Source organism: Mytilus galloprovincialis, chromosome 4 (genome assembly GCF_965363235.1).
Source record: "Mytilus galloprovincialis chromosome 4, xbMytGall1.hap1.1, whole genome shotgun sequence".
Lineage (NCBI taxonomy): Eukaryota > Metazoa > Mollusca > Bivalvia > Mytilida > Mytilidae > Mytilus > Mytilus galloprovincialis.
Window position 1 is genome coordinate 86,589,618 of NC_134841.1, and position 72,089 is coordinate 86,661,706.

General features: G+C 32.8%; 3 protein-coding genes and 1 pseudogene across 5 annotated transcripts; 2 read left to right on the plus strand and 2 right to left on the minus strand.

Annotated features, from left to right (window-relative positions):
- The first annotated feature begins 10,536 nt into the window (after positions 1 to 10,536).
- LOC143073260 (diamine oxidase [copper-containing] pseudogene) lies at positions 10,537 to 19,084 on the plus strand (annotated as a pseudogene).
- A 370-nt stretch (positions 19,085 to 19,454) lies between these two features.
- Positions 19,455 to 26,737, minus strand: LOC143073261 (perlucin-like). Its single transcript, XM_076248673.1, has 5 exons — positions 26,594 to 26,737; positions 24,733 to 24,821; positions 21,481 to 21,571; positions 20,718 to 20,946; positions 19,455 to 19,596 (listed from the first exon to the last, which is right to left on the minus strand). The coding sequence occupies exons 1-5, from the start codon at positions 26,646 to 26,648 to the stop codon at positions 19,566 to 19,568; spliced, it is 495 nt and encodes a 164-aa protein (XP_076104788.1). The 5' UTR covers positions 26,649 to 26,737; the 3' UTR covers positions 19,455 to 19,565.
- A 28,313-nt stretch (positions 26,738 to 55,050) lies between these two features.
- LOC143073262 (uncharacterized) lies at positions 55,051 to 60,227 on the plus strand. Its single transcript, XM_076248674.1, has 6 exons — positions 55,051 to 55,243; positions 55,600 to 55,710; positions 56,130 to 56,205; positions 58,315 to 58,479; positions 58,934 to 59,016; positions 60,120 to 60,227. The coding sequence occupies exons 1-6, from the start codon at positions 55,109 to 55,111 to the stop codon at positions 60,165 to 60,167; spliced, it is 618 nt and encodes a 205-aa protein (XP_076104789.1). The 5' UTR covers positions 55,051 to 55,108; the 3' UTR covers positions 60,168 to 60,227.
- A 2,698-nt stretch (positions 60,228 to 62,925) lies between these two features.
- Positions 62,926 to 68,675, minus strand: LOC143073263 (ependymin-related protein 1-like). Of its 3 annotated transcripts, XM_076248675.1 has the most exons (5): positions 68,492 to 68,674; positions 67,393 to 67,506; positions 65,166 to 65,241; positions 63,569 to 63,733; positions 62,926 to 63,034 (listed from the first exon to the last, which is right to left on the minus strand). In XM_076248675.1, the coding sequence occupies exons 1-5, from the start codon at positions 68,621 to 68,623 to the stop codon at positions 62,943 to 62,945; spliced, it is 579 nt and encodes a 192-aa protein (XP_076104790.1). In that variant the 5' UTR covers positions 68,624 to 68,674; the 3' UTR covers positions 62,926 to 62,942. The 3 variants fall into 3 exon arrangements, 2 of the variants coding, with proteins under 2 accessions (XP_076104790.1, XP_076104791.1); XM_076248676.1 differs by lacking the exon at positions 67,393 to 67,506 and having other exon boundaries at positions 68,492 to 68,675; XR_012977443.1 differs by lacking the exons at positions 62,926 to 63,034; positions 63,569 to 63,733; positions 65,166 to 65,241 and adding an exon at positions 66,464 to 66,596 and having other exon boundaries at positions 68,492 to 68,675.
- Between the last annotated feature and the right edge of the window lie 3,414 nt (positions 68,676 to 72,089).

Below are 72,089 nucleotides of genomic sequence, written 5' to 3' on the forward strand. Positions count from 1 at the left end.
TTTTTTTTATTTCTGGTGGCTGAAAAATTACATTACACTTATCTTGGTGGAATGCCATTTTCCACGTTGTTTTCCATGATGCCAGTTTATCAAGATCTTTTTGTTATGTGGATGCATCGGAATTTGATTTTATTGCCAAATAAACTACTGTGTCGTCTGTAAATAAACGTACTGTAGATGTTAGACCAGTTGGAATGTCGTTAATATAATACAGGAAAAGACTTGGTACAAGAACTGACCCCTGTGGAACCCCTGACTCAACTGTAACATACTCAGATTTGTCCCCTCTAGAACTACTGCCTGTTTACGATTGCTTAGAAAATTGTGTATCCAGTAATTTAATTCCCCCAGTATCCCGTAATGGTGAAGCTTATTAGTTAGAAAGGAATGTGAAACTTTATCGAATGTTTTAACTTCACGTTTTCGCCACTTCACGTGCATTTCACCCCATGAGGGGCCTCATTTTGGCAGAGTCGGCTTTCAAAACTGCTATCATTAGGCAAGGATTAGTATATAGTATTACTATAAAACGCGTTGCATAAGGTAAATGCAAGACTTTTGAACACGATTCGAATAAAAAAAACAAAAAAACAACAGCTGTACGTATCCAATAAATTAATAAACAGATTATTAACATTTCAATACCGCTCCTCACAATTTGGGAGTTAGGTGGGGTTGTTTCGACAAGAAATTTACAGACGTGTACCTTTGATTCCAGAAACATCTAACTAACAACGATAAAAACATTTCATCGAAAAATCATAACCCATTCATGAGTTGAGATGACCAATAATAATCTGTTTTGACAACGGTACGTGCGCCCTTAGTTTCTAACGATATTTTTTTCTACCTCAGGAATACATTACCTTAGCTGTATTTTGCAAAACTTTTAGGAATGTTGGTCCTCAAGGCTCTTCAACTTCGTGCTTTATTTGGCCTTTTTTTTTTTTTTTTTTTTTTTTTTTAACTTTTTGGGATTCGAGCGTCACTGATGAGTCTTTTGTTGACGAAACGCGTGTCTGGCGTAAATACAAAATGTTATCCTGGTATCTGTGGCCGGTCAGTTTACTTTACAACCACTGGGTCGATGCCACTGCTGGTGGAGTTTTAATTCCCCGAGGGTATCACTAGCCTAGTAGTCAGCACTTCTGTGCTGACATGCATTATCCTTGCTATGGTCATATTTATAAATTAACTGTTTACAAAACTTTTGAATTTTTGAAATACTAAGGCTTTTCTACGGCTCAGGTATGGCATGCCAAGAAATTGCCTCCGTTGAAATTCTGCAAACACCCCATAGAGCAAATTACATGGATGATTAATATTGACCATTTGGTATATGGCCGTGTTCTAAGCGACACCGTACATGAAGGTCATAAATTAATTTCTTGAATGAAATCAAATCTTTAGCTACTAATGACTGCCGTAGGAGGTCGACCGGAATTTTAGCGAGGATTTCTTGGCATGGGTCATATAATAATATGAACCCCTTGCAGAAAGAAAGAAAGAAAGAAACAAACACACACACACACACATTAATCAACCAATCATGTTTCTTAGGGTGGGGGGAAGACCGTTTACACTGAATTGCTTTTTTTTAAGCAATTGATTCATATTGTAAAAACGGCGTTTTTAACCATTCGTATGTACCGTTTCTTATTAAAAAAAAATGATCGCCTGAGACCTCCCCCCCCCCCTTTATTTGTTTTTACCCTCCACTTACAACTGCTGAATGAAGCTGTGTGCTATCTATCCTTTCAACGGAGAAGAACGACAACTCCGGGTTTTTTTTCTCTTTAATATTGTATTTCAGGGGCGGATGCAGGAATTTTCGAAAGGGGGGGTGCTAACCCAGGGCACCCAGGGCAAAGGGGGGTGCAAAACATATGTCCCGATACAAATGCATTGATCGGCAAAAATAAAGGGGGGGTGCGCACCCCCGGAACCCCCCCCCCCCCCCCTGGATCCGCCACTGTATTTACATAGATCTCTTCTGAAAAAAAAATCCACATGGTTGTTATCTGATATACTCTGAAACTACAAGTCCAATTGACCTCAAAATTTGCAGTCAGCAGGGCATACATGTATTAAAACTTCACAAAACATCGTGGTGCAGCTATCTCCCAAGAATTTCCGTAGAGAAAAGAAATTGCAATGCCGTAAAAATCGCTCTCTAGGTCTGTAAATCTCAATGAAATCCTACAAAAAATGTCTGCTCCTATATTATAATTAAATCTGTGTTACAAGCTGCTATTGAGAAATGTACATTGTAAGAAAATAATCAATAATCGTGTTTTAAAGTTACACAGGATAAATTAAATTCAAAGCATGCACTGCTCGTGAACTGTGATCGAAACGTCAATTTCCTACAATGACAAAAGAAATATACATCGTGTGTATTTTGGGCCGTAACTACATTGAGGCAAATGAGGCAAATGCCTCATGTAAAAATTAAAAAAAAAAAAATGAAACAAAAGGTTGTTTTCATATCAAATTATTTTCACGGAAGTGTCTTGCAAGAAGCAAGATCTCTTCACTCTCTGGCAGGGGCGGATGCAGGAATTTTCGAAAGGGGGGGGTGCTAACCCAGGGCACCCAGGGCAAAGGGGGGGGGGTGCAAAACATATGTCCCGATACAAATGCATTGATCGGCAAAAATAAAGGGGGGTGCGCACCCCCGGAACCCCCCCCCCCCCCTGGATCCGCCACTGCTCTGGTGTATCCCCTTGATGTTTTTCGTTATCCATGTTTCTATTTTCCTTTTAGTTTTCAGAGTTGGTGGTCTATTGTTTGTACTTCTGTGCTCCGGGTTTGTCTTTTGTTCATTTATTGTCCTACGTCATGACTATAGTCTGAGCTTTGATTTTCATTTGTAAACGTGGTTTTGCAATGTTGCGTGTCCACCGATGTCCAGAATTGTGCGAGAAATATATTTTAAGAACATGCGATGCTACTCAGTGGAAAAAAAAATTGTCCTTTCTGCATGGATAATTGAAATTGATATCAAAGAATACAAAACAGTTTGTTTTATTGTAAATAAAACTAGATAGCTGACATGGTTTGAATTAAAGTAAGGTCACATATTTCCCGGTATCAAATAATTTGAAGATAAAAATACAAGATATTGCCATATATGACCTTTTACATTGAAAGTTTAAACTTGCATTAAGTCGTGTTGAGACCCTTTAGCAGATAATAAAGGAGTATGGGGACATAATCGCACACAAGGTCAATGCATAGAAAAAATGCAAATGATCAACGGTCAAAGTTTGTGCTCCTGCTCTTCATCTTGATAGTTGCCGGATTGTCTTTAACAATACTTTTAAAGAATCATTAATACCGTTAAAGATCGTAAAACAAGGTGGAGATGGTCCCTAGTGTGGACTTAAGCAGTACTAGTACTTAAAGTATAATACTGCAATGTCACTATATTTAAACCTAGTCATAAAAAAATCACCAAAGTCTAATCACAATACAAGACAAGAACAGACAGACAGATACGGAATTAATAATGATGAGAATTACGATTTTTTGCCTTTATCCTACATATCGGTCTTTTAATGTTGTCTCTAATACCTAAAAGTCTTAAATTACAATGAATCTTTGCTTTGGGACCTGATTGTCGAAAAAAATATCTAAAAATTAATTAAGCCGTTTCAATGCAAGAAAGAGTCTGGGAAACGCTCAGAATGCACGATTTTGCGTTATTTTTCTCAGAGCCTCTGGGGCCTTAATAGCAGCCCCCAGACCCCTCGCCCAAAATTTTTCGAATATATTTTGCCTCACTATTAAAAGAGGCTAGTTACGGCCCTGGTATTCCCTCGTTATATACATGTTGTCTGTCTAACGTCTCCACCTAAATAGAAAGAAATAAGTTTTCGCTATTATAAAGCCTCGTCACGTGACGCCATAACCTAGCGCGAGACAAAGTCGCGCGCGGGACCTGAAATATAATAAAAACTTTCCTCACTAAATATAAAACTTAACTCGGATAACTTATCCCCAGAGTTGTCTCCCATTCGGATGGTCGTAACTTAACTTTGCGTTACGACCATCCGCTTACTACCAGTGCTGATGCGGGTTGTTCTTTTTACTTTCAATTTGTGAATTTTCTATGTCCTTTTTTAATTTAGGAATCTTCGAAGATGAGAATTAAGTAATCAAATATCCAAATAGGCATTCAAATTTTTAAGCAGTTCTCATATCGATGAATGAATTACACTAAGTATATGTATCTGGGAAATGATTTTAAACTTTTGAATTGATTTACAGCTTTCAGGGGCGGATCTATGAATCTTGAAAGGGGTGCAGAAACGGAATAGATCATATGTTATATACCACCCAGCGGAGTGAGGCGACACATATGTTTTGGACATGATAATCTTTCCAATCAAATCTGAATCCGCTACTTGCTTTTTTAAACTCGGATAATGATTTTTTTCCTACATTCTCTCGCGAATACCCACTTTTCTTCTCATTCCTGAATATTGTTAAAATTGCAAATTTGGTTGTTGCTAACTTAGATTGATTGATTTTTGGTTGCTTAACGTCGAGTGGCTGAGATACGAGTGGAAGCCAAGTATTTATCAGTTATAGACCTTTGACGAAGTGTTAATGCATATTTTTAATATGTACATATGTCTAAGCTTGAAAATTATATAATTTTGACTCAGAGTTACTTATTTTGAAATGATATTAACGCGATGTTACTACTTTTAGAAACATGGGGTTAATATGATTTATATGAATAATAAGTACGAGTAAATATATCAAAACAGTTGGGGGGAAAATGCAATATATATATTAAGAAACATGTGACCGTGGCCAAATAAAGCTAAAGTAGATAGTTACTGTAATACACATATGTGTTTATATATGCATCTTGTGCACAGAACCAAATTATTATTGGTTTGTTATATGTAACATACTCAAAAACTAAGAATTAATAAGGAACCTTCTGTTACTTGACTTGACCTTTATTTTATACATGGGCGCTCATTATGAAATTTTAAAGATATTATTTTGTTTTTAATATATAAATAATGATCAACCATACAAATGGTCATCAATAAATAACCAGTAAAACAAGAAGACACAACCACAATATCCTAATGTGGTTAAAATGACAAAAACAATTAAAACTTTATTATCATTTATTGAGAAATAAGATTACCAGAAAATGTGCTGTAATTCATTTTGTTGCTATATAACTGTATTACAGTATAACTGGAATAAGACTTTACAGCTATTTGATCACCTTTCTGCAAGTCCAATATCATGCTGAGTGCCCCAGTCTGATAAGCCCCACCTTTAATGTACACACTGGAGACTATAGTATCATTGAGCCAAAGAGTTGCAACCAAGTACTTTCCATTTTCACTCGTCATCTCTGAAGAAAATTGATATACTCCCGCGATATGTGCAGTAAATATACCAGTGCTTGGGTTATAGCCATTTAATTTGTTAGTAAAAATTTTTGTCGAACTTTATTATATCATTTTTTGAAAGTGATTGGGACTTTGTTAAGACAGCTGAAAAGACAGGGATTTCCTTCCTATTGAACAACGCACAGCCTTTATCTACAAAAATAATGCATAAAATAAAAAAAATAAAATAATACAGTTAAACATTGGTTCTAGTGCTCAATAATTTTAATACGATTTGTAATCCAAAGCGACCACATAGTAAACGAAAACACTTTTTTTGTTATGCCCAACATAAAATGTTTGATAGTTTGGAGTATTATGTTTTCCAGTCAGTGTCGCTTTGTTCATCTGTTCACCTTTCTATTCTGTATTAAGTTCTTGTTAAAGGTAATTTATAATAAAATGCGGTCTTTGTTCTTACGTTCTTAATGCTGTGAGCTTTAACATCTTGCAATATGATGAGGGATACCAATTGAATCTGTACAGTGGCTATTGTTGTTGATTAACATTTTAGTGTTTTTGCTTTTTATTTTGCAGCTTTTTATAGAAAGATAGGAACGGTACTCACCACAAAATTATAATCAAGGTAAAATAACCAAAGAAGGAAGACTGTTTGAAGTTATGGCCCCAAAATGGCTATTTTTTTCTATCTATTATTTGTAGTTTTGTTTTCTAAAATATCTTCATCGCTCAACCAATCTTGGTATGAATGTTCATTGGTGTGTACTTATCTTAGTTTATAACTTCTATTGTAGTCCATAAAGCATTGTATTGTTACACTAGCTGTTATGACTTCACATATCTATAGATATTAGGTGTAAACAATAAATAATGAAAATAAATTAACACGGAAGCAGATTGAGAAATTCTGACAGTGTCGAGATCTACTCACAAAATCATTTTATGCAATATTCAGTCTTATATCATTAATTATTATAGCATTAGAATAAAAATACATTTTGTAAATAAATCATAGTGTGATTTAGAAAAAAAAAATCATTGCAAAAGTGGAAATTACTATCATTTATGCATTTATTGTCAAGTGTGTGATTCTGGTTGCTATAATATATAACTAAACTGGTTTGATAGTAAAATATTTTAACCTTACCTGAATCTTTCTTAATCAGCATTTCGACTAGATCCTCGAGTAGGGAACCCTCTGAAATTATATAAAGAACACATAGCTGAGAGGGTGATAGAGCAGATTGTTACCCCGAGAAAAAATTGCCAACCGTGGCGAAGCACAAATGGTTTAAAACATCCATATATGCCTTCATTACTTTTAAAATATGTTAACATCGAAACCATTTGAAAGAAGAAAAAAACAAATCTTTCGAGTTATATTATGATGTATAAGGTCTTTAGCCGGGTGAAGTTGAGGGGTTCATACAAATTCCTTTGAAAAAATAAAGCACTATTAATGTCGGAGTTCTGTTTGAACTTTAAATTTGACTATTTAAGTTAATATTTTGTGTGACGTGAGTGGGTGTACCTCCCTCCCCCTTTAAAAAGTTCCTCGGTATGTCCCTGTGTCTTATTATTCTGAGAAGTTGAAACTTTGTTTATGTTTTTTACAGGTTTGTTTGCTTATCTACATTAAGATATATTGATGAAAAAAGTGTCACAGTGAATTTTAATTATTCAAACTTGTACTTTTGTGCGTTTTATTCAAAAGTTGCATATATTCTAAACATAATCAATAAAATTATTTACCTAGCTTAACATCACATGATCCCATTATCATGTCTCCACAGAAAACCAATGTCAGAACAAAGATGCTGTACATTATTGTTAACTTCATGATGTATTCAAAGGGAAATAACTCTGGATACTTGTTATATTTCAATTATTCAGTTTTCTTTTATATATACTTGTTTTTAATTTAACATTACAAGGCTAGTGGAAATATGAAAACGAAATGAAATATATATATTTAATGAATTTTTGTCACGAAAACATTTCTGATAATGAAGGAATCAATTCAATTCTCAGAATCCTGCCAAAAGCTTTACAGTGTATACCGGTATATTGTGAGGGCCCTCATGGGGTTTTTGATTATGTGATTACTTGGCCGTTTTTTTAATGATTATTTGATTATTAAGCCAAATATTTCATGATTATTTGATTACCTAGGACTGTATTTTTAGTTTATGATTATTTGATTACTAAAGATAAGCAAATATTTAATGATTATGTGATTATATTGGCAAAACAATGGTGATTATGTGATTACTAGGACCCCCCCATGAGGGGCCTCTATTGTCGTATATGCAATTGTAAATGGTTCCATATATACCCTTAGCTAATTAATTGCATTAGGATTTTGTTTTAATGAATGCTCACAATGTTTTCATCATAATGACTCTCAGAATAATCAGAGAATACAATAATTATTGTATCTTTCGATGATTTGACGATTTTTAATACTTTCCGACCTCTACCAAATACTAATGATTTCAAATTCATAATGAGATTTCCTGGAACCTATTATTTGAGTGTTGTTTCCGACTTTTGAGAGGCATGTACTTGTATTAATGAAAACCAATAGCTACGGATTGATCAGCTGGCTTCCTGTAGTTGTGAACAGAATCTGGGTAAAATTCAGATATCGTGTGTTCGTATACATAAAATAACAGCGATTGATACCAAAGGGACATTCAAACTCATAAGTCAAAACAAAAAACTTACAACGACATGGCAAAAAAACGAAAAAAGACAAACAACGATATACAAAACACAACATATAGACCTAAATACTGAGAAACACAAACCCCATCAAAAGCGGGGGAGGGGGAGCTCCCGGGCTCCGGATGGGTTAGCAGACCTTTTTCCACAAGTGGCAACCGTCGTGTTGCTCATGATAGTTTAAACCCGGTGACAAATTTAAGTTGGTATATCCAATTCACAAATATAAGATAATCTCATGATCCCAGCGAAATATTTTGAACCTGCTTTCCAAATTATATGTCGTACGTGTTTCATTTAGTTGTTCAAGTAAGGGAGCCATCCTGTTATATTAGTAGTAGCATCTCTCCACGTTTTTTTGTTTGTGTGTTTTACTTTTTTAAGACATACTGTCCAATTAGTTAAAAATGCAACACCTTTAAGAAAAAAGTCCCCTACTCGGATGAAATATACGGACCAACCAAAACATCAATATTTGAGTGAAAATAATTTAGTTTTATTTTCTATATATACCATTTCCATTTCCCAGTCTAAAACTAAAGTCTGTATAATTACTCTTCAATCGCTTCAGTTTGTATTGCAGTCTGACACAGATGATATCATTCTGTGTTGGCTTCCGAATAATAGACCTTGCTAATATACCGTATATTTAAGTTCATGTAAATAAATCGTTGTCGGATCATATACACCTCAGGGCCGTAAATTGACTGCCATGTAAGAGCAGGCAGTTTATATCGCCGAGCGGAGCGCGTCAAAAATGTTTTGGACCCATTCCATGCAGAAAAGGATATTTTTTTTCGGGCCTTTTCCTTATATGCAATGTACCTCCCAAGAATACACGACTTGTTAATTTTTTGTTACATTTCAATAAATATGCACCTGGAATATATTAAAATGAGTAAAAAAACAGAGTTAGATTACGTGTCCCGGTAGAGTAAGATTGGTTTTCGCTTTATCCTGCTATATGACTCTTTACAAGCTATTTTTAACTAAGTTTAGGGAAAATTTTGCAAAGACTTAAAATGAAAGCCCCCTGAGGTTGGTCATTTTTTGTGGTTTATCCAGCTTATTTGGCTGTCCAAATCGAACTAATTTGGACTTCATTTCAAAGACACAATTTTCAAACCTTAAAATGAAAATGCATACTCAATAATTCATAATTTTATCTATCAAGTTGAAATTATTAAAACGTAACAATGTTTGTATACACCAAAAAGTTTTATTCTGGCTTTGTCAAATGCTAAGGTGATTTTTTCTGACTGCACAAATCCCATCTTTTTAGCACTTCTATGCATTCAATATTGCCAACATTGTCACTTCTATGTATGCAGATGCAATAGTATTTGGTGGGAAAATTTTGTGTGTGCAAAGGAGTTGAGTTAGGTGTCGACTGTTCAGATCCAAATATTGAACACACCTGCATGCCATTATGATTAACCACCTTGTTGTTTTGACTAACAACCAGTGCTATAAAAATAATGCATGATTTTAACCATTTTTTCTTTTCTTCAGTGTTTTGTTTTCTCCATTTTTTTTTTGTCAGCCCGCAATAGGAGGCGAGTGCCTACATGCCTCTATGTAATTTACGGCCCTGCACCTTATCGCTATTTCTCCGCCATTACTGGACATCGCACAGGTTCCCTTAAAGTTTTGACGTCATAAAACAAAATATCTGACGCTACAATGGAAAAGTGATTGTTGTTGACGTCAAAAGTTCAAGCGGCCGGATCAGCCGGGATTAGCGATAAGGTGTATTGCATATGCCTCTTAATGACCATTAATTGATTGCAGAACTTGATCGACTAGAAACCATGTTCATCAGGGGCGGATGCAGGAATTTTCGAAAAGGGGGGGGGGGTGCTAACCCAGGGCACCCAGGGCAAAAGGGGGGGGGGTGCAAAACATATGTCCCGATACAAATGCATTGATCGGCAAAAATAAAGGGGGGTGCGCACCCCCGGAACCCCCCCCCCCCTGGATCCGCCACTGTTCATTCATGCACAGTTCCTGAAATACACATATACTGTTATTTTTTATACCGATATTCCCAATATTAGGTAGTAATTAATATAAACTATTTTTTTTCATTATATATATATATATGTTGTATACATGTATTACCATGCATAACTTCATACAATGTAGAAAATTACTCCCTAAATACCAAAAACATGATTCCTTTACAAGTTTGAAAATAAACAAATTAACTATAATTTTCATGCAAGAGTTACATAATACAATCAATACATTATCTTTAGATCACCAGGCATCCCAGCTGTATATAATCTTAGACATAAAAACATTATCCAGACTGCATTTCATTTAAGAATAATATATCATTTAAAAACATCTTACACGTGTTGCTATACTTTTCAAAATTTGACGCTAAAAGAAAATATTAAATGAGTTTATGGCCTTTGTTGACGTCTACGATCGATGATTCACTGTAACTGCTACTAGATGTTAATAAATGTATTCCGTCAATAAATTGTACATTTTGTAGTATGATTATTAATATCATTCTGTAACGACAGCCTGTTGTGATAATTGAATATGTTTGTGCATAGATCAGGGATGTCTTGTATTAATGGGTATGTTACTTTAAATAATAACTGGCGTGTAAAGATGTAAACATTGTGATTTTGTGTTTGTATTTCAAATCAATATTACTGCATCAACATGATATAACTGATAAATAATTGACATATGCCAACCTGTACAAGCAAATGCACCGATACAGGTTATTGTCCAAAAATATGTTTTGTATGTATTTATGTTATACATTCACTACTGTATAATACATGTAACAGACAGAGAGTAAAGGTTAACTAATGATTATCTAGTCTGTACAAACAATTGACCGAGGCGTAGGTTAATTTTCTATTTAGGTTTATTCAGATCAATGATCATGTATGATACAAATTCAATTACAGAATACATTTACAAATGTTGAATTTAACATTATCTTTTATTAATGTTGACGTTTACGATGCTGTCAGTTACATTTATTTCCACTACCTGCTGCTCGTAAAGGGGGGAAGTATCACATTCTAACCATGCTAACATTGCATCTAAATAGAAATGTTTGACGCAGAGCCACTGCAACATAAGAAATAAATCTATCACTCGTTTTTCAAAGTGAAACTATTATTACGGATAATTTTATAGCGCTTTGGACGCATGAAATTATTTTACGCCTTTGTTTTCTTTTTTTTTTTTTTTTTATTATTATAATTATTATTAGAGGTTTCCCTGTATGTCTTAGGCAGTACTGCTTCAATGTCTGTTGACACCTAACAAGTATTGATGTTGAATAACATATGTTCTTTACACGAGTGCATTTAATCAATATGCATATTTAAACTGCTGACTTTGGTGGTGGTTTCGAGGGGTGGTGGTATCTTTTTAAGCAGGTGTATGAATAACAGTAGTCGTTATAGTCTTGACTTAGTATACGTTTTACCAGTTATAATACAAAACGTTCTACGTTTATAGATATAAAAAGATGTGGTATGTATGCCGTCGGAAACCCTGTTGAAATAGAACAAAAGAATCGAAACTCTTTGTTAGAGAAGGCGATAAATGTGTACTGTATTGTTCACTATAGTGACAAAAAATTTAAAAGTTAATAGAAACAAACAAAATTACAATTTTCTTCTCAATTACGAGGTGTTTTACTTTAAAAACACCATTTGCATAAGTTTTCAATTTTTATAGTACATAGTTAAGCAGAATGATTAGATTTCAAGTCGACGACATGGGTATCTTTCAAGTTGGATGAAGAACATGCATAACCTCCGATTTTTTAGAAAAAATTACCACGGACGGAAAACATATCAATCTATTAGTTCAAAAATTTTCGTGTCGGCCCTTCCATTATGTGACTCAAGAAAAAATTCCAAAAAATGGGTAACAATTGTATCGAAAAGAGAAAATCGAGTTCACCTTTTTATGTTAGGGCGTGTTTGAGTTGAATATTTTGTCTTGATATCGTACACAGTAAGATTATTTCATACATCGTCGCGCTTCAGTTTCTATTGTTTTTATATGTCAAAGCTACAGATTGACTTTATAACACAAAAAATAACAGTACTAAAAGATGAAATATATGGGTCAAGTGAAATACCTATTTAATGAGTCACAAAAACAGAGAAGGTGTGTTCGAATAGCTATTTTTTTTACTGAAAGTACTTGACGACAGTCTTTCAAGTTGGATGATGAAAATGCATATCTTAGAAAAAATATAATTTTTTGTGTGAAAACTAGGGGATATACTCTTTATACACTAAAAAAATCTAGTCTGCCCTTCTACGAAATTTTGAATTAGAATTTTTTTAAATGTTTATGAATTTTCGAAAATTCCACCTGACAACCGATCAGACAATAGTTTTAAGTTGAATCAATGCAGACAAGATCATTAAATGATGCGCATTAGCTAGTTGATACAGTTGTCTTTTAAAATACAACTGACATATAATGATCGTAATGGTGCAATGTGGATAAATTTATCGGTTTCCATGAGCAAAATTGGTAGTGCGTCATCCCTATAATGGCTTCCATTTCTACGATTGTGAAAATGAACTGGCGTAATGGGGAGATAATTCTGACGAAGTAGAATCCTGACTGAATAAGACAACTCTCCATCCGAATCCAAATTTGTAAAATTAAACCATCATAGGTTAAAGTACGGTCTTCAACACGGAGCCTTGGTTTGCACCGAACAGCAAGCTATGAAGGGCACCAACAATGATTAGTGTAAATTCATTCAAACGAGAAACGAGAAACACATATGAACCACATCAACAAAATTACTATTAAAACATGTATGGTACAATATAGTTTATGCATGGTTCAATATAGTTCTAAAAAAAAACAAAAAAAAACAGAGAACAATGTACATAGAAACACACCAAGACCTTTACAAGATAACACCTTTTTTAACAACTCCATTACCTCAATCACCAGAATGACAAAACTACAATTAAGGGACCTAAGGTCATACTAGGTTCATAAGGTTCCCCATTTAATACAAACATATATATTTTTTGTAGTTCTGTCGTTGGTGTATGATGTGTCTACAGAAAACTGTCTTATTACAGCAGTTTGTAAATGCAGGGTGAGTAATTTTTCTTGATTGACCAAATATTTGTTACGTTTGGAGGACGTGAATTTAAACAAAAAATCGGCATTCCCATGAAAAACTTTGCCCATCTTCTTGCCGACTTGTTCCGTTATTCATATGAGGCTGACCTATTCCCGAATAAAATTGTTTTTCTAAGTGTGATGTTGCATTGCGATACGACATGTATCGGTATTAATACATCTAACACTCATGTTTTTACTATTAGGTTATGATGTTTCTTTTTGTACGTTTGATACGATGCTTTTTGTCCGTAATTTCCTATTTGTCCGCTTTTGCTCTTTGTCCGATAATTTTGCTTTTTGTCCGACACTTTTGCTTTTTGTCTGTTGCTATTTGTCCGTTTTGCTTTTTATCCGATAATTTTGCTTTTTGTCCAACACTTTTGCTTTTTGTCCGTTGCTTTTTGTCCGTTTTGCTTATTGTCCGATAATTTAGTTTTTTGTCCGACACTTTTGCTTTTTGTCCGTTGCTTTTGGTCCGTTTTGCTGATTTTGCTTTATGTCCGATATAAAGACGTGTATATTTGTGCAGGTTTTATTTTGAACTTTGAAAAATCATCATTAGGGTATCTTATTTTAAAAAAATATGTCCGATTACCTCGCCTACCAACCAAGATGACCAGTATGACTGAAATAGAACACACGGGGTAATATTAAAGTTTTGTCTTTTATTTTGAAAACCATTAAAAAGAGAGAAAATCTGATAACAGCAGGATGTTGAGCTTACCAATTGTCAAAACTGTCAGATGACGTCCAAACTATATGTGTCCCAATGAACCAATGCATACAAACATCATAAACTTAGTCTTCTGTGCACGAATTTATATTTTTTTTCGTGTAAATTTCGTATAATCGTCAATTTTTTTTCGTTTGAATATTGTATTACTAGTATCTCTTATCATTTGTGGTTTGAATTCTGTATTTTCGGGACATTTCACATATGTCTCATATTTGTCATTATAGTCGAGATAACTTGGATGAGTATTTGGGTTAGTCTAAAAAATTATGACGTCGTCACAACATTTGATAGTTGTCTGGACTAGTAATGTGAAACTACTTGTGAATTTTTAGATCTCGTTCCATATAATTGTATGAATTTCTAGATTATATATTTCACAAAAATACGTCTATAAAAAATGTCACGTCAGGAGTATGGCAGTTGTTATCAAATAGTGCGTTTCTATCTATGTTGGCGTTTGTTTTTGTTTCAGTTCAGTGCTTATGTTTTTCCATTGTTTTTCTCTATAGTTAAGTCTGCCTCATATCTTGACATACACCTAGAAAAAAACGATAAAGGTCGGATAAAAACAATACTTTACGACAAAAGAGATGAATTCGGATTCCCAATTGTGAGCTTTCTATTTCTATGCAGTACAATGCCATCAGCGCATGCATACAGAGTATATATCTTCCAGCTGATACGATATTCTAAGGTTTGTATTTCCGATTATGAGTTGTTTGATAAGGGGTTGCTGCTTACAAGGAATCTATTTTACCAAGAGTTCGAAGTGGTGAAGTTGAAATCATCTCTTCGTTAATTTTACGTAGGCCATCACCAGTTGAATGACCGTTATGGAATACCTGTTTCACAGATTACGACGGATACATTCCAATTGTCGCCACAACAATCACGTCCCCTTTTTCCCGATTGTGACCCACCGAATCATATTCTTCGCCGGGTTTGTATTTACATGAGCACATGACGGGTGCCACATACGGAGCAGAATCTGCCTACCCTTTCCGAAGCACATGAGATAACCCTCAGTTTTAGGTGGAGTTCATGATGCCAATTCTTTATTTTTCTATGTTATTTTTTGTGTACTGTTGTTTTTCTGTTTAGTCTTTTTTCTTTTTAGCCATGGTGTAGTCAGTTTATTTTCGACTTATGAGTTTGAATATCCTTTTGGTAGATTTAGCCGTCTTTTTTTCTGTCTTTTTATATCTTTTAATTAATTAATAAGTAGTGACATTTTTTAGAGTAAACAAAATAGTTTTTCTTTATGTTTAATATCATTGTTTTCTAATAATAAATCACAACCATGAACACATTTAGTTTAAGCCGTATGATCAACACGCTTCTTCAACATGTTCAATGCTCACTTCCACTGTCCCTTTGGTATCTTTCGTCCCTCTTTTCCAACCTATCAATATGATTAATTGTTAATTCCATCTTTTCTGAAATATTTATAACCTATTTGCTCTTGGACAAAATGAAACAAAATTTAATCAATCAATTCTGATATTAAATATTTACATCACACGCATATATAAATTATCACTTTATTTCTTGACCAGTGAATGCATAATTGAAAACAATTTTGAATTAATTTGTTTTTCTTTAAAATAAAGGCAACAGTAGCATACCGCTGTTCAAAATTTAAAATCGATTGAGAGAAAACAAATCCGGGTTACAAACTTAAACCTAGGGAAACCCATCAGCTATAAGTGGAAAGCAAAAGAACGACGGGAACAATGAAGTGAAACAGCATAGTTTTTACATAGAAACGAATTATTTGATAACAGCTGCCATGTTCCTGACTTGGTACGGGCTATTTTAAGAAAGAAAAAAATGGTGGGTTGAACCTGGTTCCATGGCTAGCCAAACCTCTCGCATGCATGTATGGTAATGTCGCTAAAACTAATTAGAAAATTATAAACCATGCAGTTAACGAATGCAACTGAAATAAAGTACTATAGGTAGCCTTCAAAAATAAGCGAACCCATACTGTTTATTATAGTAAGATATTAAAAGGCAACGACATGATCAAGTTGTATAGTTGTTTTTTCTATTATTTTTATCTCTATATTTGATTAGAAAATTCTTAATGTAATGATGATTTGAAACATTGTTTTGAGTATACACAGCAGGTATAATTCCGCTCTACATAGCCGTTACTAAAATTCATTTTAGTTTCCATTATTGATAGCATTCTGATTTTAGATCGAATTGTCATATTTATGTATATTTGATGGAAATTCATTAGTGACATGAGCGGTTAAAACATTTTATATATATTAGATCTATCAAATTTTAATTCATAATACTGCAAAATGAGTTCTACAAGTAGAGCATCAATATAAGTGAGATTAACAGACTTAATAATATAACTGCTGTAAAGTTTCATTATATTTCTTTTAAGACGCCATTTTCCTTATTTTGCAATACTTTTATTAAATTACAATTCAGAACATCTTTCTATTTCTTCCAGGTATGAACCCTGTCTAAAACAATGTCTAGCAAAGAGAAGAAAAAAGCTTCACGTCAAGACAAAAAGCTGTTATGGATAAGAATAGGATTTTTAACCGTCACATTCATCGCATTATTTCTTCTTTCATGTGTTGTTCTTCTCAGCGTCTATCAAATTCGAGGAAAATTGTATGTCTGTGATCTTGGATACCCAGTTAACCCACGTGATAAAAACAAACCCGGTGTTTTTGATAGTCTTACACTGAAAGAATATGACAGTGTTACGAAATATTTATTTAAAAAGACCAATTTAAGTTTAGTTACTTTCAACGAGGCATTTCCCAATTGTAGCTATATTTATATGATTGATTTACTGTTACCTTTAAAAGATGCGGTTCTTGAACATCTGGATCTTGGAACCAGACAACCCGAGAGAACGGCACACGTTGTAATTGTCAGAGGAGACCGAAGTGTTCGAAGAGTCGAGGAATACCATGTTGGACCATTGCAACGGCCTTCCTATCACATTAAAGTTACAAATCCTTCATACACCAAATCTAACATTCCATATAATTTTAAACCAGTTGACGATGTTGAATATAAATTTCTTTACAGAATTTTACGGGAAACATCTGAAGTTTTATATCCTTTATTGTATGAGAGTTATGGCCTAACTTACCATAATTGTACAAAGAATGTTGACTGTATAATTTTTCACGATATATCACCCCGAGGAATAAGAGAGGGTGAACGACAATCATGGTTTGGTGCATATCGCGACGTGGAAGGGTTTTATCTACACCCATTAGGTCTTGAAATGCAACTTGACCATTCTTCACGGGATGTGAAACACTGGTATGTATACAGGATAGTCTATAATGGACATTTCGCATATTCACCTGAAAATTTGATGAAAAGATATACACAAGGGTCCATTGAAAAGATCACGCTTCCTTTTTACGAAGAAAAAGAGACCTCATATTCATCTCTATGGCGTAGAGGCGACAGAGAAATGGAGAGACCATTACAAGGGCCAAAGCTCGTTGAACCTGATGGACATAGGTACAGAGTAGATGGTCTGCATTTGACTTATATGAAATGGAATATGAATCTGAAAATGAGATCATCGTCTGGTTTACAGATATTCGACATTAGATTTAACGACGAAAGAATTATTTATGAACTATCATTTCAAGAAGTTGCCATTTTCTATTCAGGATATGGCCCATTAGCCGATCTAGTGAACACATATGGTAATTCGTACATGATGGGCGCAACGAGTAGTGAACTCATTCCAGGCATAGACTGTCCAGAAACATCAACATTCCTTCATTCAGATCATTTCGTAAACAGCGAAAAACCGTTCCGTGCCAAAAATACCATTTGTATTTTTGAAGACCACGCAAACATTCCATTACGACGCCATTCATCAAGAGACGCTTCTGGCAAATTCCACTCATATGGTGGGTTAGGAAATTATAAGTTAATTATTCGATCTATATCAACTATATGGAATTATGATTATATTTTTGATTACATATTTTATCTTAATGGCGCACTTGAAACAAAAGTTTCATTATCTGGTTATCTTCATTCCTCTTTCCCGCTTTATCACGAGATGAGACATGGTACTCTCGTTCACACTAATGTCGTCGCAAATATTCATCAACATTTATTTCATTTCAAGATAGACATTGACATTAATGGTAGAATCAATCGTTATGCAACAGTTGATTTCAGAACAGAAAATACAACAAGGCAGTGGTATAGTAATGCTCAGAAACAGCAAATGACATACGAAACAAACACAAGGCTAACTGAATATGATGCAAATTATAAAACTCAACCAGGAAATCACTATGATATTATTTATAATCAGTATGCATCAAGCAAATTTGGATCAGCAAGATCATATAGAATTGTTAATAACAATAAAGCGAACTTTTTACTCAAAAATAGTGATGTAACACAAGGGGCAAGTTGGGCCAAGTTCCCGCTAGCTATATCACAGTTACAAGAAACAGAAGTAATGAGCTCATCTATTTACAACGGGAATGGGCCTTGGCACCCAGTGGTAGATTTTGAAAGATTCTTGCAAAATAATGATACAATCCGTGATAGAGATTTAGTTGCTTGGGTAACGATGGGTCTTGATAAAATTCCGCATACAGAAGACGTTCCGACCATTACAACTGTAGGATCACAGGTTTCTTTCTATTTACTGCCTTTTAATTTCTTCACTGAATGTCCAAGTATATCTTCAAACAGTGCTGTACATATATCTGCAGATAAGGAGAGCAATAGAGTCAATGTGAATACTTTTGGTACACCTCTGACATCAAGCTGTATTCAGAAGGAGAATAAACCATCCAACTTTGATGGAAAAATAAAACCTATCGATTGAGATGGTAGATTATTCAAATTGTAACCGTCCACAATCATGTTTTTTTCGCACATGCTTTTATTATTTGGTGCACTTTTTTGTATTTTTAATTGATTGCAATTATTTTTGTGTCGTCATCTATCATTACACAAACCATTAAAACTGTTATAACATGTTGAGAAATCTGATATGTAGATTAATTTTTATTTACGTTTACGTTTACAAGTCAGCGTCGAAAATAAATTGCATTTTATAAACTAATTGTGTAGTATTATTTTACAAAAAAAGCTAATTGATTAAAAAAGCACTATAATCCACTTCAAATTTGAAACTAAATTAAGATCTCTACTCAATTTAAATTGCAACAATTCTAAACATTAGTAAAAATAACTGATTTCTTTGTTGATGATTTAACATATTTTGTGTATAGCAAGATGTAGCTTGTCTGCATTGTCTTGTTTCGGACCAACATGAGCTAACATGTTGGAGAAAATTACAGTAGTTTGTAAATATCAATTTGCATATGTAAAAAAGCGATTGATATATCTTCTCCAATCCCGAAAATTATACAATCGTTGGTGATAAGTAAGAATACAGTTCTTCAACTTCGACATGCAATACAAATGCTCTGTAAATGTATATGTTTTAATCTAAATAGGCTTTACATATATATTTTACTATAGAAACTAACAGTATGATTGTGCATTTTTATAGTCAAATACATGATAGCAATCTGTTAAATTTATCCAATCACTGTTTGACCAACAAATAACCTACAAAAAATAAGGAAACATAAATCATTTAAACATGTATGAAAACAGCTGTTACAACTGTAAGCAAACGCTTTATTGTTACAGCAGATGAAATAGGTACAATTGGTTCTGCTAAGTGTGTGGACCGGGATTTAGGTCGGGAATTTCAGTTACCCATGGAAAATGAGGGAATGATTGAATGTTTTGAACAGCGGTATACTACTGTTGCCTTTATTGATACAGGAACAAAAATTTCGTCTTGTTAACAGGCATCTATGACCTCCTCACATAGTTATTTGAATGGTCCTTTAATGTTTTGGTTTATTAGTACTCTCATTCTAGCTATAAAACCAGGTTCAATCCACTATTTTCTACATTTGAAAATGCCTGTACCAAGTCAGAATTATGTCAGTTCTTGTCCATTCGTTTTTGATGTGTTTTGTCATTTGATTTTGCCATGTGATGATGGACTTTCCGATTAGATTTTCCTCTGAGTTCAGGATTTTACTTTTTTCTAGACACAACCGAGTACCTATTAAGATCGGATGTGGCTGCTAATCTTTCATTTCGCCCAGCTAAACAGTCGTTTGTTCAGCAGTGGTTTTACTGTCGGACAGGTGATCTGCAAGGTACCATATTTGTACTTTCCAACTTCATACTTTATTTGGTCTTTTAACTTTTTTATTCGAGCATCAGTGATGAGTATTTTAGAGACAATAGTAATTTAATATGCCAGACGCGCGTTTCGTCTGCATCCGACTCATCGGTGACGCTCAGACCTAAATAGTTATAAAGTCAAATAACTACAAAGTTGAAGAGCATTGAAGACATAAAAAATCCAAAACGTTGTGTCAAATACGGTTAAGGTAAACTATGCCTGGGATAGAAAAATCCTTAGTATTTCGAAAAATTTATGAAATGACCACATAATTGATATTTATGTCAATACCGAAGTGCTGACTAATGGGTTGGTGATACCCTCAGGGACGAAACGTCCATCAACAGTGGCATCGACCCAGCGGTGTAAATATTTATCCAATGTACCAGGAGTTTAGTTAAATATGTCAGACGAACGCGCGTCTAGTGTACAATACTCTGGAATTCGAACAGCCTACAAAAGTACGAGTAAAACAAACACTTACGGTCTTTCGCACACAAAATAGATATCTTCATCACAGTTGTTATCTCCCCATTGCCAATGGTGATCCTCTCTCAAATCCATACAATGCTCGTCCCCATCATGCCCATTGTCAGGATTTCCGTGCTGCCAGTTTGTATAGGTCAAAGGTTGACCAGATTTTGCCCACACCCAGCTTCCTTCCTCAGCCATGTCAGATCCTCCAAGCCAAAACTTTACCGGGTCAAAAGATCCTAGGGGCAAAAGAACAATTTAGAACAAAAACCAACAGTTATGGGTCTCTAGTAGAAATTTGAACATAATTTACCTGATGCCGTCATATCAAAGATAATTTCTAGTAATAAGCAACAGTAATTAGAAAAAATGTAGTTAACCAAGTAGTCTGCTCTTATAATGAAACGTCATCAATGTTATCTTATTCATAAATTATTCGAAATGGTAATGATTTTCTACCCCAGGAAGAGATTACCATATGATTACCATAACTGTATTCCGCAAAATCTTTCTGAAATTTTGCATGGGTCCTCAATACTTTTAAACTTAGTTTTTAACTTGGTCTTTTATACATTATTGTTTAGTGTCCATCTGAATCCCGTCCACTACTCTTTGGTTGAATAGTTCAAGTTGCCTCTTTGATTTATTCCCCGTTTTCATTCTCTATTCTTACTTTTTTATTCGAGAGTCGCTGATTAGTTTTATTTGTTAACGAAACGTGCGACCGGCATACAAAATCATAAACCAGGTACATGTATATTTAATGTTTTTACCTTTCATATTCTGGAGCATGCCTATTACAAATTTGTTTTCTAACTCAGTTTCTATGGAAGTCAGTTCTGATCCAAACATATGACAGTACACCTATACCAGTCAAGAAATATAGATGAAAAAAGGGACAAGTTTTAAAACATAAAATCTGTTAACATAAATCTGCTATCGTAAACTATTGATTAAATAAATATCACGTTAGCAATTGGGAAGCAATCAATCCTCCAAATGAACAGTAATAGAATAAAGGAAAATATTGACTAAAATGAATAATATCTTCTATACTATTAAACGAGAAGACCTCATTTTGGGTGTCGCTTCTCTTCTTTCCACAATAAAGTAATCATCATGCCTCTGTGTCCTTTAGGTACAGTGCATAGTAGTATTTGTCATCCATTTTTATGATTATTCAGATTGAGTTATTTTGGGAGAAAAACAAGAAAAAACGCATCCGGATATTGAGTCCGTCATTGGGCGAAATTTTAAGTTATATTAGACTTCCGGTTTGCGTTTTTCTGTATTCTTTGAACATACATATACTACTAAAGTGTATTTTCTATCTGCTATCTTTTTCAAGTTTACTATCCACGGCGGTCACAGAGTAATCTTAAAAGAGAGAGAGTCTGTATAGTATAGAAATGACCGCCGTAGATCGATTAGTAACCTGTGAATTGAAAGTAAAAAGCAAATACACTTTATTTATAGTAATGAATGTTCATTATATATACAGTTAAGCGCTAAAAGTATGCATGTGTTGTTAATGTTAATACAAATAACAAAAATGAGAACTTTTCAAAAATAAAGGAGGAGCAGGGCTAGAAAACAATTGTCCTGTCCCAAAGCACCTGACTTTTGATACCTTTTATGAAATTCTCCATCAATTAAATCTTTTACAAAAATTCATTATAACAACAAAAAAAAAGGTGTGGTATGATTGCCAATGAGACAACTCTCCACAAGAGACCAAAATGACAAAGAAATTAACAACTATAGGTCACCGTACGGCTTTCAACAATGAGCAAAGCCCATACCGCTATAAAAGGCCTCGAAATGCAATGTAAAACAATTCAAACGAGAAAACTAACGGCCTTATTTATGTACAAAAAAATGAACGAAATAAAAATATGTAAGGCTTAGACATAAACAAACGACAACCACTGAATCACAGGCTCCTGACTTGAATGTTCTTAATATACTAAATGTATGTTCATATTGAAATTAACAGAAAACAAAAAAAAATGGGAATTTGGCAAATAATACGGGGCGCCGAATGGGACTCTTGTGGTTTTGTACAAAATTCAATTCTGTCATAACAAAATCATTTTTGTCTTACAAAACTATGTGCTACAGACTTGTTTTGTGAGAACTTCAATTTTGTGATGACAAAATTCATTTGTGTAGACAAAATTCATTTTTGTAGACAAAATTCATATTTGTCATGACAAAAGTCAATTTTGTCTAAAAGGCATGCAAATATAAAAACATATTTGCATACAAAATTGACTTTTGTTACCTGATATGGAAATTAAATCACAAAAGTCAATTGTGTGAGGTAAGATTCAATTTTGTGAGACAAAATTGACTTTTGTGAGACAAAATTAACTTTTGTGAGACAAAATTGACTTTTGTGAGACAAAATTGACTTTTGTGAGACAAAATTCAATCTTGTGAGACAAAATTCAATTTTGTCAATTTTGTTGAGACAAAAGTCAATTTTGTTAATTTTGTTGAGACAAAAGTCAATTCTGTCAATTTTGTTGAGACAAAAATCAATTTTGTTGAGACAAAAGTCAATTTTGTTAATTTTGTTGAGACAAAAGTCAATTTTGTTAATTTTGTTGAGACAAAAGTCAATTTTGTCAATTTTGTTGAGACAAAAGTCAATTTTGTCAATTTTGTTGAGACAAAAGTCAATTTTGTGACGACAAAATTCATTTTTGTGACGACAAAATTCAATTTTGTAACAACAAAATTGACTTTTATGTGACAAAATTGACTTTCGTGAGACAAAAATCAATTTTGTTGAGACAAAATTCAATTTTGTCAATTTTGTTGAGACAAAAGTCAATTTTGTCAATTTTGTTGAGACAAAAGTCAATTTTGTCAATTTTGTTCAGACAAAATTCAATTTTGTCAATTTTGTTGAGACAAAAGTCAATTTTGTCAATTTTGTTGAGACAAAATTCATTTTTGTCAATTTTGTGTAACAAAAGTCGATTTTGTATGCAAATTAGTTCACAGAAACCAAACTTAACTAATTTGAATACAAAATTGACTTTTGTCGCCCAATTTTCAAATTAGGTAACAAAATTCAAGTCTGTGTAACAAAAATGAATTTTGTCATGACAAAAGTGACTTTTGTCCGCTGATAGATAATTTTGTATGACAAAATTTTAAATTTGTAGTATGATACAAATTTTGTTAAACTGAACTTATTTTTGTTGAACAAAAGTCACTTTTGTCCGTACAAAATTGAATTTTGAGTACAAAACCACAAGAGTCCCATTCGGCGCCCCGTAAATAAAGGAGGGATAAAAAAACACACACATTTTCCTGTCCCCAAGTACCTATGCCTTTTGATACTTTGCCTGAAATTCTCCAGTTATTACATCTTTTGCAAAATTCTTCCTACAACACTTTACATACTTTCAACCATGCTCTGATTGCCCGCGATTTCGCGGGTGTGTTCTAGTATTAAATGATTGTTATAATCCCCCTTTAAACAGGTCCGCTCTTACTCCTACGCGGTACGTTCTTGAGTTAAACATGACCAAGATGATCTATATGCAATTATCTCCTAGAAACTTTATTATCGCTATTTTGTGCATTTTTACTTTGATCTTTTCTTGTGATAATTTTCATATCATGCTTCTCGCTTGAGATGGATAAATTATCGCTAGAAACTAAGGAGACCACGTGGTGTTGCTAACGAAATTGACATGAAATTGACAACGTCGTCATAGGTAAAATAGCGATAAACAGATTATCATTGGTCATCTCAACTCGATTGCTTTTCTCACTTTCGCTGTACCAGCTCAAGCGGGAAAATCAATCTCGTTGAGATGATCAACGATAATCTATAAATATAATATAAGGTATACGGGATATTTTTCCATTAGCCTGACACCATCGCATGATAATAGTAGCTAATGAACAAAATAAAACTACAGAAATATTTTTAGAGTTTTTATCCTACAACTTCTTTATCCGAGCTCATATATCGCTCACGAACAAAAATAGCTTATCATACTCACAGTTGATTCTGCCCAAGTTGCTCGGATTCTGATAGCTTTGTAACATGAGTCATCATGTCGAGTAAATCCATTTGGACAATCGGCTTGCACTTGAATAAAAATACAAAATATATATTTTAAAGAATAATGTGTCTATTAAAAAAAAATGAATTCCTGTTAAGTTTGATAATAACCCGTAAAATAAATAGATAATTACAAAATAAAAAAAAAACCTTTCAAATTAAAGAAAAAATACAGTTAACACACAAATTGGCAAAATACAAAGTAAAACGATTCGTGATACAAATGTACTAAAGTAAAATATTGAAATAATGGTCAAACAATACTCCTCATGTAGGTGCCAATTATCAGGATGTCTTCATGATGATCTGAACGAAGCGAACGAGTTCGAAAAGGCTTCATATTGTGTCGGAGCAGTTGATATCTTTAATAATATAAAGAAAATCTGATAATCGATTTATCGTAATGTATTTGTGTATTTTGCATAATACAAAAAATGTGGTTTTCTTTTTTCATCAGCAAACCGAAAGATGACTTGATACATTGTGAGTGCAGGTTAAACTTATATGTCCAGTTTGCAGTTATTTAGGCCGGGTTGACGTATGTGAAGTCACAAATCAGAGATATGCCACTTTTGTAGAACCGAGTAGAGTAATACAGATAATTGGAACCCTAATATATAACCAATAACTGTTTAGTGTCTTTAAATATCAGCTGTATTTGTACGAGGCTAAGAAACAGGTGTAATGCGAGCCTTAGCGAGCTATTACTTCTGCTGTTTCGAGCCGAGTACAAATACAGCTGATATGTTAAGACACTAAACAGTTATTGTCTTTATCCTGCAATTAATTCTGTATATTATTTGAGTTTTGAAAGACACAAAAATCGCATTTTGTTTTATTTTTGATTTGAAATCCCTTGAGGCCCGCGTAGGCAGTGAATATTCATGAAAATCAGATATTCAGCTGAAGACGGGTTCGAAAAAAAGAATCTCGAATGGTCAACAATAATACATCGCTCAAGGTAAATACTTACCTATTTTAATATAACAACTAATTTCAACAGTAAAAACAAATAACAAAACATTGTCCAATTTGAAACAGAAGTGTACGAGTGTCCTACGCTTCAGATTTGACATTCACTAAACATGCATGCTGACAGGATAAAAATTGACATGGTTGATTTTGTTACACAATCATACACACTCAAGTTTTGAAATCGACAATTGTACGTCATTGGGATGCGACTGCATCACGCAGGTTCATACAATACTTAGTCCGGTAGTGGTCGGATCTTTAAAGCGATATCTGTATAGTATACAGATACAGCATAGCGATATCTGTATAGTATACAGATACAGTATAGCGATATCTGTATAGTATACAGATACAGCATAGCGATATCTGTAGGGCTGTATCTGTATAGTAGGACACCCAATTGCAGGATAAAAATACATATCACTAACCTAAATTCAAGTGTATATGCTAAAACATAGATAACACAATATTCTGGTTTTGTAACTATGCTTGTAATGTATGTTGTAATGACAAAAAAATCATTAAACCACGTTTGAGAACAACCCTAGATTCGTTACTTTCCAATGTCATAGTTTTCGTTTGTTTTGTTTTGTTTTGATTTGTTGTTTTGTTTTGTTTTGTTTGTATTTGTTTTTGTTTTAGGTGTTTGTAAGTTTTTATAAACATAGATTCTTAAGTACTGTTTTTCAACCAGCTACGCTTCCTGTGTTTAATAAAGGCACATAGTGTGTTAGATTTGACCATAGAGACTGCCCTTGGAAACTTGGCATCATAAAGTGGCTTTAAAGTTGCGCTTTACTCTTAAATTGGACATTTGTACTCACCATTTTGGCAAATCACTAGAATTCCAAATAAGGATAACAGTAAGTTTAATGCCATTGTTTTTACTTTCAAATTAAGGCCGAACAATTGATAGGTCAAGAGATAAGTTAAGCGATAAATGTTGGTCGGGACCTATTTATAAAGTCGTCCGGAAACCAAGGTCGTTATATAAGCACACACAGACAGAGAATTATAAGTAAAACGTCAAGAGAAGTACATTTACTGACTGATTTCTAAGCTCTTTTACGTCGGTTTTGTTATTAAATTGACCAACATTTAAAAAGAGGTAAGGATAGAGATAAACAGGAAAAAAAATTGAAAACAACACGTTTAATAATTTTTTGCGTCCGAAGCGCTTTTCTGGATTTTACCTCCATCAGGAACGTTCAAAGCCAAATATTTGAAATCCGAAGATGTACCGAAATAAGCCTATGTTTGTCCCAATTCATGAACCCCAGGAGTGATTGTCCTGTGTCTTATCTCTATTGTTTTGTTTTTGTTTTTAATATTATTTGATGATTATGACTGATCTCTAATTGTTTTAGTTAAGCTTTTCAATATTTTCTATTTGAGACGATTTATAGATCTTGACGTATTATAGACAACAGTCAAGTCTATTATTGAATACCAATACCACGGCAGAAGTTTATTTTCAATGTTTCGATAACTAGAAAATAATGTACACTGAATGTAAAAAAAACCTACGAAGTCTATTGTAAGTCCGAGATTACTCTGACGTTCAACGGCTGTTTTGCCAGAAAAGCTGGGACCGTGCGACAAAACAGTCGTTAGACGTCAGAGTAGTCTCGAACTAGTCTACAATGTGTGTAACAACATTTTTTGAGGGAATTTGATGTTTAAAAACCGCTGTTCATGCCAGCGCACTTGATGGAAATACCAGTATATCAGTCAGAATGAATTCTTTTGCAATACTTTTAGAACTGATTTTATTTTGAAGTCATGTATTATTGTGAAACATGTGATATTTTAAAAGGGAGAATTTTCTGTATAAAGTCAATAATTATGTAGACTTTTAAAGCCCAATTTATATTGCCTTTAAGGATGTATTTAGGTGAGGTTTTGGAATTCGTGACAAATGTTCGGACTCCTTGGTGTTTTTCCATACAATACAATGTAAAATATTTTGCCCCATAACACCCATTTATTTTTGAGGCCCCTCATGGGGGGGTCCTAGTAATCACATAATCACCATTTTTTTGCCAATATAATCACATAATCATTAAATATTTGCTTATCTTTAGTAATCAAATAATCATAAACTAAAAATACAGTCCTAGGTAATCAAATAATCATGAAATATTTGGCTTAATAATCAAATAATCATTAAAAAAACGGCCAAGTAATCACATAATCAAAAACCCCATGAGGGCCCTCATTTTTTCACATAAGACTTAATAGCTCATGAAAGGTTATTTACCAAAATTTTAGAAGATTCTCAATTTTCTTTCTTTTGTTTTGAGACCCAATAATACTAATGCAAATATAAGGTAAAAGTCCGAGTCAGCCTTTTCCCGCCATATTTTAATTCTCAAATATCTCGAAAAGGAGTTCCATGACCTATCAGTATTTTTTAGCTTATGTTTATCCTTAATTGATGCTCTACCAGCTTATAACTATCAATTTTAACTTCTTAATTCATTAATTTTCACCTAACCTCACCTAAGTACATCCTTAATACGCAATTGAAAGTTTCAAAAACTATATCAATAGAGAATGACATGTTAACGAAATTATAGCAAAACTTTTGGTTGACTTTGTATCCATTATAGCAAAATAATGAGCTTAATAACATTAACGGAACCAATTGTACTGCACCAGATGCGCATGTCGACAATACATGTCTCTTCAGTGATGCTTGTGGCCAAAATATTTGAAATCCAAAGTTTATATAAAAAATGAAGAGCTATAATCCAAAAGGTCTAAACAGTATAGCCAAATCCGTGAAAGGAATCAGAGCTTTGCATGAGAGAGATACATTCCTTAATTTATAATAATTTCTAACATTTTGTAACAGCAAATTTTAATAACACATTTGATTTTAATAAATATCTGACATTTTTTTCCTACCCAACTTACCGCTATCAATTGATATGGTGTGGACCGGTTATGTTATTGAATCTTATGCAATTTGATAGATTAATGTTATTAGTGTACCTTCAAAATGTTTATGCTTTCATACATGAATATTGATTTAATCAGAACGTGTCTGAATGTGTACAGTAACTTAAATGACCTTCATGGTTTATCAATGTAAGTCAAGGTCACGGCCGATACTCGGCTAACCGAGAGATAGGTCGGTTAATCTATATTGAGTATGCGGCTATATCGGCGGTTGGTCTGTTAATCGGGTTGGTTATACGTCTGTTAAGAGTAAAACGCACAATTTTAATATTAAAATCTATTAAATATACAGATTTTAGGTACATTATAAGAATCAAATCAAAAAAAAGAAAAGTGTCTGACAAAATGATATATATCACAGAACATTTTCCATTAGTCTGCGCAGTTTTCAGTAAAACTAAAAGGCGTCGCGCAAGTATGTAGTATTTATGCTTATACGCATAGCAATTTTTGTAATGAAAGGCGAAAAAAACAATTTTAGATATCATTTAAAGGACACAAAATCGTACTTTGGTTCTAAAATATAAATTGAAATTAGTAAATATTTCATAATTGTAATATAACGTGAGTAATACCACGTTTTAGTGAACATTATGGGAATAAAGTCTGTTAATGGGTTGGACAATTGAAATTGTGTCAGTTAAGAGTTATTTAGCCACGACAATAGTTGTGCTACCTTTATATTTTCCCTTTGAAAAAGTTAAGAATGAGATGCTCTTGAGTAAAAAAAATGACAATACGCTGCAACAGTATCCTTCTAGTAAGAACATTTTTATTTTGACTTCCTTTGCATTTTATTAAGGGGTGTGTCACTTCAATATATGAATATGGATTGCCTGCTGGAATATGCATGAATCTATTATTAACGTTTTCTTCAGCCTTAATTTTTGTGTCTGTTTAAAGTAGCACGTTCTCAAATCCGTCCGAAAGTGTCTTTCTAATACAACACAGGGTACATATAACGTGTTGTCGTTCTCATATGCACATGATATTTGTCACTGGACGTTAAACTCTAAATCGTCAACATCATCCGATTGGTTCTTTTCTTCTATTACTGAATCATCTGTTGTTTACAAATCAGTCTAAAAAGAAGTAAATGGAAAGGAGTGAATGTAGCTACATTTGGTTATCTTAAGTTTTAATTCATTTATTCCGTTTAGTTCCTTTCTACATAAGTGCAGAGGAGAACTGTAGTTGTCCGCATGGAAACTTTTAGCATTTATTACCAATATGAGTACATAGCAATCCGTATTATTAATGCATCACTTCCTACTGTCCTTATCTATTATTCTATATATTCTGTGTTTCCATCCAGATTCTCGTGTATACAATGAGGGTCCGGATTGGGGGTGTTGTTTATTTCTATATTCTTTAAATTGTCTGTTACTTTTCTCTACATTTTATTTTATCTTACTCATTATTATTTCTTTATTCTTTATATATTCTAGCATCCCAATATATTTTACTTACTGATGTTTAGTTACATTACGACGTTTATCTCTGATTTATATACTGGTTAATACCAATTTAGATACAAATTAGTGTCATTCATGACAACCTAAACAGAATTCACATGATATATGCGACCATTCTTGGATGAAATCAATATGTATAGATTATAACATGCCCTTTTCTATATTAGCCCTGGTATCATCCAGAGACTCCCATATCGGCCTCGAGGCTTTAGCCGAGGGCCGATATGGGTCGAGGAATGATACCAGGGCAAATATGGAAAAACATGTTATAATCTTTAAGCTATTTATCACATATTTAAGTGTTGCAGAAAAGAGGGAAAAAAAGTTCAATTATAACAATTTAATGAAACATAACAGGTAAATCTTAAAAATTTATCCGTATCCGTAACAAATATGTGATAAGATATAAATAACACATAGCTGAGAGGGTGATAGAGCAGATTGGGTCCCGAGAAAACATTGTCAACCCGCGGCGAAGCCAAGGTTGACAATGTTTTTTCGAGGGATACCGATCTACTCTATCACCCTCTCAGCTATGTGATATTTGATTTATTATAATGAATGTCCTATCATCATTTTCTTTAACAGATGAGTTTTATTATAAAGTATTTTCTATGTAGTCACGTACTTGACAGCGTAACGGGTATTTGAAAAATCATCAGAAGTGAAGTAAATAGACAATAGTAGTGCATTGACTTGACATATAAACGATACAAGGATTAGGCCCGAAACGGGAAAAAAGCTCTGCTATCAAGAAAAAAAATATTTTCAATTGTTGTTATTTTGTTATTGTTATTTATTTTATTTAAATTTTGGGTAAATACCCCTTTCAAAAGGCCGCATATCTGGCGGAGAAATATACATCACAATGAACATGATGAAATGTACATCACCAGTTGAAACCCATCGATGGTGAACGAATGCGTTTAATATCAACAATATGCATAACACACAATGATTTATAGGTTTTAAAGTAAAAATATTAACAAGTGAAATACGTTTTTCCAACAATTGTAAAAGAAATAAGTTTGAGTCGTTCCACGCTACGTTGTATAGTAAATTAGAACTTTAAGCATTGTCTATAAAATAACTTGATGTAGATTCAATTCATTGTCGTTTAAACTGCCGATTTTTGATTGGTCTAGCAGAGAGGGTGACATTCCAAAAAATTGTCACCCGCTCAGCCATGTGATTGAGTAAATTAACACCTTCGTAATAGGCAATCAAAATATGGCATTTTAACATAATGTATAATAATACTTTAATATTACACTTTTTTTTATATCAGTTTTCAATATTCATGGCCGAAATTCATTGTTCATGTCAGTGTTTCCGTATATATTATGTTTCATTGCTCATGTGTTGTTTCCGTATATTTTAGCCACTCGTCTTGAGCCTACCCATTTGATCCGATAACACCCCATACACCAATAAAATTATACTTTTATTGCCATTCATAACTCTTAACAGACCAATTAACAGACCGGGTTTTATACATCCGACCCATTAACAGACCAAGTTTTAAATAAAGATTGATTTATGTCACCAAAATACAGATTTTTGTGTAGATTTTTCACACAATGATATCAATTTGGTTGACAAACATAATGCCTGTCTTTGTTCGATGTTCAAAATATCGCATGCAAGTAAATTCAACCAAAGTGTCTTTTTGTGTACATTTTGTGTGTGTAAAATGTTTTATAATAAATTTATTGATGAGTAACACGCCTTTTCATTTTATAGATCGTACATCGAAGCTAGAAAAATAATAATTACACCACTGGATTCAGTACATTGAATTGTTTTGTTAGACATGAATAATTTTTATGATAAACATATATTTAAAAAGTTATACAATGAAACATGCAGAATTTCCAATGATTTCCTCGATAACACCTGATTAACAGACTTTAGCCAACCCGATTAACAGACCCACCGCCGATATAGCCACATACTCAATATAGATTAACCGACCAATCTCTCGGTTAGCCGAGTGTCGGCCGTGAAGGTATGAAAGGTAAGAAGAGCCACTTTTTTTAAGTGCATTTCTTTCTAACCTTAATTTTGTAAACGTTGTGTTGCGTTTGTTATCGTTTGCTAAACGCTACAAAAGTAGAAACAAATACATCATTTAATCAGTGTTTTCTTACCCTGTTTGAACTTTCAATAATGCAACACAAACAAAAACGACAAACTGTAGACGCATTTTAGCGAGTGTATAATTTATGCAAACTTTGCAAACGTATGTTAGAATCAAATGATCGAAACATATGCGATCTTAGTCGTTTGCATCGTTTATTTAGAAAGAAATGGAGCATTTCTTTTTCACCACAATTTTGCAAACGTTGTTTGCCGTTTGTTATCGTTTACTAACCGCTACAAGAGAAGAAATACATGCATTGTTTAATCAGTATTTACTGACCCGGTTTTAATTTTCAATAATGCATGCATATGTTGTTGGTAAGCAGACTTAAGCTATTACAAAAGTTCAAACAAATACATCGTTTAATCAGACAGAAGGTACAAACAAATGTAGCATTTTTAATAACAAACGATGAACGGCAAACTGTAGACGCATTTTTAACACAAACGTTGCAAACGGCTAAGCACGCACATGTTTTGATCATTTGTTTCTAACATACGTTTGCAAAGTTTACATAAACTTTGACAAACTCATCTTCGCTAGCCAAGGGTTACGATCCACTCCCGCTCTCTTCACAGAGCGGGAGTGGATCGTAACCCTTGGCTAGCGAAGATGTGACAAACTATGCACTCGCTAAAGATGCGTCTACAGTTAGTCGTTCATCGTTTGTTAGTAAAAACGCTATATTTGTTTCTAACTTCAACCTGATCAAACTATGCATTTTTTCTACGTTTGTAAAAAGCCTGTTTACCAACAACACGAGCATGCATTATTGAATGTTCAAACAGGGTCAGTTAAGACTTTTTAAACGAAGTGTTTGTTTCTACTTTTGTAACGTGTAGAAAACAACAATAAACGACACACAACATTTACAAAATTTTGGTTAGAAAGAAATGCATTATCAAAAATGCACTCCAAGAAATGCACTTTCAGAATACACAGTTATAACTGTTGATAATTTTTTTTTTAAAGCCTACTGCGGAGAAAAAAGAGAAAGTTTACAATTCAAACGTTCTATTTCATTAAACAACTCATTTTTCGAATAGAAATGCCTAACTACCTTTTAAGCACGGTTTTGCCAGGTAAAATTATTATTTGAACAAAAAAAGCATTTTTCAGTCTCATTTGAATATAAAATTACAATTAATCCCAAACAAAAGTAGTCATTTAATAAAGTTGAAATATGTCCGATCTGCATTTTTTGGACATCAAAAGTCAATACGATCGTTTTAATGTCAATTTCCGATCGTCTACCTCACAAAATCTTGTTAGACACGAAACCATAAATAAAACAGGTATACATTATACTAATTGATGTATAAGAAGCATACTTCCACTAAGGTAAAAGAAAAAAATATAGAAATTGAAAGTTCTTAACGTTTCTTACATCTGAAAAGATTATTGCAGAAACTGCATTGAGGCTGTTATATACCTGGCCAAATGAATTGTTATTGTGAATTTGGCATTAAGTTCTGAACAAAAATCAGAGGACTACTAGTAATAATATTTGTCATAATTCATATTTTGCAGCGTCATATTAATCTAGCATATTTTTCTGTGTCCTGTAAGTCACAGACAGTTACACAAAACATAGATTGCCTTGCTTTTCAAAGTCTACTACGATAACAGACCTGTTGGTGACCTTCTGCTGTTGTTTTTTTTCTATGGTCGGGTTGTTGTCTCTTTGGCACATTCCCCATTTCCATTCTCAATTTTATTCGTCCAATAGGAACCTTATCAGAAGGAGAAGGATGTTGCATGCATTGATATATCACTGAACACTGTTAAGTTCTAGTAAGAAAAATTCAGTCTAAATTACTACAAGCATACATATTACTAAACTGGGATGGACCAGTGTTAACTGTCATGATGCTATATACTAAAAATTCAACTTTAATGAAATTGACATGTCATTGCTTTATTCAGTCACTCTATAATTTAGCTTTAAAATAAAATCTGCGCACTAAAACTTAAACAGATATCGAATGTTAAAAAAGAACAAAATTATAAAACCTTTAAATACTAGGTATTGAACTGTTTTGACTGGAGTAAATCGTGAACAATTTACAAAGAACACTAACACAGCATCAGTTTAAATGGGCAACATTCCTCTTTTAAAAAAGGACATTTATAACTGTACACAAGTATAAAGTAAAATCACAAAAATACTGAACTTAGAGGAAGATCACATTCCAAACTAAAAGACAAATTGAAAGAGTTGGTATTACTTTGCTTCATAAAAAAAAATGGCCAACGTAGATACAAGTATCTTGTCTTAGGGAGGGATAAATCATACTTTGTAAAGAATCACTCTGATTCAAACAAAAAATTCTCTGAAACCGATATTATCAAGATGCTTGATTTCTTGATTGACAACATATTTGTAACGTTCGGAGGACGTGTTTTTCAACAGACTGTCGGCATCCCAATGGGAACAAATTGTGCCCCTCTACTTGCCGACTTGTTTCTTTATTATTATGAGGCCAACTTCATGCAGGAACTTCTTAGGAAGAAAGATAAGAAGTTAGCAATATCCTTTAACTCTACTTTCCGCTATAAAGATGACGTTCTTTCACTAAACAATTCAAAGTTTGGTGACTATGTGGAACGCATCTATCCCATCGAATTGGAGATAAAGGATACTACAGATACAGTTAAGTCGGCTTCATATCTTGACTTACATCTAGAAATTGACAATGAGGGTCGGTTGAAAACAAAACTTTACGACAAAAGAGATGATTTCAGCTTTCCAATTGTGAACTTTCCATTTCTAAGTAGCAACATTCCAGCAGCACCTGCATACGGGGTATATATCTCCCAATTAATACGATATTCCCGTGCTTGCATTTCCTATCCTGATTTTCTTGATAGAGGGTTGCTGCTCACAAGGAAGCTATTAAACCAAGAGTTCCAAATGGTGAAGTTGAAATCATTCCTTCGTAAATTTCACGGACGCCATCACGAGTTGGTTGACCGTTATGGAATAACCGTTTCACAAATGACATCGGATATGTTCATTACGTCGTAACTACAATCCCCTTCCCTTTCATGAATGTGACCTACCGAATTAGACTATTTACCGGATTTGTAATCACATAAGCAACACGACGGGTGCCACATGTGGAGCAGGATCTGCTTACCCTTCCGGAGCACCTGAGATCACCCCTAGTTTTTGGTGGGATTCGTGTTGTTTATTCTTTAGTTTTCTATGTTGTGTCATGTGTACTATTGTTTTTCTGTTTGTCTTTTTCATTTTTAGCCATGGCGTTGTCAGTTTGTTTTAGATTTATGAGTTTGACTGTCCCTTTGGTATCTTTCGTCCCTCTTTTACAAATATTTTTGTTTCGGCCAGAACAAAGAATTACATCTTTTAATTAACAAATGCTCTTCTCAAACACTCCTTGAAATAATATGGTTTGCTTTTGTTTATTGGTTTACATACTCTTTTATTATCTAAGTTTTACCGTATCCCTTTCCTTTTGCAGAAGTTTTGATATATACAGTTTCAAATATGTTTGGCTGTAATTGTGATTAAAAGTAATGGTAAGGGTAGATATATTCGATTATGAAGAATGCAAAACATTGGTAATGGTGGTTGACTATATACTGGCAGCTTGCACAAAGGTTTTTTTTTTGTTTTTTTTTTTAAAGTTTTAAATATTTATTGAAAGCAAGGTAAATATGTCCTAAATTAATGACATAAAATGTAGACTAAAGTATAATAATCAAAAAGGGAATAACTTTATCCAACTGTTTTAATCCAATAATAGTAGTTAAATCTAATGCCGTTGTGTTGTATAAATATCAAAGAATTGATGTATTGTCCTGAGGATAACTATTTGTATTTGCCGTTGATATGATCTGAATCAATTTCATTTGTATATGACAATAACACCGTAAATAAAGGCAACAGTCAGGTAGTATACCGCTGTTCAAAAGTCATAAATCGATTGAGAGAAAATAAAGCCGGGTTACAAACTAACACTGAGGGAAACACACCAACTATAAGAGAAAAACAAGGAAACAAACGACAATGCATTATACATTAAAACGAAATACTAGATAACAACTACCATATTCCTGACTTGGTACAGTCGATCTTTCAATTGAGCATGGGGAATAGTAGAGTAAAGCATAGAAAATCAAATATTGTAAAGTTGCTGCAAAACTGCAGAGATCGTGATCTATGTTAAAACAGTAGATCTGTAGATCTTTTTAGAATCCACCTCTGATTAACACCACATGTAGAATATATCTCATCACAATATTTTTAAATGCCATCTATTAATGTAGAAAGAATAGTAGTCAGTACTTTAGAAAGATGATTAGTGGAAAATTTTGTTGATCCATCCATGTAGCGTTCTTTATACGGAGTTTTGTGAAGTTTTGGTATCCAGTATAATGACGGTAATTGTTCTTCGTTTTCTTTGGTATTGATACCAAAAGTTAAGAGAACTTTAAATTATTCAATGATTGGGAAATGTCGCATCCTCTTTATAGCGGAACATGAGGTTAAGGGATAATGCTAGCTTTTTTACATTCTTCTTTAGAATCTCCCGTACGAGGTTTGCCTCAGATAAAAAATGAACAAATCGGTAAGAAGTGGCAAAGTCAATTGTTTGTTGTAAAACATGTCCTCCGCAAGACTGGGATTTGAATCAGCTTGCAGAAACTGGGAGTGATTTTTGTCTTATTTTTTGTGTGCTTAATATCTATCTAATGTTAATAGTAGTCTTGGTTTTTTTAAGCCCATACTTTAAATAAAAACAACAGTAGTATACCGCTGTTCGAAACTCATAAATCGATACAAACTAAAACTGAGGGAAACGCAATAAATATAAGAGGAGAACAACGACACAACATAAATTGTAACACACACAGAAATGAACTAAGCATTAGACAAAATCCGATGAGAAGAACAAATATAACATCAAAACTAGATACATGAATTTGGAATAGAAAAGTACCGTGACACTTCTTATAGTAATGTGAACTCACACTCAAATATAAGAGGACACAAACGACACAACAGAAACACAACGTTGAAATGTAACACACACACAGAAACATACTGTAATATAACAATGGCCATATTCCTGACTTGGTACAGGACATTTTTGAAAGAAAAAATGATGGGTTGAATCTGGTTTTGTGGCATGCCAAAACCTCCCGCTTTAATGGCAATGTTAAATATAACATAACAATGACAACATAACATTACAGGACTACAATACAAATAAATAGGATAACATATTGGACAAAGAAACACACGAATAATAGCTAACAAAAGGCACCAGGTTTAAAATTTAATACGCCAGAGCTTTAACCTGTATTTGTTCACATACCTGTTTGTTAAATTGTTGAAATTTAATGTCATACGATTCCTCCTTTAAACTTCATAGTTGAAAATGTCTCAGCCCCCAAAAAAACTAATCACAGTCATCAATATTTATTGCAGGAACAACAGACTACACGAAAATGTTACTGTTATCGCCTACCTGCAATTAATTGGACAATTGGTTTTATACATAATAAGTCCACGTCTAACCAACGATTTACAATAATATATTTAATAAACTAGAAATACAAAGGATATGAGGTATCTATCAATGAAACATAATCAGTACATGTATCCTTATCAAGCAAGAAAAAAAACCCTCAAAAAGCAAAATGACAGCGTTTTCCATCCTGTGCTTCATCTCATTCTGAGTTCTTCACCATGGAGGAAAAAAAACTATCATCAATTCACTGCAAGTTAAGAACTTCCTCTAGAATCTTTTTAATTTAATTCCAGCTAATAGTTGATATTTTTTGTGGCGTCACTTTTGCATTATCTGTGTTGACAACTACACCGTTTGATTGTTTTCGATATGCTGTTAAATTGAGTTGCGCAATCCCATAAAGTGTAAGAAAGGAATCAACGAAGATGGGTAGAATAATCGATATTAAAACAACCCCACTTATTGCGCACACTCCACAAATAGCTTTTCCGGTCGCAGTAACAGGTGTAACATCCCCGTATCCCACCGTCGTCATGGTTATTATCCCGAGCCACCATGCTTGAGGAATATTATTTAGCTTGGGATTGTTCTCAACTAGGTAAATAATGTTTGCAAAGATTAAAATACCTATTCCTAGATACAAAAGCAGTACCAAGAGATCTCGAAAATTCTGTTTCATTGAAAATTTTAGAACCTGGATTGTACTAAAATGTTGACAATAACGCACAAGACGGAGCATGCGTAAAACTTGCAGATGTTCCAATACATCCTTCATTACTATTTGCTGGTGATTCTCCGTTATGGCAAAAACAACTATAGTCATATAACCCGCAATAAGGGAAATAATGTCTGCTAAATTAATCCAAGACATAAAATACTCTGTCAGGCTTGGACAACACAGTAAGCGAAATAACAGCTCAACTGTGAAAAAAGCAGTTGTTATGTATTCAACCATCATAAATGCCTCATTTTTAATAGTAAATGTTGGCAGGGAATCAGGTTTAGTAAAATTTCCATCTACGTCTTGTACTTCAATGCGATCATCATAAATTCTTATATGATTACAGGGTACCGACAAAAATTGAATTTCTTCTTCTACGTAGTTATTATAGTCGTCTTTGTAGAATTTTTGCATTTCACAAGGTGTCAGGAACCGTCTGTGCTGTGGCAATGTGTTGATTGACATTGTTATTGCAGATGCTAGAACAAAACTTATTCCGACGATCAGAAATATCTACAAAATAAACAAAAGAAATTTGCACAATTTGGTATATTTATTTAATTTAAATTGAAATGATAAAATATAACATTTTTCTGCAAGTAATTTCCTGTATGAGCAATTTTATTCAAGTCACAGTTATTTTTATAAAATGTACATTAAAAGCCTCCTTCATAAGTCGATTTTATTAATACAAAAAAGTTAGAATACATATAGAACGTCTCCTAAAAAAAGTAGGCTTTATTGAAACACTATTTGTTTATTAATAGAATTTAATTCAATCATAATTAAATTCAGTTATTGTAATTATATAACTTGGTATGCCTATTATTGATTTAAATTGACGGTGTGTTCGACTCATTTTATACTGGTCACTTTAATATGCTAATTAGTTTAGCCCGCGAAATGTTAGTCCGTGCAATTTACCTCGTGTGGTTTGGTCATTTGGATTCAAACCTTACACGGAGCTTGACTAAAGCTATAGAATTTACCCGCCCTCCCTTTTCCCCATTATGAATATTTCCTGCTGCTTTTCATTTATCGTTTCAGTTTTGGAAGAATGATTATAGAACCAGCGTCATGGCATATATAACAGACTGAGTTTGGAGCTTTTTTGTATAATTGTGAATGGACAGGCGGAATTTACTTAAGCTGCTATGGACTACCCAGTGGCTCCTGATATAACTTTGTTACTGCTGGACCTTCAGTAATTCAATCGTCATCAAGTTTTGATTGACAAGTTGATTGTGTTTCTTTCTTGCAATAAATGCCATGACAAATTTACAGCCAAATAAAACCTAATTTCTTTAGTGATTTTGATTTATAGTTATTTGTTGGATTCATTAATTACATCATGAGGTTAAACAATGAGAATACAGATTTAAACAATACAAGTACACTTACATTTTATCTAGGCCCCCTTTCAATCTATGTGTGTATATATATATATACAATAATGTTGGGGATATGTGTTTTGTTTCTGAACTGATTTTAATTCTTTCACTTCTGCGTGTCTTAAAATACTCAACAAGTTGAAATAAATAGGGAATGGGTTATGTGCTATTTTCATGTGCCAGTTAGAACCTCTTTAATAGGCTGTTCTTAATAGATTGTAGGTACAACAAATAACATGCAATGAAAACCAGTCAACCATGACTTTTTGTAGTTTATGAATTTTTGTCAGAGTATTCAGACTCTTTGTGTTCCCCCTACGATTTTGGGTAACATATTTTGCCCAATAACACTCATTTTTATTTTCATTGAAGACTTCAATAGCTCATGAAAGATCGTCTACCAAAATTTGGCAAATTCTAGGTTTCCTTTCTTATGATTATTTTTTGTTCAATCATTAATAGAATGAAATTCATAACAGTGTAGCTGTGGCCATTCATTGACTGGGGAAAATTAGGTGAACGTTCGTCTGTAATGCCCACTGCTCACGACGTACTTATCATAGAAATTTAAACTGTGAGGTCACCAAAGGTTCTAAACGCCTAAATGAAATAATTAAAAATACTAATCAGGAATAACCTTTGTAATTTGAAAATAAATAAAAATGGCCTTCAACACGGAGTCTTGGCTCACACCGAACACCAAGCTATAAAGGTTGAATACTTAAAATTCTTTACTTGATTTTTTGTTATGGTTTGACCATCAATTTTCCTAATATGATATCGCACGTTCTTTCAGATCATTTTTTTTTACTTAATTGGCTTTAAAAGTTACAATGCATGATGTCGTCTGTTTAAGTAGTTCATATGTGTTTTTCGCTTCTCGTTGGTTTTCCCGTTTGAATGGTTTTACACTAGTAGTTTTGGGGCCCTCTATAACTTGATGTTCGGTGTGAGCCAAGGCTCCGTGTTGCAGGTCGTACCTTGACCTATACTCGTTTACTTTTATGAATTATTACTTGGGAGGAGAGTTGTCTCATTGGCACTCATACCACATCTTCCTATATCTATCTATATCTATACATTTTTTTTTCAACAAAAGAATACATCACAAGAATATAAGTTTTGTAAGAAACGTGAGAAATTGTGTTGGACTTGAAGATAAGGCAAAGTGACAAATATCTGAAAGAATGAATCGTTTTATGGAATTAAACAAAGAAATCAAATGATTTTTTAATTATCCAGAACTCTTCACAAACAAAACCCACATGTATACGCATTGAATAAATAGTAGGCCATTCTTAAATGATCACACCGTAGAAGTAGTTGTGCTCTTAATCAATGAGATATTTTGTGAATTAACCCCATCAACTTAATAGTTTTTTTTTACAATGGATAAACCTATTTTTTTATTATTATTAAATAATATCATCTCTGAACATTATTATTCTTATAAATGACACGGTTGTATGTGATGATTATAATAAATATTTAAAACAAATTCCTTTCAAGTTTGTAAAAAGAAAGTTTCATTTTATGTATCGGAATGTGTAACAAGTGAATATTTCAATCCCCACTGGAAGGCCTCTGGCAGACTGGGTGAGCATAAAATCATAGCCGTTGACAAACAAGTTACAACCTACAAACGTTTTACTGTCGACCACACTGTTATGCAATTAATTCTAAAAGTAAAATAGTGAAATAATATATATCGCTTTTATTAAAAGCCAGTATGGTTGAATTTTGTCAAAATAAGTTAATTAATATTGATGATGAATTATTCACTTGCAAGTGAATAGTTTGACCTCATGGCATCAGTATTCATGTGAACTTTAATTTAACCCCTTAGCTAGAGATGGATAATTCATGCATTGTGTGTGATCAATTATTTAAAGGAAAGTGCGTGTGCGTGTTCAATTATTTAAAGGAAAGGAATGTCAACATTGAATGTGATACAAACGTAAATCATTTGACTGACTGAAAGGATCCACAAAATAATCATTCTTATACAGTTGAAAACGATAATTAACATATATTTTTAATCTATATAATGAAATTAAACAAACCTAGAAAAATAAAAAAACACGAGTCTAATATTTATTTATATCTATAGTTATGCTTATTTCGCTGATATGCCAATCGGAGGTACTCGGGGTCATCTCGACAGTTAATTAGATGGCGTCTAGACTCAAATACATACAAAACGAAGCTACTTATTTTCAAGCCCATGTCCGATTTGTTGTTTATTTTAGACTTTTTTTTTAAATTTTGATAAATGCTTTAACTTGTTATACATCAAATATGTGAACATGAATTTAACAGCTAGTGGCCATTTAAGGGAAAACTCGTAACTCTTATAATACCGAAAGTTGAAAATTGCCACCAGAGGAACTATGACCATTTTTAAATTCACTGATGATATATATTCATGATTTTATTAGTTAATGCCGTAATTATTTTACCTTCGCTCCTATGGATTTTCCACGGTTATCTATAATGCGCCATATTTGAGAACGAACCCTTCTTTTGTCATTGTCGTCTGTTAAAGGGAAACTTCGCAAAAAAATCAAAAATTGATATTATGTTCATTCTGTATAAAAATGCTCAAATTCATAGATATTAAAGTTTTATTCCGCTAGATAAGCGATCACCATCGATTTTAAATTTAGAGTATTAATTCTCTGAGTTCCGCCATTTTGTCCTTCTTTCCCGATTAATGAAACGATATGTCTATAAACCACAAAGAAACAAAACTACTGTAACCGATGTAGTCGTAATTGCGTGTCGATATCTTGTCAATCGTACGGTTGTTTTATCCGACTAACTAACCATGGTCTGTTGTTTTTAAACTTGATATTGGAATTAGGTGAAAAGTCAAAGTTGAAATCATAAATAAGTGTTCCGTGAAAATTGTTTTCGAAAATCTAATTTGTTCATAATTCTTTAAAGTAATAAACCGTTTTCAAATAAATTTTTATCTTCCCTCTTCTGATTACCAGCATGGCTAAAGGTATTACTTCCAAAGGTATTGTGAGGGGTGTGAGGTGACACGTCCAGGTATTCAAGCGATTTCCTGTCGGGCTTGCAAGTTCACGCATCGTTTCACTTCTGCAGGTATTGATCAGTGTACACGGCTGATAACATTTAACTTTCCATTTTGAACTATCAGATGTTTAATATACAACTCTGTCTTACTTGTCATTACCAAACTCATACGCTTGTTTATAAATAACATTTCTGGTGTAAAGAATATTATTCATAAAAATATAAATAATACCCAAAAAATAAGATTTGATGAAATTAAAATCTATTTAAATATTTTTTCCCAGGGTGAATTTGGGAAAATGTAATATATACTCATTGTCAAAAGTGAAGGACAGATTGAAACATACCAGAAATATTGATTTAAAAATATGTACGCACTTGCCGACGATTCGTTTATACGACTGGATAGAAAGTTACGGAACTATAGCGCAATTTAAAATATATACATGTATACATTGAACATAAGAAAAAAACATATATTTTGAATAAATAGGGGTAAAAGTGTTGTAAATAGACTAGTCCACGTATGCCAACAGTATGTAATCATCGAATGTCGATAGACTCTGGACTATTGTATACCAGAAGAACAAGAAGAGAACCAATTTGATTTAAATACAGGTCGATGTATAACTTTTGCTTTTGTACATTGAAGTTGTGGACATAGTAAAATCACAGATTTATATTTCAATAAGATTGTTCTCGAACAAAGGAAGGAATTCGTCATCACAATTGTTATATATGCCACTGGACGAACACTAATTATCCCGAAGGGATGTGAATATTTTACTGGGAAACTTTTGAGTATCAAAGTTTCAAATTAATTTCGGGATTTTTTTTTTTTCTTGGTATTCAATAACAGAAAAAAGAAAAAATTACTTGTCCGCTAAATAGGGGTATTCTTGTCAGATGAAAGACTTTTAGTTATATTTAAAAAAAATAGGGAAATATGACATTAAATTGGTTCTGTCTTTTTTTTAAACATCGTTAAAAAGATGTGTGTCTAAGGTGAACGCCACAAGAACCCTGTAATACTAGTACGAGAGTATAGCATGTAAACATTCCTTCTCAATAATATGGTTGTATTGGAAATCTTTTCATACAGATTGACAACTCATTGTCCGATATGCATGTAATATTTGCCACATGACGCCCATAGTTCTTTCTACCATCATCATCTTATTCTTTGATATTGCTGTCAACATCGATGGTTCACACCCAAACAAAATGGGAGTAATGGACCTTCAGAGCTTCTCCGTGTTATACACTTGTGAAATATATAGACGAAATTTCTGTATTGAAATGAATATACATCTCACAAACAGGATTTTCAAATAACGATTTTGAGTAATCACCTTACAAACCAATATAAACGTATGGCAAGATATAACCATGAAGGAATTTAGTTTTTGTCAGACACAAGAACTCATCACTATCATAAACGTATACGTATATATGCATACAATTTCAACTATCAAGAACAAGCGGTCGATGTCGATAGTCCGTTTTCTAACTGTTCGAGTTAGACATGTCACTTGTTCATTCTTGAAAGCCTTCATATTCCCCCTCTAACGATGGGAACTGTTTCTGATTGTGTTGACTATAAATGCTTGTATGGTAATTCTGTTGTTTATCTGTACAAGCGGTTGCATTTCCTCTCCTTTCCCAACAAACAAACGAACGAAACGCTACTAGTCTGCTTTCTCTGGAGCTCATCCTCAATGGCTCTTATACGTCAGGAAACTTACATGTATACTAATAATGATTGTTTTAAGAACAACGATGTATGGATGAACTATTCTAAATTCGTCAATATCAGTTATGCATGACTAAAATATAACTTTTATTACAACTACTGTATTACTTATTTGGATTAATGACGGCTATCATGTTCAACATTGCACAACTATTATCATAGAATTAAAAAAAAAATCCTCAAAAATCCTTAAAAAAAAATAATGCCTTAGCTTAGATAATTGGTATTTTTTCACAAAAAGTTCGTGTAAATGATTGTCAAATGAATTTAATTATGTAAAGTCAATGATATCAAACAGATGTACAATGGTATATCAAATTGGGTAATATTGCATTTAGTTTTTATTAAAGATTAAAACTACTATTTTTTACTTCATATTTGAATCTTTACGCCAATTGCCGCTAAGAAAGTAATCAAAAATTGTTTCCTTTTATTTTTATACATTTTCGGATTTACGAATCTGAATTTTATTTTCAATTAATTTACACAATTTAATTATTGAATCTTTATTCTCATCGTGTATTAAATCTTAGTGTATTAACATCGTGACATCATACTCTTTCTAATCCTTTCTGTATATCCTTTCCAAATAACATTTATACCTGTGTACGCTTGAACTCACACCTGCGGCTAAATAGCTAAAAGGTAAACGAATTGACCTCAAGCCGAGAAATATACAGTGACCTTTGCAAAATAATATACACACTCTGCTCACACATTAGTTGCATTGAAATGATTATCAAAACAATAACGGTAAATAGACAAGTAAATAGTAAAAATGTTCAATAAATATTTTATGAATAAAATCTCAACAATAATTAATTAAATTTATTCAAAAACATTTACTAGAGACAGAGACATATAATTTTATAGGAGTTTAATTCAATGAATACAAAACGGTATATGCATATTCATTTTCGTTCATTATTATATTGTGGTTAATAACTACGACCATTCGTCAGCTGTGCGCTTTTAATTACGTATATTGTCGATAAGCTATAAGAGTTAAACAGATTTTATTTTTTCCCAGAATTCAATAAATCGGGCTAATACGTCACGACCCACTCGAGAATTCAACCAAAAAAGTTACAAATACTTGATTTTCTCCGTTATTAGAAGGAATATAAATTTAAAACTTTGCAAATGTGTTTTTTATGTTAAGATGAACATAATTAGATGATAAGTAAAAAATCGCGGAATTTCCCTTTAATTCTAATTTTGCTTGCTGTTGTAAAAATTTAGATTTTTTGTCCAAGTCATCCATAAACTGAAGATATTTATAAAGACAGCATTCCTCTAAATCAGTGTACGAGATACGCCAAAAGTCAAGTTCTCTTTTAAAGGCATTCGGACAAATAGTTGGTGGCATGTGGAATTCACCAGTCTGATAGAAATTCAAAATGGCGTGGAAACTATCTAAAGGTCTATCTATCCATAGGTCAGGATCTTCTTCGCTGACACAAGTCTTCATAGCTATATGTCCTAGGTATGTTTCTGGTTTCTCGAGTAATAAATCCCGCTTTATCTTAAACGTTAAACCTGAAACATTTATGGTGATTCTGGACTTATTTTCCATCATTTTTAAGCAAATCAAACTACTTTTTGAACAGTGTTGTATTCTGGTATTAGATAAAATCACTTAACCAATGAATTGAGTGCTCTAATTGGTAAATTCCCCCTGATGGATATGTTATGTCGATTCCGGTTGATGAATATCTGTGAAATTGAATTTAAACACAACCGTTATTTGAGAATAATCAATGCAAGTTTAAAGTATCCTTTAAATGGCTTGAATGTCTGGTCCAAATGAGACAGCCTCTTGTTTAATATATATTGATAATCAATGTTACATCAGCAAACATGAAAGGTCCATGTAATTGAACAATTAACGTATAATGATATAAATTGTTGTTTGAATAAGTTAGGCCTCACCAATTTAATTTCTTGTTCTACGGATTTTTGGACTATAAAATTTGGGGCGAGCGAGCGATTTGAAAATTTAAATAAAAAAATATTTAATTTGCAAATTTTTGAGGCGAAGCTTGAAAAGTAGAGGCGAGCGATTATAATTTTTTTTTGTAAACATAAAATAGTAGGTTTTGACAATATTAAAGCTTGATTTATTACTTATACTTTGACATTTCTTTAATTTCTGAAGTATTTTTTCCCTGTTCACCAAGAAATAATTAAATCTGGTATATGTATGACATGTATGACATGTATGAGTGACTGACAATGAGACAATTCTCCATCCAAGTCACAATCAGTTTGGGGACAACCCCTTAATGTTATAAATATCCCTTTTACATGTTTTATGAGGGATCAATGTAAGTTATAATATATTTGTTTGTACAAAATGGCTCTTATATTCTCAAAGAACTATATCTATCTGGTATTAAATGGTCAAAACATGTCCAAGAATTTTGTAATATTCCTGGACTTTAACCATGTTAACACATTTACTTTAACAGTTTAATATTATTCAAAATAAGTGGACCCCTCTTTTAGAAAAAAATGTTTAAAATATGATGTAACTCTCCTCTTTTTGAGTACAAAATTCTAAGTTTTCAAAGGTTTTGTATAGAAGAACTATACAAATCCTTGGTATTTCTATTTTCTTTTCTACATCAGTAAAAATGACCCCTTGTCCATGTTGTCTGAGGGAGGGTTGTTTTCAACCTGATATAAATAACAAGCACAGGTCAAAGTACGGCCTTTTTTTTAACAGGGCTTTGATACCAAACAGCAGGCTATAAAGGACCCAAAATTATTAGCGTACACAATTCGAACAGGAAAACCAACGATCTAATTTATATATCATGTATATCCAAACGGGAAAATACCAATGCATTTTTGGGCCTGTCCCAAGTCAGGAGCCTCTGGCCTTTGTTAGTCTTGTATTATTTCAATTTTAGTTTCTTGTGTACAATTTGGAAATTAGTATGGCGTTCATTATCACTGGACTAGTATATATTTGTTTAGGGGCCAGCCGAAGGACGCCTCCGGGTGCGGGAATTTCTCGCTACATTGAAGACCTGTTGGTGACCCTCTGCTGTTGTTTTTTATTTGGTCGGGTTGTTGTCTCTATGACACATTCCCCATTTCCATTCTCAATTTCAATGAACAACATTACCAAACGATAACTGCTGAACGACAGGCCCCTCAATCAATCAGGACAGGTGTGAGCCAAAATTTGTTCCTGTGAAAAAAGTTCCAGTGGAACTAATATCACAGGAAATATGTTCTTGGAGAACTTTTTTCATAGATAATTTCAATATAATTTGTTCCATCTCTATGAAATAAGTTCCACACTTTACCTGGTGAAATAAGTACCGGGTTGGTGAAATTTGTTCCTTACCTAGTGAAATAGGTTCCAGGTTTATGAGATTTGTTCCTTACCTGGTGAAATAAGTTCTGGGTTTGTGAAATTTGTTCCTCACCTGGTAAAATAAGTTCCTAGTCTGTGAAATATGTTCCACTGGTTAAACAGGTTATCTTATACACTGAACATTTGTCATCAATGAGTTTAAAGTTATCATTCAAGGGCATTATAAAAATAAGTATAATATATTGATAATATAATAAATGAGAAATGTAATTCATCCAATAAGAATCTTAAGGACTATAGCAAATGTTTAATTATAAACGTAAAAAATATCAAAATGACAGTCCCACTTTAAGCAGGAAAGAGGATAAGAAAAATCTTTTAGAAAAAATTAAAGTCAAAGAACATGAACATATGAACTAATTTGGAAAGGACGAAATAACTGATTAATGATTGCAAAAGACATTAAGAAACAAAAGACACACTCTTTTGAAACTGTTCCATGACAAGTACATGTATGACTAGAAACAGGGCCATGACAGTTAACAAGAACCAAGACGGAATACCACATAAAACATAGATACAAATTATGATAAATTACCACCACTTTATCCTGTAGAACTTTACAGTCATGCCTAAAATTGCACATGTATCCCATGCCAGCACACTCAGTACAGCATTTAGCTTGCTTTATAATTTAAGTGTAACAAGAAAATGTTTCGCTGTGCAATATGTTGCAAAGGTACATGTACTTATTTCAGTGAAAATAGGTTTGAGAAGAACTTATTCATTGGTTTCTTTGAAATATGTACATATTGGTCTTAAACTAATATCACAGGAATTTATTTAAAACTTTTAATATTAACTGGAACAAAATTCATGGAACTATGATATTTGTTCCGGAACTTATTTCACATTTGGTCAAAAAATTAGTTCCGGAACAAATTTTACAGTGCTGGAACATATTTTCTGTGATATAAGTTCCGGCGGTACATATTTCCTATGAAATTTGTTCCAGCGGAACAAATGTCACGCCGGAACATATTTTTTGTTACACATAAACATGCAGAGGTTATGGATAGTTTTGTTTCGCCAGCATACAATATAATTGCAGTTGAAGGCAAATCCTTCAGAAGTTCTTTGTAATTTTGAAAAAAAAGACCTTTGAAAAGAACCCATCTATACATATTCAAAATTCGAACCTCACATGTGAAAAAACAGTAAAATTATTAGGCATTGAAATAGACTACCAGCTAAATTTTGATGTTCATGTCAGCTCAATCTGTAGGAAGGCATCACAGCAATTAAATGTTTTAAAACGTTTAGGCTCATTTTTGGATAGACTTAGTAAACTTACTATATTTCATACTTTTATTCTTAGTAATTTTAATTTTTGCCCTTTGGCATGGCATTTTTGCACTGAGAAAAATTCCAAAAAACTAGAAAAGGTGCAGGAAAGAGCACTCCGTTTTGTTTATGAGGATTTTACCAGCTCCTACGAGGACCTCTTACTTAAAGCTAAGGTGCCTTCCTTGCAGATCAGACGGATAAGAACAATGGCTCTAGAAACTTTTAAAATTATAAACAACATCGCTCCTGTGTGCTTACAAAATTTGGTGAATGTCAAAAAATCTAAATATTCTTTCAGGTATGTAAATATTCTTGAAATTCCACAGGTAAAGTCAACCCGTTACGGTAAAAAATCGTTCAAATTTGCTGCTGCTACTTTATGGAACAGTCTTCCAAACCATTTCAGGACTGAAAACAGTTTTTCACATTTTAAAAGTCTTGTTCAGTCCTGGAACGGTTTGGAATGTCACTGTTCTGCTTGCAGATAATTCTTAAACTGTTTTATTATTTATGCTACTTTTGGTTGCTCTGGTCAAGCATGTTTTTACTTCATTCTAAATTTGTTGATTATTTTTATTGCATCAATGCATGCTATGTATGTGAGATTCAACTTTGTATTACAGGTTGTTTTATATGTCAAAATGCACTGTTTTTATGTTATTTATATGTTTTTATATTCGGTCAAAAGCTCCTTAGAGCTTGTGTTGATTATTTGTACTCATGCCGAATCAAAATAAAGTTTTCTTATCTTATCTTATCTTATTTCTGACAACGAACATGTTTTGATAGGGAATATAAGTAAGGGGGAAAGTAACCAATTTTTTGTTCTTTACTCCGGTATTTCCGCTGATATAGATTTATATTGATCGGAGCACTCCCACTTTGGATAAGTAGGTTTCATGCTTCTACTTCTACTTCTACTGGATAATGGCCACAATCAACTAATTGAATATTTTGCCATGACTTCGGTGCGCATACGGACCCCTCCCGCCTCCCCCATATTGTTTAAATTTAGTTCAGCTTTGTCACCGAGGCTTTAAAAGCCTCGACTGACGGCGCTGACACTACCCCAGGAGGGAGACTGTTCCAATCTTTGATGGTTCGTGTAAAGAAAGAAAATTTCCGGTAATCATTTGATGCTGCTGGAATTTTGGAAACTTCTGTCATGCATATTTCTTGACAATCGTTTGGGTGGAATCAAACGATCTTCCTTTGTCACAGCAACTTTCTCTTTTACTATTTTAAAGAGCATGGTTAGTCTTGCATCTTTTCGTCTTTGTTCGAGTGATCTCCATTCTAGGTGGTTTAGCATCTTGCTTACACTTGAGTGATTTTGGTGTTTATTCATCACATAACGTGCTGCACGTCTCTGGACCATCTCTATTCGGTCTATTTCTATTTTGTTGTATGGATCCCATACAGGACTGGCGTATTCTGTTATTGGTCTAACAAGTGTTTTGTACGCACTTTCCTTTACAGACGTTGATCCGATGTTCAGGTTTCGTTTTAGGAAGCCGATTGTTCTATTGGCTTTGTTGCAGATGTTGTTAACATGGTCATTCCATTTCATTTCGGACGTGAATGTGCAGCCTAGGTATTTTGCGCTTTTGACAGGTTCTAAAGTGTGACCAAACATGCTGAAACAAATATTCTCACAGATATTTACAAAGTGTGCTGGGGTGCTTTTATGTTTAAAATCGTTATATACAGGTTAGACTGTGATTTTAAAAACAAATGTTGATATCTTTTTTATAATGTTTACAAAAAAAAAAACGGTGCGGGAAATGGACATGATTACATTTCCGGATGCGGGAAGCGGGAATATAAAAAAAATTAAAAAATTCTGTTTTGAAAAAAATAGGTGCGGGCGGGTCCGTCGAACAAGGAATCAAATTGGTGTGGCCTTAGAATAGTTATTTGAAAACTGATCAGTAGGTACAGCATAAAATAAAAACAGCGTAGGCTAGCGTAGATTTAAGGATCAAAGCCAGACAGATATTTTTGGATAACTGTTGAACTTTTTTTTTTTATTTATAAGTCTAAATTGAACTGAAAAATGCAGTGCCATAGCAAAAATAAAAACGGAAAACGACCAAGATACAGTCAACAACAAAAGACGTTTACGACGACAGACGTCCGAACAGACGATAAGTAATGACAAAAGTTCACATGCCCTTGTTGGTCAGGTGAGATGAAAAAGATGTATTTTACGATAAATTTGTTAGGATGAAATATACATTGAAGTATTCAATTCAAACACGTATGTATCCAATTTTTGTTTGTTTGCGAATATTATAAAAAATAGAAATTGATAAATGATAAAATCAAAAATGTTAAGCAAACTAAAATCTACAGACAGGTAAACATCACAAAGATCGTCAATTGGTCCCTTGTAGAAGTATTTGTCAACGAAACATTATTAATTGAACCACTTTTTCAAAAACCATAATAGCAAATTGTTCGGGTTCATTCCCTCTATTCCCACTTTTTATAAATCTGGTAAGAAAAGGTAAAATTTCATGTGGGAATAGAAGGAAAACTTGTGCAAACAAAGGATTATACTGTACAAACATTTTTTTAATCAACGGTTAATTGACAGTGTTTTTTTTTTTATTAGAACAGGTAATAAGTTATTTTTGCAGATTCAGAGATTCAGATTTCATAGTTTATTAAAGTCTCACCACATACAACATGATTGAAACAAGATACAATTATAAAATTAATTATACAGTAAACATAGTTAAAACAATTAAATATAATTATGTATGTGCCATTCTTAAAAGAATTATGAGAGACTATTAAAATACATATACTACTTATTCATTTTATAAAATACTACAAATACAGTAGTTAATGATATAAAATACTGTTTCTCCTTGTTAAAATGTTATTGCAGGTTTTGGCAACAATATTACAAATATTGTTATTTTTAAACATATATATAATTTTTTCTTCATCAGACAACTTTAAAAGCATATCATTATGACACAATATATCAATAAAAAGAGCATGTCTTAGATCTAAGTACATGTTTTTCATCCTCTAAAATATTGCAGTTAAAACAAACTCTTTCGTCTAGATTTATTTTCTCTCATATCGACCAGTTTCAATGTTTAATGGTGCTACACCACATCTAAACTTTGAAAAAGCACTACGATGGCGCTGTGGCATTTTCTGTTGCAAATATTGCTCAGTGTTAATAGTATGTTTAAAAAGTTAATATATTCTCAATTTACAACCGGTACTATATGAAAAAATTCTTGTACACCAGTCTTTTTTATATTTATCAAACATTTTCTCTTCTAACTGAGATATACTATAACTATCAAGAAAATTTTCATTTATTTTACAATATCTTTCAAAATCAAAGGATTTCAAAATCTCCATAACATTGTAGCACCATTTTTTTAATTTACAACTACCGTTCATCACTGACCATTTAAAAACTTTATAATTAATTCTATTATTGTCCATTTTTGTCCATTTGGACCAGTGTCTAAAAATATTTGTCCACTGTTTAAAACATGGTGGATTCCAGCCCATGTCACCTGACACAGCATCGTTTGGGGTAGATTTACCAACACCAATGTAGAAATGCATGGCGCGATTCTGTACTGCAGTGATGCACGAGAAATCTCTCGTGCCCCAAATAGATGAGCCATAATTTATGGCTGACCAAACCATCGTATCAAATAGCTTTGTGTAGATATTGTGCTGAAAACCACCATGTGCTTTACATTTAACAATAAGTAAACCTAATGCCCTACTTGCTGACCTGGCTACAGCTTTTGCCATTAATTGGTAGTCTAAAAACTCTGTTAACAATAAACCTAAGTATTGGTAATTTGAAGCATACTCAATATTTTCATCATTTAAACTAAACTGACATCGGATCTGGCTACAGAAGGATTTCTAAAATGTATAACATTTGATTTTCTTAAATTTACATTTAAACTATTACGATTACACCATACATTTAAAACATTTAATAATTTTTGTAAATCCTCAGCATTTTCTGCTAATAAAACTATGTCATCGGCATACAGCAAGATAGATTGCATCTGTATGAATTGTGGTTCTACCGAGCATTTCCCCTGTTTCGTGCCGAATACAATTAAATTTCATATTTCAAGACACTATACGTATATTGTTTTTATACTGAAATCGATAAAAAATTAAAAATAATAAAAAAATATGTAACAAATATTGTTAAAAAAAAAAGTGTTTGGAATTTCCCTCTTGGGGTACCATTTTGGGGTATTCCCTATGACCGTAGTACAGGCGGTAGGACATTGACATTTTAAGGAATAACCTCGCATTTCCCCCGTTTCTAAGCCTCATACAAATAAATTTCATATTTCAAGACACTATACGTATAAATCTGACTCCAATCTATTTATCATATTTTTTCTTTATTTGAAGTACAAATTCAAAAGTTTAAAAATAAATCTAACTCCAATCTATTTATCATAATTTTTCTCTATTTTTAAGTATTTATTTGATGAAAACAGAAACATATTACAAATAAACAAGGTATTATACCTAAACAGTGTACCAAATATGTTATGCTTTAAAAAAAAATACAGGTAAATCTTAGGTGAAATTCTAATTAACCCTGATTGTTATAAAAACAAATTATTTATCAAAACATCTATTGTTATTTGCAAGTGGGAATAAAAGGAATAGTATTTTTAAAAAGTGGGAATAGGAGGAAGACACCATTGTTCGGTACATTTAGATAGACATAAGTAGATCAACATGTTCAAATCGTCAATTAACCCCATATAGGAGTTATTGTCCTGTACAGGTGCTTTTACTTATATTTAAAGAAACCAATAGAGAGAGACTGTAGATTATCTTAGCAAAAATAGTTGAAGCATGGCCAAATTGTCATTTTCATTATAGGATTTGGTTTTTATAGAATTTGTTGCCTTTAAAAAAACAATTTTTTTTATTATTTTTTTTTTATATTTTTGAAACCTCGAAAACTTTATTCGATAGATATAAATTTTAAAAATCAAAAATAATCATCAATTATACAAGATCTACAAATAACATCACTGAATAAGTTTTACATTTTTTAAAGCAATCAAAACTGATTAAAGTACAGTAAACACAAACCATAAATATCAAAATGGTATATCTTTACCACGGTACCGATTTAGGCTATAAGTAGCCTCTTGTTAATAAATATTGCACCCATTTAACATATTTACTTGTATTGTTATCATTTCATTATTAAAAATACACAGAAAAGAGGAAACTGCACAGCAGACGTCTTCATAATTTTGAGCTTCGTATAAGATACTTAAAACGACAACAAAAAAGACCCGAAAAAACTTGCAAGGAACGGTGCTTTTAATCACTTTTTTTTCAAATTGTATTATGTTTTTGTCTGGATTTGATTTAATTCTGTATTTTGACCCCACAGATAAAGAACAAAGTCCTCGTGTACATGTTTATCCGTAGTAAAAGTTACTTTTCCATGTCTTCACAAGCTTTTAATGGATTTGTTTATTGGTATTATTGTTTGTTTATCTTATCTAATTAAACTACGTGGGAACCCAAAATCAGGTGATTGTTCCTAATACATTGTATATAAGGTATATAAAACAGTTGGCCATTACCCGATGGTCATTACTCGTTTCGACAACCTTCTTGATAAACGATAACAATGTTGTGTGGGTTTCTTGCTGTAGTTGTAATTCCAACATTTGTCTTCGCGTGCTGTCCACCAAAGCAATGGGAAGGGATTGAATATACTGCTCTAGGTTCTACAGGAGCTGATGGCAAAACACATTATACAGAGGTTGGCATGTCTTTAATTCAAAAAACTGTTTTTACAAAACAATGTTACTTTGTCACACATACATGTCTTATAAAAATAAGAAGTTGTAACACAGTTGTCTTTTAAGTATTCATGTATTTAGGGTAAGTTTAAAAATATCATTGATAATCTTATCTTTTAAAAATTATTTAGTTATAAATATCTACTAAATTTTCCGGTTATTTTGCAACGGTAACTGAGGAAGGTGTGGTTTAATTATGACTTGATGACTTTTCTTTTCAATAAGGATTACATTTACTATAGCAATCATACGGGTAAAACAATTTTCATAGATCTTTTTATTTTACAAAAGATTTTTGTATTATGCTTGGTTTTAGATAGAACAGAAGGTATCAGTCGACACAGACCGAAGAATGGTATATGTGGCACAATCTATGGTTGTAGATGGGGCAAATGTAATGCAAAATGTCCTTCAGAATTACAACACGGTAAGAACTTTGTCCAAATGTTTATACTTTTGTTAATTGTACAAATCTTTTTTTTCTTGAATTCAATTAAATAATATAAAATGCCGTATTTCTTCAAGTTTATAACTGACTGACTATGTACGGGGTTAAAGGGAAATCAAATTAACAATGGTCTCGAATGTGTAAACCTTTAAATTCAAAGAAGTTTGGCTATTTCGCTTTCATTGATTTCTCAACCACTGTAGTCATTTTTTAAAAGTCTTACAATCGTAAGTTCATTTAACAGATTCAAGGCGTCACGGGAAAAAACACAATTAGCCTTTCAATACGTTATAGTTTTTTGGACTTAATTAGCCCTGGCCTTTTTCAGCTTGTCTGACATATTATGTTTTATATGAAAAGGTTGTTTTTTTTAATTATAGATCTATATATAATTTCAGGCGACTCAATATATAACACGGAATGGAAACTGTGAAAAGATGGGTGTAACATCAGTAGAACCCGGATGTATCCCACGTATGTAGTGTAATAATACTTTATCATTAGATTGAATATCCTTAATAACAGTTTAACCCTCTCCCTTTCACACCGGTACAACTTACCGGTGAAACCAATTTCAAGATTTGTTTGGGATATTTAGACTTGTTTAATCGCCATTGCTGACGTACAGATGTGGTTAAGGGCTCAAATGAATCCTCTGATAACCAGCAATGTGATTTAATGTGCATCAAATCTCTATCATTATTAGTTAATAAACAAGTCGCCACTTTCTGATGTGTAATTTTTCTGTAAAAACCATTCATTTTTCTTCGAATTTTGAGGGATATTCTCAAAAAGAAGTGCAAAGAAAACTGCTCTTGTAAGAGGATATATGTCTTCTTTCAATAACTGTGAAGTGAGTTTTTGAAGAATAGTATTAAACTAATAGTTCTAACTTGTACACTAGTTGCAAATGTAATTTTTAGTGTAGCAGCGCAATCACAAACTTGAATTACGCTAAAAATCTGAAGTCATTTCTTAAAGATATTATGAGAAAAGAGACAAAAACCGCTAAAATATTCTGAATATTTTTTTGCAAAGTTGAAATAGATGTAACAAAACATGGTTTCGATAAATTCACTACAATGCCACTGAGTGGCGCAGGGGTACGCTGATCTATCCCAAAGCGCTAAGATTGAGAGTTCGAATCTCACTGCCGGAGTTGGAAAAATAATTTCCTATAGTTAGGTTTACTTTCAATTTCAAAAAGGTGTCCCAGATCAAGCTAGCATTGGTAATTCAATGAATTTTCCCTTGTAAAAACAAAGTTTAGGTTGCTGATTGATTGAAAATGAATTAGACAAATAACTAGGGTCCAAGTTTGAAATCGGACAAAAAGAGCGTCTAAAATCAATTATTTTGAATGTTACGGACATCGATATTTCAAGGTCTATAGCACGTTATGCGTCTATTTATACCACTATGATAACTTATATGGCTTCAACAGACTCGATGCATTGTGTTTCCATCAAAACCTGACCATATTAGCCCACCAATATGTCTCTGCACGACTTTTTGCCCAAGGATTTCGTATTTTTTCACTTTTTCTCCAACAGTAACGTGACTTTTGAAAATGTACCACGTAACCAAAAAATGACGAATTATCTTCAAACTTTATTTTTTGAAATATTTTACCAATTATCTTTCATTTGAGCCCAACATGGCATGTGTATGACCATTGCTGCGAATTCTGTATTCATTTAAACTTCGATAAAGTATTTTCGATAAGTAAAGGTCTAAAATGCATGAAAGGGAAAGGGTTAATTGGTTCAGTTTTTGTGGCAAGTGGAAATTCGCCCTTTACACGAATTCCCAAGTTCAATAAGAATGCAACGTCTGGGGATACGTATCAGAAGGAATATAAAGGAATAGCAAAATTCCAGAGGCAACTTTACCGAAGATACAGCTTCAGTGTTCTCTAAAAACACATGAACTCATGGCGTATTAGTCAGTTCCGTGTTTTCCTCTTTTTAAATATTTTATATTTTGTTAGCTAAGAATGTATCATTTATAATGAGGTGAACGTTATGTTTTTCTTTATTTGTTTTGATGGCCTGAAATTAAAAACAAACGCATAACATTTCTATGGAAATCCATGAATTGTAATTATTGAAACACATAGATGTCGTGTTTTTTATGTTTAATACGAATATAATAAGGCAAGTTATTTTTATCAATATTTTCGATGACGGTAACAATTGTGTTACATTATTGAAAGGAAGTTGATCACTGCATATGGTCAAATGGTTTGCTCTTTGTTGAAGGCCAGACGGAGACATAGTATTGTTCACATCTTTGTCTTTTCTTTTTTTTTATGAATATTGTCGCATTGTCAATCAATGTACAGCTCCGTATTTTTTATTCTATACGAATGTATAATTTTCGTGATAAATCGAAGAACAAGAAGACTAAAGAAAAACGACATTACATCATACATCATTATATAACATTCATAGTATGAAGTATGTTTTGTGTGTTATTCTTCAGGACACACGACCATGTCTGTTTTTTTAATCGTCTTTTGTTATTTAGAAAATGCTTTCGCAGCATTGATGCTTGAAATTCTTATTGTCTTTTATTATTCAGAAAATGCTACCGCAGTATTGAAGTCGTACATGGGTGCTGGAAACTCTAAGATCATGACAACAGTTTACAAATATGTGACTGGCATGTCTACTTCCTATATAACCATGGCTGATGACGGTTGTATACCAATGGCATATGAAGCAGCGGGTCAGAATGCGGATGGAGGTAAATCTATATACTTTTAACATATTGACCCCAGCGTTTCAATTATATGTTGTATTTGTAAACACAAGATACGGACCTAACTGTATACGAATAATCTTCATTTTAAGAAACAAATTATAATAAGTCTACAGGAATGCAGCACACGTATTCAACCTTACTGAAATAAAAGAGAGACAAAAGAGAGATACTAAAGACATATTTATATTCAAACTTATCATCAGACGGAATAATTAAATGATTAATGCTATGATTGCAAAAAAAACTAAAAACGGTAAAAAGACAAACAACAGTATACAAAACAAAACATAGAAAACTAAAGAATTCAGCAATACGTTTCACATCAAAAACCGTGGTTGATCTCATGTTCTCTGTAAATCTTGCTCCATATGTGACACAAGATATAAGATAAACAAAATACCATAAAGCCCAATGATAATCTATATTTACATTTCAGGTGGATTCCAAATGACAGTTGAGTTTTTTGGAATAACACCAGGTATTGCAGATACGTCAGTCTTCAATGAACCAGCTCAGTGTGTAAGTAGTGTTTTCGTTTTTCTTTTTGGAGAAACTAATTATAACCACTATGCTTATTGCATACAACAATTTTCTATCATATCATTTCAATAATATACATATATCCCTGCCAGTATCAACGTAAAGAGCATTTAGGCTGATTCACGAGCACTAATCCGCCCAAACAAAGAAATTAATACAAACCACGTGACAATTAAAACTTGAAACAATACTAATGGTGATGCAGCAACAAAAGTTGTATACAAAGTAAGGCACTTCTATAGATATTACTATCACATGTACAAATGAGTGTCATTTAAAATTGAGAATGGAAATGGGGAATGTGTCAAAAAAACAGCAACCCGACCATAGAGCAGACAACAGCCGAAGACCACCAATGGATCTTCAATGCAGCGAGAAACTCCCGCACCCAGAGGCGTCCTTCAGCTGGCCCCTAAACAAATATGTATACTAGTTCAGTGATAATGGACGTCATACTAAACTCAGAATTGGCATGTTTTATTGTTACATATTTAAAACACAACCACGTGTTTATTTATTTCCAACGCTTACAATATAAGAATAAAAAGTCCAAGATGGGGTATCATCGAATTTCCAGTAAGACAACTCTCTTCTAGAGACTAATAACGTAGAAGTTAACAATTATAGGTCACTATTTTCAGTTTTCCATATGTATGTCATTTTTGTTTTGTAAATTATAACAAGTGTGGACACAGATCTGTGTGGATAGTATGTGTGAATGTTTGACTGATTTCTGACAAAGAGACTTCTCTGGGTTTTTTTCACGCAGAGTTCTACATTATACTGTGTTGCACAGTGACAGTCAACCTGAGCCAAACACTAAACACTAGCAGTGTTTTTAATCTAATATTAAGTTTTAATGTCCAAGGCTGTCATGGAGGAGAAACTAATTGCATTGATTTCCAAATAATCATGATAAAATAAATGCCACATCTTTAATATTGGATACATTTGTAGCTAGACGAGGAACACATTAGGTTTCTTTCTGCATTGTTTGATTTTTTGAAAGGGAGATGGTATCTGATTTTGTAAATTATAATAATTGTGGATTGTAACTTTTAATCGTTTTATTTCTTTTACAGGGTGCAAGTGTACCTGCATTTGCTGGAATTGGAGTTGGAAGACGATAACTAATTTTATCATTTGTTTGCTTTTTTACTTTTTGTACAATAAAATCTTTTACCATTTTATATGATTGAATTATTTACATGGAAAATGTAGCAATAATTGATTAAACGTTCATTTGATAGTTAAACATCTACCAGTAGGTATTTCGTTTATACTCTTGACACTAACAAGTCTAACAATTTAGTGCTTATTCAAAAAATGAGAAAAAAATTGTTAATGAATGGACTAAAGACATTTACTTGCTACTGAAAAATAAAGGATAGTTATGTATGATGCCAAAAACAAGAGACATATTCCTTTTTTGTTTGAGCTCTGTTTTGCTTATTCATCAAGATTAAAAATATCTAACGATATAAACTGTGAGTAGAGCTTATGCAAATCGATCAAGCTCCTTCATTTGTATTGATATGACAGAGTCCATGTGTTGTCATGGAAAAGTTGGAACCAGAAAGCATTCGAGTACAAATGAAACAGGTTTACTGTGATTTTCATTAAAATTCCGCCGCTGGTATAAATAAGTAACGGATATATAAAAAAGGGAAGAATAAACAAATGAGTAATTGAAAACTTGGTTCGAAGAATAAACAAATGAGTAATTAAAAACTTGGGTCGAAGAATAAACAAATGGGTATTTAAAAACTTGGGTTGAAGAAAAAAACAGGCAGTATCACGGCTGCACAAACGAATGTTGAAACTGACATACTAAATTAGACTTATTTCAGGGTTACCACTTGCATGATCAAAACGATCATAACGACGGATGCCATATATGAATCAGGATTTATTTTTTACCTTCCGGAGCATTTGGGATCACCCTCAGTTTGTTGTGGGTATATTCGTGTTGCTCAGGCTTAAGTTTTCAATTTTGTGTTTTGTGAACTGTTGTTTGACTGTTTTTCAGCCATGGCGTTGTCATTTATTTTCGAGTTACTTATTTTTGAATAAAGGCAAAAGTAGTATACTGTTGTTCGAAATTCATAAATCGGTTGAGAAAAAACCCAAATCCGGGTTACAAACTAAAACTGAGGGAGCCACATTAAATATAAGAGGACAACAACGACACAACAGAAACACAACACATAAATGCAACAGACAAAGAAACGAACTATAATATAACAATGGCCATTTTCCTGACTTGGTACAGGACATTTTAAGAACAAAATGGTGGATTTAACCTGGTTTTGTAGCTAGCCAAACCTCTCGCTTTATAACAATGTTAAATATAACATTAAAATTACAACATTACATGACAGGACTACAATACAAATAAATGGGACATACAGAAAACATACAGGACAGAGAAACACACAAATAATAGCTATCAAAAGGTACCAGGATTATAATTCAATACGCCAGACGCGCGTTTCGTCTACATAAGACTCATCAGCGACACTCAGATAAAAAAGTTTGAAAGCCAAAACAAGTAGAAAGTTGAAGAGCATTAAGGGCCAAACATTCCTCAAATGTAGTGCCAAATACGACTAAGGTTATCTGCCTGGGATAAGACAATTCTTAATATTCAGAATAATCCATACTTTTGCAAATAGAAAATTATAAAAATGACTATTTGATAGATATACATGTTAACACCGAAGTGGTGACTAACTACAGAGTAAAAACGAATACGAAAAACAACCTAAATCAGCACGTAAAAAGCACAGCCGAACAACATAAAAACAATCCAAATATTCATTTGTAATTGAAATAATGGTTATAAAAGGTACCAGGATTATAATTTAGTACGCCAGACGCGCGTTTCGTCTACATAAGACTCATCAGTGACGCTCATATCAAAATAGTTACAAAGCCAAACAAGTACAATTAATAATGTCTCGAATATTAGTCATTTTGATCTTCATGGAAATGAGATGTACCAATGCTAATCAACTGCATATCAAATAACATTGACTTATGAGAGGTGGTTTCCTTTAAACTAGCATACACACAAACTTTCACTTGTAAAATATGAATTTATATATGGTGAACCAACTCCAGAAGTAGTAATCGTGCAGTCGGGTAATAGTGGGTGGATACCGAAACTGGTGGGTGGATACTTGTTAAATATTTCAGAGCTTCAAAGTCAATAGGCTATGACTGAGGGTGGGTCCAAATAATCTCCATGGAAATGAGATGTACCAATGCTAATATATGTACAACTGCATACCAAATATCATTAACTTACCACTAGTGGTTCTCCAAAAACTAACCTAATCACAAACTAATAAATTGTTGACGCCACCATCGCACACGCCGGAAACAGCATACATATGTCTCGATTGTGGCTTGCTTTTGATTCTATCAAGGCGAGACAAAAAATCATTAGATGAACTTCAATTATAATTTCCCATATCATTGTTTACAGTATGAAGAATATGAACCAAGTGCTTGTTGTTTTTTTCTTCTTCACAAAATGCAGTTGAGGAGTTTTCAAAAGCTTATAATAATCATCATACATTATTGCTATAGAATCAGTACTGGGATTCAACTTTGTTTATTCAAAATTTACTAACACGGGTGACCTTAAAGAATCTTTTGAAACGATATCTGTACTGTGCTGATAAACTATGTCAAAAGAAATTTAAAGTACTTGCTCAGTTACGATAGTTTACATACGAGAATGAAAAATTGTTTGATGTAAACACAAACACATATAGTCTATCAATAAATAAATATATATAGTTTTTTTTTTATTTATAGATTAATTTGCTGCATTTTTTTCTTTAATTTTGAATATATTTTCAGTATCTGTAGTGTTACACATTAAAAAGTTTGTAAATTTATTTCATGCAGATTGAGGGAATATCAAAAATGGAAACATTCATAGGTGCCACCACTATTCCCATGTATTCCGCAGCCATTTTCATATCTTCTGCAAGTAAAAAAAACTTGTAGTCATAGAGTTGGTAAAGTAAACACAAAAAAACTTGTTTGTCATCTATATAAAGCTATTATCGTTTGGTGAGCTACTACACTAATTTACGCATCTCTGCATTATGTTCTCAAATGGACCAGACCTACACCATTCTCAGAATTGTTTTGTTTTGTTGCTCCAAGAGAATTGTTTGTCTCTGACATTGCATAAGGGATACCTTTTATGTAAATTTTTAATCAATCAATCATTTTTAGAGTGGAACTTTGTTACCAAATATGTTGAGGTAGCATCAAGTAAACAATGCACATCATTAAAAAGTTATTGCAAGGATTTAATCTAACGTACACAGCGGCAATGTACTCCCCCAACACGGGATGACTGCGTACTGTGTATTTGTGCATTTCGTATATACCAAATGACCGCACAGGTCTTGTAGTTGACTCTTTATAGATATCTAAAGGACAGATAATATTTTTGAAATAAATACATTTATCATAAAATGTTTATTTTAAGATAAAAAGCTAAATTTACCGCCTGTTTGTGTAATACCATTGCCTTCGACCATTACTGGTATACATCCATCGTCTGCCATTGTGAGATGCACATTAAGGTTATCTCTGGTAAAATGGTACATTGTAGCTTTCAGAGCTGTCTTTCCGGATCCAATGAAAGACTCTGTAACTACTTCTGCGTTTTCTAAAACAAACAAGGAAACGGTTGCTATACTTAAAGCCATTAAAAAATACAGTCTGATTTCTTTATGTTGATTTAGTAGTTGATTCGCACGATTTTCTGTAAAGTATCACATAATACACATATCAGTGGTTACAAGGGATGTTCATTTTCTAAATCCCGTGTTTATGTTTTTTTTTATCCTTTCTCTCAGATTCCACTCTCTTGTCTCACTTTATCCCGCATTTCATTATTTTAACTCCTATAAACCAACAATTCATAAAAGTAAAATACAAAAATACCGAACTTCGAGAATTCATAACGAAAAGTTTCTAAGTAAATGGCAAAATAAAAAGCTCAAACACATAAAACGAATAAATAACAAATGTCATACAGTATTTCAATGGTGGCCGGTTAAGGCCATTTCGCGTTTTCACCCATCATATTCTATAGTTTTCGTGTTTTCGTGTTTTCGCTATTAGAATATGAAGGGCGAAAAAAAACGCGAAATGGCCTTAACCACCTGTCACCATTATATTCCTGACTTGTAATTAATTAAACAGTAATTTTCTTATGAAGGAAATGGTGGATTCAACCTGTTTTAAAACTAATACTGTTCTTTCACGTGCTGAATAATGTAATTATGAGAATTCAAACACTTATACAACGTGTCGGCAAACAAATAAGACATCTTATACTATCTTACTTGGTATACAACGTGTCGGCAGACAAATAAGACATCTTATACTATCTTACTTGGTATACAACGTGTCGGCAGACAAATAAGACATCTTATACTATCTTACTTGGTATACAACGTGTCGGCAGACACATAAGACATCTTATACTATCTTACTTGGTATACAACGTGTCGGCAGACAAATAAGACATCTTATACTATCTTACTTGGTATACAACGTGTCGGCAGACAAATAAGACATCTTATACTATCTTACTTGGTATACAACGTGTCGGCAGACAAATAAGACATCTTATACTATCTTACTTGGTATACAACGTGTCGGCAGACAAATAAGACATCTTATACTATCTTACTTGGTATACAACGTGTCGGCAGACAAATAAGACATCTTATACTATCTTACTTGGTATACAACGTGTCGGCAGACAAATAAGACATCTTATACTATCTTACTTGGTATACAACGTGTCGGCAGACAAATAAGACATCTTATACTATCTTACTTGGTATACAACGTGTCGACAGACAAATAAGACATCTTATACTATCTTACTTGGTATACAACGTGTCGGCAGACAAATAAGACATCTTATACTATCTTACTTGGTATACAACGTGTCGGCAGACAAATAAGACATCTTATACTATCTTACTTGGTATACAACGTGTCGACAGACAAATAAGACATCTTATACTATCTTACTTGGTATACAACGTGTCGGCAGACAAATAAGACATCTTATACTATCTTACTTGGTATACAACTTGGCTCAGAACTCGATACATTCATCGTAAAACATGCACCACCTTTGATAACATACTGAAGACCCTATAATATAAAACATGCACCACCTTTGATAACATACTGAAGACCCTATAATATAAAACATGCACCACCTTTGATAACATACTGAAGACCCTATAATATAAAACATGCACCACCTTTGATAACATACTGAAGACCCTATAATATAAAACATGCACCACCTTTGATAACATACTGAAGACCCTATATTATTGTATAGCAATATAATATTCCCCACAGAAAGTAACCAAAAGTTAGCGTGCAATAAATTCTAATATTGCACTAGTGCAATAAATCTTCAAAATTCATGACGTCATCAACGACAAAATCTTAGTTTAAACAAATTTTTACTTTCAAATATTATATTGCTATACAATAAAAGGGTTATTGCATGAATATTGGGGAATATTGTCCCTCGTAGAACATATATTGCACTCGCAAGCTCGTGCAATATAAAGTTCTACTCGGGACAATATTCCCCAATATTCATGCAATAACCCTATAATATAAAACATGCACCACCTTTGATAACATACTGAAGACCCTATAATATAAAACATGCACCACCTTTGATAACATACTGAAGACCCTATAATATAAAACATGCACCACCTTTGATAACATACTGAAGACCCTATAATATAAAACATGCACCACCTTTGATAACATACTGAAGACCCTATATTATTGTATAGCAATATAATATTCCCCACAGAAAGTAACCAAAAGTTAGCGTGCAATAAATTCTAATATTGCACTAGTGCAATAAATCTTCAAAATTCATGACGTCATCAACGACAAAATCTTAGTTTAAACAAATTTTTACTTTCAAATATTATATTGCTATACAATAAAAGGGTTATTGCATGAATATTGGGGAATATTGTCCCTCGTAGAACATATATTGCACTCGCAAGCTCGTGCAATATAAAGTTCTACTCGGGACAATATTCCCCAATATTCATGCAATAACCCTATAATATAAAACATGCACCACCTTTGATAACATACTGAAGACCCTATAATATAAAACATGCACCACCTTTGATAACATACTGAAGACCCTATAATATAAAACATGCACCACCTTTGATAACATACTGAAGACCCTATAATATAAAACATGCACCACCTTTGATAACATACTGAAGACCCTATAATATAAAACATGCACCACCTTTGATAACATACTGAAGACCCTATAATATAAAACATGCACCACCTTTGATAACATACTGAAGACCCTATAATATAAAACATGCACCACCTTTGATAACATACTGAAGACCCTATAATATAAAACATGCACCACCTTTGATAACATACTGAAGACCCTATAATATAAAACATGCACCACCTTTGATAACATACTGAAGACCCTATAATATAAATAAAATATAAGTAAAAGTAGTGTTTTTTTAGACTTCATTTTAATGCAACTTGGGATATTATGTTTTAATACATTTCAAAATGTCTTCTGTATTTTTCACAATTAATAGTAACAACATGAAAACATACTTTATGTTATGTTTCTCGTTTGAATTATAACTTTTACATTTGTCATTTCGGGGCCTTTTATCGCTGACTATGCGGAATGGGTTTTACACATTGTTGAAGGTCTTACGGTGAACTATAGTAATAATCTCTGTGTGGTTTTGTCTTTTGTAGATAGTTGTCTCATTGGCAATCATGCCACATTTCTTTTATATGTATAACTCCGATGGCCAATCCGAAATTATTTGTTTTTAGATTTTGCATTAAAATCTTTTAATCATCTACAATTTCGAAAAATTATGTCCTCGCAAAAATCATATTTACCCGATCGCGAACTACAGTTCAAAAATGTAATATAGTAAATATTTTCATCAAGAAAATATTTTTAATAAATTTCAAATTCCAAACTGCTGCTACGATTGAAAGAATCAACTTTCATATTTTAGGGCAAAATACTGGCCATTTCGAGTGGCCAAATCCCAGATAATAAGCAACCTTAAAGACGAACATCTATAATCCCAAACACAAACCTCTGTCTTCATAAATTTTCTCTATTTATTTGGTAACTCTTAATGGTTCTTTCTTTTAGTCAATTTTGATACACTTATGAATGATGCTATTTTCTTTTTATATATTCATGTATTTTATTTCGTTTTGATTGTTTTGTTTTCAACAACTTACTGTGCTAAAGTCTTGATAAACTTGTTGTAAATATTCAGGTCCACCATTAAGACTTATAGTTTTATTTACATAAACTTTCCGAATGGTTTCATCGACAACTGTGTCCTGAGACATCTGTACGAGAAGGCAGATTTATGTATTTAAACTTAAAATATTAAAAAAAATAAAAAATAGAATAACCAGCACAAACATTTAAGGATGTTCGTTTTGGAATTTTTATAAGATTTTCGGAATCCTCTGGTTTTATTCATTTGAATGCCTTAAAATCTTTGCCCATTGACCCCCATTTTTCTTTTTATGAATCTTTTACATGAATTGTATGATTATTAGCCACCTGTAAAAGTCTTATATAAATCTTTGTTTTTTTTTTAAATATATTTGAGAACTTAAATATGTCAAAGATAAAGCTATGAAAAATCAAGATAGAACATTTTCCCGCCAAATTTTCAATGGCTAATATCTCGAAAACCCACACATTGTTTTGGGTTTTTTTTTTTTGTTCCGTTATTAATCCCCTATCAATATATACTAGTGTTATTTAAAGCTTGTTATGTTGAAACTGAGTAGCGAACTTCCTTAAATATGACTCTAAAGAAAATGACGATAGAAATAAAGTATGATCATTTGTGAAAGTTAAGACACTTCTGAAACAAGACTACTTTTAAAACTGAATTTTATTCAACAGACACGAGCTATAAGCTGGTGATTTAAGGAATCAACAAAAAATATTATGTTAAAGACCACCATCAGTAAAACCACACATCGGAAACGTATAGTGTGCTTTGTTTTACTCAATTTGGATGAACATGATAGGCGGGTTTGCTTTATTACCTTATTTAAATCACCTCATATGTCAATAAAATCTTTACTTTATGATAAGTTACGCGGAAGATGTTTCCAAATATGTTGCTTTCTTTTTGGTTATGTATGACGTTGTCTTGCGGTCTCAGTGAAGTATAAATAAATAATGAATAAATAATGAAAACGTTTTCTATTTCCTCCCTCCTTTGTTTTTTTTTTTAACAAACTACACAATGTGAGGACATTCTTATGTCGCTAATATCTTATTTTGAATATTGTAAAATTAATTAAAACTAACTTGCGTATGGTATTCATGTCCATCAACTGTTTTTGTATTTGAATCAATATATACAGTCCCCCTCCATTGTTTCGGGGGACAGCATGATAGTACTAAGGCAGGTAAAGCCAGAAGTAGGATGTTCTGGAACATTACGAATTCTTTGAACACAGTCTCGTTAACTTTAAGATTTATAAATAGTGTAATTGTAAACATGTTCATATCAATTTCTACTGATTAACATGATAAAGCATGCACCAGTGCGGATTTTCACCTTGAACAATAATCTCGGATTTTACTTTTTTTCTAGGTGTCAGACCACCAATTAAAAATTCCTATCTGTTCAACCAAATTTTGCATTTTCACAACATTCTTAATGTTTTATCATAAATTAAACTTCATAGAAACCAGGAATACCCAGAATTATACATGTATCACCTTTCTACATGCCAAATCTCTGGTTTTCTGGTTATCTTAAACTAATATACTATAGAGCTCTAAATATATTTCTCTTTCACCAAAAACTTAATTTCTGCAAATGTTTTGGTTAGTTTAAGTAAACAATGACACCAAAAGCACTATTTTGTGTCAGAGTAGGCCTACTTTTACATATGTTCTAAATTTAAGAGAGTAATTGGTGGTCTGACACCTTCTTCGTCTTCGGAATTTGCAAACAGAATGACACAATTCTTGGAATTTGAATAATAACTGTTCAAGGTTTGTATGCACTTGCAAATACATAAGAGGCCATCAGACCTTCTGTAAAGTGTTTGACTATAGTTGCTATGTTTACAAGATATTTACTTGTATACAAACAACTGAAACTTGCATTTTATTTTGAAACAATGAGATAAATTAAAAGATGACAAAAGATATTTCTTTTAAAAGTCACCTCTACAAAAGAAAGTTACATGGTGATTATTTTATCCACAAACAATAGAAGAGTAGAACAGATGACTACAATTTGCAGTAGCATGTCCAACACTTGAATCCTGTAGAAATTAGATGACACCAACTAACTGTTGTCTAAATTCTAAATCTGTTTCCCCTGAGGGTATCACCTGCCAAGTTGTCAGGACTAATTCTGTGTTAACATGAATTATCATTGATATGGTCAAATTAAAAACTAACTGTTAAGAAAACTTTGAATTTTTGAAATACTAAGGCTTTTCTACCCCAGGAATGGATTACATTAGCTGTATTTGGGAATTTTGGTCCTCCATGCTCTTCATCATCTTACTTTATTTCGTGCGTCACTGATGAGTTTTGTGTAGACAAAACGCGCGTCTGGCGTATATACAAAATTTAATCCTGGTATCTATTGTGAGTTTAGTCACAAAAATCATGTATTAGAAAAACTGTAGACAAACTTAAGAATTTAAAAATATTAAACTTAAGAATTTTAAAATAGTAAACTTAAGAATTTAAAAATAGTAAACTTCAGAATTTAAAAATAGTAAACTTAAGAATTTAAAAATAGTAAACTTCAGAATTTAAAAATAGTAAACTTAAGAATTATTCAATTATATACATCCCGCCGTTGTGTTTTTATGCTTAGATAATTTTTGTGTTTATATGTCTTTCATTTTTGCAGATGTGTTTTTTTTTAATAGTATATACCATTTAGGTGTCTTTGTAGACATAATTTACAGATGTTTTTCATTCGTTCAATGTGTATGAGCTTTCGATATTACCATTTGATATGAGACTTTCCGTTTGAATTTTCCTTGGAGTCAGGTATTTTTGATATTTTACTATATTATATCCGATACATTAGCGATAACAATTGTACTATATCAAATGTGCATTTTAGTGATGCTCTAGACAAAATATTTGAAAATCAAAAACCTTATCTAAACGTTTAAGAGTGTAACAAAATCATTAAATGACCAACAGTGAAGCTATACCTAGAAATGTTTTAATTTCTGGGTACTTTCTCTTTTCTTGTATCTGTTCCCGATGATCGCTTCTAGATTTTCCGTCCAAGCCAAATGAACATTAAATTTCCATATAAAATAGGATAAGAGTAGATGTGGGATAAACACCTTCTACAAATAACCAAAGACATATTAAACCTATGCATTCGTGTTCAACCTTATGAAAAAGGAAACAATTGGGTCGCAATTCTTCAATAGAGTATATTGAAGTTGTACAAAGAACGTTTGCTTCAATTAGGGGCAAATATGGGGGGGGGGGGGGGGGGGTGGTGGGGTGGGGGATGGGGGTCTTAGGAAGAAAAATATTGTCCTGCTTTTTTTTTAGTTGTAATCTCTGTCTGTCTTTTTATTTTTTTACTCTATTCGGTCCTGCCTTTTTTTTACTAGTTTATCCTGACTTTTTTTTACACAAATTGTCATCCTGCCTTTTTTTTTTAACAAGTTTCTCATCCTGCCTTCTTTTTAACTAAAAACTCCTGTCCTGCCTATTTTTTTCAAATTTCATCCTAGCCCCCCCCCCCCCCATAAAAATCAAATGGTAGCTCCCTTAATAAAATTATGTTGTGTGCATTATAATTTTGTCAAACGGACAAGTGTAAGAAAATATTTGAAACTTCTTCGAAATGTTCAAGTGGATATGTCATACTGCAAAATATTCAAGATATTTCAAATATACATGTGCAATGTGAATTTACACAAACACGTCTATACACATATAGTATCCTCAGCCTCATGCACTTAGTCATTTGTTATGTATTGTGCCAGATACACAATACCGGAAATATATACTTGTTATAAGAATTTGAAACGGATGTTTATACGATACGAAGTTTATATGGTAAGTTTGTTTTCTCTATATATTAAAATTGAATTATTCTTACATTATTAATAGTGGCACTATTCAGCTACACTTGAAATGATAATCATTCTACATACATTAATTGTTTTCATTAAGGTGATGAATAGATACAAAATGCACCTAGATGTAAAAATTACAAGCAAAATAAAGATGTAAGTTTTCTTCAAGCTGGATAGAGAGAAATGAATGAAATAAAATTGTATAATAACTTAACCTTTTCAATTATATACAAATACATATCATTCTGTTCTAAATTGTTAATGTCGGGAAATGCTGATTTGCAACTGCAATTTTCGTTGAAACACGTAAATAATTGCAAAAGAAAACACGACGATCTGAATTTATGATTAACACTAAACTTAATCATTTGCGTTCTTTTAGGTTTTAACTTTCCTTCTCTGACCTAGAACTATGTCGACAAAGACAGACCTACAGGCGTTCGCCTCATTAGTTACTCGAAATGATACTGAGGGGTGCAAAGAAAAACTTCTATCATCACAAGACAATACTAAAGAAAAACTAGTAAATACAAGGATAAAAGGATTTAAAACTGTCCTGCATATTGCTGCTGATCAGAAAGTTGTACATGAAATATGGAACTTACTTTTACCATATGCGTCTGAAATTAATTTGTACGAAAACATTTGTAAAAGTCCTCTTCGAAAAATTATTCCCTATGCAGATCAAGAACAGAACAATAAATGCTTTACAATAGGTTTTCTCCGACAATACTATCAACTCAATAAGATAAGAAGTTGGTTAGAAATGACAAAACATGAGACTAGCCAGAAAGTAAACACTTACAGAAATCATTTTCTGTGTA

Coding starts and splice junctions, on each gene's coding strand:
- LOC143073261 (XM_076248673.1), bottom strand. CDS start 26,648: ATGGCATTAAACTTACTGTTATCCTTATTTGGAATTCTAGTGATTTGC. Junction 21,572..24,732: donor CAACTTGGGCAGAATCAACT/GTGAGTATGATA, acceptor TGACTGGTATAG/GTGTACTGTCATATGTTTGG. Junction 20,947..21,480: donor CATGCTCCAGAATATGAAAG/GTAAAAACATTA, acceptor TTTTGCCCCTAG/GATCTTTTGACCCGGTAAAG.
- LOC143073262 (XM_076248674.1), top strand. CDS start 55,109: ATGTTGTGTGGGTTTCTTGCTGTAGTTGTAATTCCAACATTTGTCTTC. Junction 55,244..55,599: donor GCAAAACACATTATACAGAG/GTTGGCATGTCT, acceptor GCTTGGTTTTAG/ATAGAACAGAAGGTATCAGT. Junction 56,206..58,314: donor AGAACCCGGATGTATCCCAC/GTATGTAGTGTA, acceptor TTTATTATTCAG/AAAATGCTACCGCAGTATTG.
- LOC143073263 (XM_076248675.1), bottom strand. CDS start 68,623: ATGTTCCAGAACATCCTACTTCTGGCTTTACCTGCCTTAGTACTATCA. Junction 67,507..68,491: donor GACATGAATACCATACGCAA/GTTAGTTTTAAT, acceptor CTTCTCGTACAG/ATGTCTCAGGACACAGTTGT. Junction 65,242..67,392: donor TTTATCAAGACTTTAGCACA/GTAAGTTGTTGA, acceptor TTTATATTATAG/GGTCTTCAGTATGTTATCAA.